Source organism: Myotis nattereri (assembly GCF_964212035.1).
Source record: "Myotis nattereri genome assembly, chromosome: 9".
NCBI lineage: Eukaryota > Metazoa > Chordata > Mammalia > Chiroptera > Vespertilionidae > Myotis > Myotis nattereri.
Window position 1 is genome coordinate 7,578,140 of NC_138084.1, and position 69,630 is coordinate 7,647,769.

At 57.9% G+C, this 69,630-nt stretch overlaps 3 protein-coding genes and 1 pseudogene across 4 annotated transcripts in view; all 4 read right to left on the bottom strand.

Annotated features, from left to right (window-relative positions):
* Positions 1–9,020: 9,020 nt before the first annotated feature.
* Positions 9,021–12,722, bottom strand: FGF19 (fibroblast growth factor 19; the record flags this gene model as incomplete). Its single annotated transcript, XM_081100388.1, has 3 exons — positions 9,021–9,335; positions 11,975–12,078; positions 12,482–12,722. 3 exons carry the CDS (start codon positions 12,720–12,722, stop codon positions 9,021–9,023), a joined length of 660 nt encoding a protein of 219 aa, XP_080956514.1.
* Positions 12,723–16,894: 4,172 nt separating this feature from the next.
* On the bottom strand, positions 16,895–27,462 carry LOC308524742 (ferritin light chain-like; annotated as a pseudogene). Its single transcript has 2 exons — positions 27,407–27,462; positions 16,895–17,428 (listed from the first exon to the last, which is right to left on the bottom strand). The product of its transcript is annotated as a ferritin light chain-like (transcript).
* Positions 27,463–45,427: 17,965 nt separating this feature from the next.
* On the bottom strand, positions 45,428–47,100 carry FGF4 (fibroblast growth factor 4; the record flags this gene model as incomplete). The annotated part of the gene is made up of 3 exons (XM_081098928.1): positions 45,428–45,604; positions 46,075–46,178; positions 46,761–47,100. 3 exons carry the CDS (start codon positions 47,098–47,100, stop codon positions 45,428–45,430), a joined length of 621 nt encoding a protein of 206 aa, XP_080955054.1.
* An 18,929-nt stretch (positions 47,101–66,029) lies between these two features.
* Positions 66,030–69,630, bottom strand: part of FGF3 (fibroblast growth factor 3) — a gene marked incomplete at its 5' end in the record, with an annotated part of 6,151 nt that continues 2,550 nt past the window's right edge. The window contains one exon of the mRNA XM_081099223.1: positions 66,030–66,558. Within this exon, the coding sequence (XP_080955349.1) occupies positions 66,196–66,558 (363 nt within the window). The 3' untranslated portion in view covers positions 66,030–66,195. The remainder of the gene's footprint in view (positions 66,559–69,630) is intronic.

The following is a 69,630-nucleotide window of genomic DNA, read 5'->3' on the forward strand; positions in this document are numbered from 1 at the left end:
CAAGGGCACGTACCCCAGTTGCAGGCTCCATCCCCTGGTCGGGGTGAGTGCGGGAGGCAACCCGTGTTTCTCACACCGATGTTTCTCTTTCTACCTCCCCCTCCCTTACACTCGCTCTAAAAACCAATTAAAATTTTTTAAAGAATGACAGGGACAGTCTTTGTGGAGAGTGTCCATGGTTACCCACGTCAACAGAGCTTGGGCGAACCCGGCGCTCACCCACCCCAGCCGGCCGCCCAGATGCAGCCTCGCCACCTCCTCTCAGCGCCTCGGACAGCCCCGGGGCCCCGCCACCGCTTCCATCCCAGCGCCACCGCCCCGTCCTACGGCCCCGTCCCAGCGCCACCACCCTCGCCACCACCACCGTCATCACCACCGCCACCACCCCTGTACCAGTGTCCCCGTTCCCAGTGCGCCCGTCCCACCGCCACCACCTTCCCAGCGCCACACAGCGGCCTCTCCCTAGCTGCCCACCATGATGACTACACAAGGAGGACGATGACTGCCCGGCAATGACGACCGCGATCATGGCAGCAATGACGGCGATGAGGACAGGCGACGGACTACCACCACCTCCACCTCGCCAGCGGGCTCCCGCTACCGGGGCTCGGAGGCCGCCATCCGCCGCCAGATCAGCCGCAGCTCCACGCTTCCCGCGTCTGCCAGTCCGCGAATCACTACTCTGAACAGACGATGTAACCACGCAACGAGGACGAGGATGCGCGGCAATGCCCACCACGGTGACGATGGCGCGGCAATGGCGGCAATGGACCGCGCTGACAGAGACCATCTCCGTGTCCACCTCTCAGGCACCAGGACTACTACCCCGACTCAGAGGCCGCCATCCGCCGCCCCACCAGCCGCAGCTCCACGCTTCCCGCGTCTGCCTGTCTGCCTGCCTGTCCGTGTCTGACTACATTGACCGCCATGACGGGGCTTTGAAGAACTTTTCCAAAAAGTGTCTTCGCAGCCTCCTGCGGAGCGGGAACGCGCTGAGCAACTGGTGACGCTGCAGCCCCACCGCGGGCCGAGCCTTCCTGCCGGGTCTCCAGAAGCCAGGCCCGCTGGCCGGGTGGGCGCAGTGGTCGGGGCGTCGGCCCGCAGACCGAGGGCTCGCGGGTTCAGTCCCACGGACCGTGAGGTTGCAGGTTCAATTCCACGGACGGAGAGGTTTCAGGTTTAATTCCATGGACCGAGGGCTTGCTGGTTCGATTCTGGTCAAGGACACTTACCCCGGTCTCAGGCTCCATCCCCTGGTCGGGGTGAGTGCGGGAGGCAACCTGTGTTTCTCACACCGATGTTTCTACTTCCCCCTCCCTTCCACTCGCTCTAAAAATCAATTAAAAAGTTTTTTAATAATGAAAGGGACAGTCTTCGCGGAGAGTGTCCATGGTTACCTACGTCAACAGAGCTTGGGCGAACCCGGCGCTCACCCACCCCAGCCGGCCGCCCAGACGCAGCCTCGCCACCTCCTCACAGCGCCTCAGACAGCCCCGAGGCCCCGCCACCGCTTCCATCCCAGCGCCACCGCCCCGTCCTACTGCCCCCGTCCCAGCGCCTCCGCCCCGTCCTACTGCCCCGTCCCAGCGCCACCGCCCTCGCCACCACCGCCACCACCGTCGCAGCACCACTGTCCCAGCCCCCTAGTCCCTGTGCCCCCGTCCCATCGCCACCGTCCCAGTGCCACGTAGCCGCCCACCATGATGACCACGCAACCAGGATGAAGAGGGCTTGGCAATGACGCCCATGATGACGATGATGACCGCAATGGCGGCGATACGCCCATGGTGACAGGGACTACCACTGCACCCAGCTCGCCAGCGGGCTCGAACTCCTACTCAGACTCGGAGGCCGCCAGCCGCCGCCAGCTCAGCCTGCAGCTCCACGTCTGCCTGTCTGTCTGCCTGTCCGCGTCTCACTACTTTGAACAGATGATGTGACCACGCAACGAGGACGAGGACGCGCGGCAATGCCCACCACGGTGACGACGGCGCGGCAATGGCGGCAGTGGCCCGCGGCGACAGCGACCATCTCCGCGTCCTCCTCCCAGGCACCAGGACTACTACCCGGACTCGGAGGCCGCCATCCGCCGCCCCACCAGCCGCAGCTCCACGCTTCCCGCGTCTGCCTGTCTGCCTGCCTGTCCGTGTCTGACTATTTGACCACCATGACGGGGCTTTGAAGAACTTTGACAAATATTGTCTCGCAGCCTCCCGAGGAGCGGGAACGCGCTGAGAACTGGTGACGCTGCAGCCCCGCCGCGGGCGAGTCTTCCTGCCGGGTCTCCAGAAGCCAGACCCGCTGGCCGGGTGGGCGCAGTGGTCAGGGCAGGGGCATCGGCCCGCGGACCAAGGGCTCGCGATGCGATTCCAGTCGAGGGCCCCTACCTCCCTTGCTGGCTCCATCCCTGGCCCTGGCCCAGGCGCAGGTGGGAGGCGGCCAATCCCTGTGTCTCTCTCACAGGGATGCTCCTCTCTCTGTTTCTCCCCCTCCCTTTCACTCTCTCTAAAAATCCAAGGAAAAAATGTCCTCTGGTGAGGATCCCCAGCAACAACAGAAAGACGGCAGCCCTGACGCCCGGAGGAGGGCTGTGCGCGGGGGAAAAAGTGGGACTGTCCTGGATGCGCACAAACTGCCCCTGACAAGAGCCACCTCCTTGTGTGACGTCACGGAGACACACTCCCTGGAGGAGCAGCGAAATGCATCCAAGAACCGGGTGGCGGTCCCGCTGCAACCCAGCCTGGCGGGCGCCTCTGGCAGTGCGCTCAGGAGACAGGGATGCGCGCAGCCTGGGGCGGGCTGCCCGCGGCCCCTGGGTGACTCCGTGGTCACCGGCCCAGACGTGCTTGTTGGCGTTCCCTTTCCCTTTCCCGTAACTCGCACCCAATCAGCCACATGTCATGTCTCTCATTGCCCCATCCCTTCAGATAAAGTAATTTGGTACCAAAATAAACCAAAAAACCCCCAAAGCTAGTATGTTAACATTGTTGATGTGCTAACATTGACTTTATCCAGATGCTTTCTTTTCTGTTTTTCTGATTAGCCCCTGTTTGTACAGTGAATGTGAGTTTCTCCTTGGAGCATAAAAAGTACAGTAAAAGATACTTTTTGGAAGATAAAGCCAAACAGGCCTTGCATTATTTTGTTCTGACAACACCTCTTCGTTTTCAGTTGATTTGTTTTCTTAATTTAATCCAACAACAATCACAAAACATTTGGAATGTGGACAAACTGGCAACACAGGCAAACGAATCGGTTCTCCCACCGCGCTGGCCACCAACGCATTTGTGCTAATTTTGTTGCATTGTTTCCTGTGAGTTTTCACATAAAAATAATGGGGTGGGGGGTGCACAAAAGTGCCTATACAGCTGTTCATATGGAAAATAGTGCAATAATTAATGAATAGTAATACAGGAATAAACTCTGGGGCAACCCTGCGCAGGACCCCTCTAGCGTGCCGAGAGCTTTGTTACTTTTGCCGTCATAAACTTCGCTTCCCTTTCGCTTAAAAAAAGAAGAAAGAATAAACTGTGTTTCCCATACTCACAACTGTGAGCCGACTTTTGCCCCAGCCGGTGTGTACAATTTTATGTCCTGCTGCCCACTTAACATGACGTTACGAACACGTTTGAAATAAGGGAACTCTTAGGATTATAAAATGCATCCTTTGGCCATAAACCGTATCAGCTGAGAGAAAATGAAGTACGCTACCTCCTTGGGCTCAGGAAAACAGATACACACGGTGGAGGGAAACAAGGCCAATGACGGTATAAAACTCCTGGGCGCGAAAACTTGTACTGTACAGCCTCGGCAGCACCGCCTCATCCAGGCGAGAGGGTGTCTATGAAAGCCCGAAGTCCGTTATATAATAAAGCAGGTTTTCCAATGGCATACGTTAAAAGGTCGGCAAATTAGTCCGTTCACCTCTTTTTACTTACGGAGACACGTTTGTGTGATTAAAATTAAATGCGTATGAGAAGTTCGATTTCACAGAAAAGTTTTCTACATGCATCACCGTCATTTTAAATGTACGTCGCATAGGTCTAGTGCAGTGGTCGGCAAACTGCGGCTCGCGAGCCACATGCGGCTCTTTGGCCTCTTGAGTGTGGCTCTTCCACAAAATACCGACTTCTGCGCACGGGCCACGAAGTTTCAATCGCACTGTACGTGTGCGCCCGCACGTGGTATTTTGTGGAAGAGCCACACTCAAGGGGCCAAAGAGCCGCATGTGGCTCGCGAGCCGCAGTTTGCCGACCACTGGTCTAGTGAATGCGTGCACTCGCCACTCACCTCCAATCAGCAAATGCTCGCGGCTCAGCAGCGGGGCGAGCTTAGCGCCCCTGGGAACTGCGGTGCGAAAGGCCCTGGGGAAACATGGGCTCCTGCTCGGTTACTAGAGCTACAGCCCCTCAGCCCCTCAGCCCCGCAGCCACAGGACCGGTTACTGCGCCATGCGGTGTGACCGTGTGCTGATCACTCGCCGGACACTGTTTGCAAGCTTAGCTGGCTCTTGGGTTTAAGTATGTAGACTGTCGTTGTAGATATGTAATATTTCTTTATGTCGGCGAAATGACTAGTGTCTTTTTTCCCCCAACATATGGCCTATTTACTAAAATTTGTTTAAAATAACAGTGAATTCACAACAAAAAATAACCGGTTTAATTAGAAGCAATCTTGGTTAAAAGCATTTTAAAATTAACAGGGTGTTAATGTTCGCGTATGACGTACGGACTGGAAATTTGGCCATTAAACCCGATTTCCGATAAATCGAGGTCCGCAAAACCGAGGGGTTCGCTGCACTGCCCTGTCGGAGTGGCTCTCGGTCGGTTGAGCGTGGTCCAGTGCGCCAAGGGTCGCCAGCGGATTCCCCGTCAGGGCACGTGCCTGGGCTGTGGGCTCGATCCCCAGTGTGGGGTGGGCAAGAGGCTGCTGATCAATGATTCTCTCATCATTGATCTCTCTCTCCCTCTCCCTTCCTCTCTGAAATCAATAAAAACATACCTAAAAAAAAAGAACCAGGTGGCAGGTGGTGGCACAGACACCCCGACCCCTGGGAGGAGGGCCTGAGGCCAGCATGGCGGTTTGCCCACAGCCCCCAGTCATCCCCACAGATGGGGTGACCAGGTAAAGGCGTTGCTTTCCAGAGCTCTAAGCCCTTTAACCGAAACGGGTCCAGAGCTGGGTGCGCGTCCCTCGGTGTATGGTTGAGGAAGGGAAGGGCAGCGCAGGCAATGACCATCCAGGCCTGGCTGCCCTTCCTCCCGTCCGCCTGGGAGAGGGGGTGGAGGCAGGACCCAGGTCTGCTCCCTCCCTGCACACCTTGCAGAGGCTCTGAGGGTTCCCACCTGGGAGACACCCCTCCTTTCTTCAGGGTCTGCCTTTCCAGAGCTGTGCCCTCCTCTGGCCTGGACCCCACTCTGGGCTACCCCTTCCCTCTTGCCCGCCCGCCCGCCCCCCCACCTCCCCCCACACACTCTGCCCCTTCCTGCAGGAGCTCCCTCCTGTCCCCTGCTGGGCGCCTTCTGGGACCCAGACCAGTGGAGTGTTGCCACTTCCTCCTCCTGCCCCGAATACCCGCTCCCCAGTTAGAGGGCAACATCCAGAAGACCTGTCTGGGGCTCTTGCTAGCTCCCCATAGAACCCACGTGGGGTCCCCGACTAGGAAGCACCCTCATCACTTGGTGGGAGGTGCTGGTCCAGCAGACCGGCTTCTTGGGCTCCTGAGAGGCGGGCTCACCATGTGGGCATGAGTGGGATTCCTCTGGGGCCTCAGTTCGCCCATCTGTGAAACGGGAGGATGAGTATCCTGGCATGTGGGAGGCGGAATAGAGACACGAATAAATATTATAAATGTAGTAAATTCCTGACACATTTTAATGTCAGGCTGCAGAGGGATGGAGCGAGCTTTCCTCCCCCTTCTCACCCCCACCCCCAGGGTCCTGTATCCAAGGTTCTATGGCCTCCTGAGTAGTTTGTCTGCCAAAGTGGGTGGGTGTTTGGCAGCTGATCAACCATGGGATGAGCCCGCGCACCAGGCCAGGTGGGACCATGCCCAGAGCCGCCTCCTGCCAGAGCCAGCACCCGTGTCACCCGGGAGCGCCATTGTGCTTTGGACTGGCTCCTGCCCCACTCACGCCGCCACCGACTCTGCCATCCGATCTCTGCTCCTGGCCATCCACTCCTTGCTGCCCTTCCACAGCTGCTAGAACATTCTTCTCTTGAACCTTCATTTCCCCACTCGCGCCGTAATGACGATGATAAGGACTCACTGTGAGTCAGACCCTTTTCTTAGGTTATCACTTGTGACTCTTAAAACAGGCCTCCGAGATGGATTTCACCAACATGACTCGCTGAGGCTCTGGGCCGGCTCCTGAGGGGGCAATTGTCAAAGCCAGTCCTGGGACTGACCGCCCCAGGCTGCTCACCAGCCACGGTCCAGCCGCCCAGCCTCTGCCTACCCAGCTCATTAGAGGTGAGTGCAGCTGAGCCCCTCGCTGCCCTGTCCTCCCTCATCACTTGGCCCCATGCTGTGGCTCTAAAGCTAGGGCTGCCAGAGCAAACACAGGACACCAGCTCAATTTGAATTCAGACGAACAATGGGTAATTTTTTTTTTTAGAAGGTCTCAAAAATCGCATGGGAAATATTTACACTAAAAAAAAAAAAAGCGCATTGCTTATTTGAAATTCAAATGTAAAGGGGCATGTTCTGTTCGCTAAACTTGACCACAGTACCTAGGGCAGGGGAGGGGGACGCAGCCAGGGGGCAAGGCCAACTTCCCAAGAGGAGTGGAGGCAGGGCAGCGCCTCCCCCACTAGCTGGTTAACCCGCCCCTCTCAGCTTTGAGTGGTGGTGCAAGCAATCCGAGGCTTATGGGAAGCAACCCAGCTTGCGTTATCTAATTGATGGATGAGCGGATAAAGAAGAGGTGGTACATATATACAACAGAATATTACTCAGCCATACAAACAGTGAAATCTTGCCTTCTGCAACAACATGGGTGGACCTAGATGGGGTGCTGGGTGAAATAAGTCAGACAAAGACAGATACCGTATGGTTTCACTTATATGTGGAATGTAAAGAACACAATAAATGAACAAGCAAGGCAGAAACAGATTCTTACTCATATCACAGATACAAAGAACAAACTGATGGCTGCCAGATGGGGCGGGGGGCGCGGGGGAGGGGAGGTTGCTGCCGGCCTGGGTGGAAAAGGGGATGGGATTTACAAGTACCAATTGCCAGTTCTAGATCAATCACAGGGCTGTCGAGTACAGCACAGCAAATGCCGTCAATCATATTGTAATAGCTATGTGCGGTGCCAGGTGGGCACTAGACTTGTCAGGGGAATCATTTCAGAAATTCAATGTCTAACTATGCTTACACCTGAAACCAATATAAAACATTTAAGTTTTCTCTTTAACAATATGTTTGTATTGCCTCTGGAGAGAGAGAGACGGGGAGAAAAACATGGATGTGAGAAACACCAGTCAGTTGCCTCCCGTACAAACTCCCGTCAGGGATTGAACCCGAAACGCGGGGTATCTGGGGGAATCGAACCAGTGATCCTTCGGTGCACAGGATCACGCTCCAACCAACTGAGCCACACTGGCCAGGGCCCGATATAAAATATCAAATAGCAACTGCAATTGAAAAAGAAAGCTTGCAGAAGGCAGTGCAGAGTACTGGACGCAGCAAAAACAGGGCACGGCCATCTCCTCCCCTTCGCCTCCCTCCTCCAACACTCAGGTCCGTAACAACGCACCGCTTGATACAAACTCCGGTTTACTGTAAAAAAAAAAACAACAAAAAACCAAACCCCAAATTCATGTGTACACATAAATACAATTTGGGGGTATAAATACAGTAGGAAAATAAAGAGATGTGCCTATCAAACAGAATAAATTAGTCATAAATATCACGTTGGCAACTAAGTGCTGGGAAAACTCAACGTCGTTGCTGCTTTCACAAGCTACTGGCCAGATCTGGGGCCTTCAAATGAACCGTGGGGTTCACCTAAGTTTGGAAGCTGCCCAGTCCCCACGCGGAGTGACTCGGTGCCGGGGCGGCCAGGAAACGGAAGCAGCTTTTGGTGCCCGCTTTTTTTTCCGGTCAATATCCACAGCGCTCAGGTAGGAGCCGGAGCCCCAACGTGATGGGAGAATGGGGAGGAGGGGAAACAGCTGAGGTGAGGGGAGGGTCCCTCTCAAAGGCCCTCATTGTGAAACCTACTCACCCCCTGGTCAAATCAGATGAAACTCGTCACTGTGGCAGGGAAGGGCGGAGGGGACCGTGCCGCAGAGCGGGTGGCAGAATGGCCGGTCTTAGGGGGGAACCTGAGCAAGTGCTCTGGCTGCCTGCGGGAGAGGGCCAGGGGAAGCAGGTGAACCGCCAAGGAGTCTGGCAGGTTCTCCATCCAGAACCAGCCAGTGTGGGGAGTTCTCAAGTTCTCCCCTGCTGGAGGGGAGCCCCGGGGTCCCCCTGCTCCGGAAGCTGCTGGGCCGCGCCTGCACCCAGTAGGTTCTGTCCTGAGGGGCTTGCAGTGGAGACCGGGACCAATTCTCTCGTGAGTCATTTCCACTGCCAGTCAGAGCTGACCACCTGCACCATTCTCCTGGCTGTCCCTGCCGGAGGTTCGGGTGGAATCTGCAGAGAACCTCAGCCTGGCTTCAGAACGTCCCCAAAGATAATGAGTTTCCCCGTCAGTGGCGGTATTCAAGTAGAACTGAACTGCATGGAAAGGAAAGCAATGACCAAATTCAGGGCAGGGAGCTGGGATAGCACCTGGGAGGGGGAGGGGGAGGGGGAGGCGGTGAAGGACTTACAAATTTACGACCATACAAGTCTATCCCCTAGAAACGGGCACAGCCAATGTCAAACTGTCTATGTACAAGTTCTACATGTTTCTTCCTAGAGCTAAATAGAACATGGGCCCAGGGCGTCCTTGTAGGCGCACGGCCAAGGCCACTCTGCAAGCACCGCAGGCCGCGGCTCCTGGCCTGGGAGGAGGCGGGAGCCTCGCTTATTTCTGAAAGCTGGGACTTTTCACCAGCCTCAGGTTGTTGGCAATCCCAAAAGGGTCCATGCTGTCTGTTTCCAGGGGCGAAGAGAACGCGTCCGGCTCCAAGGGGCGCTCTCGGTGCACGGGCTCCGCGGGGCTGCTGGGCAGCATGGGCAGGAAGTGGGACAGCGGCAGGAAGCCCCGGGCCTTGAACAGCTGCCTCTGCCGGGCACTGCTCAGCGAGACGGGCAGCTGGTGCTTCTGGGACCGGTACACGTTGTAGCCGTCGGGGCGGATCTCCTCCTCGAAAGCACAGTCCTCGGGCACGAACTGAGGCTGCGGAGAAAACAGACAACCGTGAGCTCCGGGGGGCACCTTCCCGCTCTCCATCGGTCCTGTGTGTGCGTGTGGTTAAAGGATATCAAGTAGGACATGAATTACAAAGGTACTTCAAGTGCCTATTTTTACATAGAGGTTTACGCTTATTGCATTTCAATATACATTTGTAGCATTTTTATCGTTTCATTTCATTTTATTTATTTTTTTAATTGCAGTTGGCATACAGTATATTCGTTCTCGGGTGTACAACAGTGATTTATCTTTTACATAACTTACAAAGTGACCTAGCATTCCCCTGGCACCATAATTACAATATTACTGACTATATTCCCTATGCTGTACCGTAACATTTATAACGTTATGTATAGGTTAAATACATTAAGTGTATATACTAAGTAGGTGTACTTTATATAGATTTACATCTATACTTTTTATACCTTGATAATTTACAACCTGCAAACACGCACACACTTCGGGTAGATTTCACGACTACTCAACATCTGTCTATACTTTGCATTGATCCCTTACATTGTCCACGCAATGTCACTTTATAAACTTAGTCTTGTTCTGAGCAATAACATCCATAACATCGGAGGCATGATACCTCTTTACAGTAAATATATCTAAGTATTGGCATTAAAAACTCCCTCGCAGTCCACTGGCACTTTGGGAAACACTGCTGAACTGTTACTCAGTCTTTTCATGAAGAATCACACATAATCTGACCTGGGACCCAGATTAAAGACTAGTCCCCATTTAGACCCAAATCACTGAGAGGTAGGTCCTCAGGCCTTTTAGCCTGGTGCCCCTGTGAGAACCATCAGCCCCCTCCAGTTCCATCCAGGCAGCCTGCCAGGATCATCAAGATAAAGAAACCCCCCTTCCCCCCTCCCCCCCAGGCCTAGGAAAGCGCCTGCACCCAGCAGGGGGGTGTGGGGGGGTGGCCGGAAATGAGCGGGGGAGGAAGAAAACCAGGGCAGGTCCCAGACCATTCATAGTTGATTGAGGAGGTGTCAGCGAGCAAGTTCCGTCTCCAACTCCAACCAGTGTCATTACCCCTTGGGGACCCAGAGGACTGCCCACGGCTGGGAGCCAGGAGGGCTGGGCAGTAAACAACCCCAGGAGGCACGCAGTCTCATTCCTGCCCAAGCCTACAAAGGTCGTTGAACTGCAGGTGGGTGATCGCTGTGTTGATAAGGCCCTGATAAGGCCCGCAGCTCACAGCTCGGGCACGGGGATAAAGCCACCAGACAGCAGGAGGGGTAAATACAAATAGATACATAAACAAGGGAAGTAAAACCAAGTGATGGACTATTTTACTTCGGGAGAAGTTAGCGTCTCATTCTCTTTTCCAGACAAATGAAAAGATTCCAAGTTTCCAGGAGAATGTGGAATATCTCCCCCCCCCCCCCCAATCCTCATTTTTTGCTAAACTATGCCCATGGGATCAAGAGGCAGGCTGGATTTTAGGTGGACCCCAACCCCCTACCCCCTTTTGGATTAGGAGAATGGTAAGTTAGACCCATCAGCTCCAGCAGGCCCTCCTGCCATTCTTTGTCCTGCACCCCCCCCCCCAATAAGTAATAGGCACAATAACTCGATAACTGCAGTTGCAACTAAGGGTTTGAGCGGCTTTGGGTGTCAGCTTTCAGCAGGCGCTCATCTCCTCTCTTGGCCTCCATTCCTGTCCTTTCACTCAGGACTCGGCCATAAAACCCGACACAGAGCCGCGGATAAATGGAATGAACAACCCTCAAAGCCACAGCACAATTTTGGGGAACTGAAAAGATTAGTGCTGCGAGGGTGGGGGGTGGGTTGGGGGTGGGAGGGCGGAGAGGCCCTCCCTGAGGCGCAGGATCCACCCCTGAGCCCCAGGATCCACCCCTGAGCCCCCAGTGGAGCCCCTGGCCCACACACTGACTCCTCCGGGCGGCGGGGGGAGGGGGGCTCCCTTTGAACTCTCCGTCTTTGTTCCGGGCACTTCCTGCCTGGAGAACTCGGTGGGTAGCTGGGCCATCCCACCCCTAAAGGCATCTGCTGCACAGGTGAGCTGGACACCAGGATGGGCACCAGGGAGAGAACGCATGGAGTATTATTCTGATGGGCCTGCAAAAGGTTTTTCTTGTAGATAAAAATTAATTTAAAAATACCTCCAATCCTGAATGCCACTTTCCCCTGAGTTGTTTGAGGAGTGACCTTTTGAAAAAGACCGGAATTGTGGATACACCCTCTTTCTTCTTCTTTCTTTTTTAAATACTGCGGGGAGGGGAGCCGATTGGAGGACCACCCAAGAGCAAGCCCAGCCTGAAAAGGCCCGAGGTGGGTTTTCCTGTTTCACATCCGACAGCTAAGTAACGGGTTCCCTCCATCCGACTGGGCCGGCCTCTGACTCAACTGTAAGCGTAAAGGCGGCTTTGACCCATTCTCCCGCCACTGGGGGCCACTGGCCGGGGCCCTAAACTTCCGCAGAAAGACGTCGGGCGTTAACTTAATCCGGCCCTGGCAGCCAGCCTTCCCCTCGGAGCTCCCAGCCCCGCGAGCGGGAGGAAGCCGGCGGACCCTGGATCGGATCCAGCGCCCCTCCCCCGCCCTGCAGGCCCCGGCCCCAGGGCCTCCCGCCTGTTGGCGACACCTACCAGCCCTAGCATCCTGCCGTCGCCTTCCATGCAGAGGTACAGGGCGCTGTGCACGCCCTTGATGGCCACTTTCCGCAAGGCGACTGCCCTGATCTCCACCAAACCTGATGCGAGAGAAGCAAAGAGCTGCAGCCGGGGCCGCGGGACCCACGATATGTGGACGTGGTTGGTGCCCGTACCCTGCCCCGATCTCCCCCATCTCCTAACGCTGTTGGGGGCCCAGGGAGGGAGTGGGACGCCGAGGTGCCAAGTCCTGGGATTCCCACGAGTGAAGGGTCTGTAGGAGCCAAAGGGGGGGGGGGTCAGGGGAGAGTAACCCATGGGTGTGGTAGGTCCACAGAGCCGTGCCCCCTCCCCCAGTCCTCACGCTGTCGGGGGACCCAGGGAGGGTACAGAACGAGGATGTGCTAAAACCTGGTGTTGCCGGGAGTGGGGAGCCCGCGGGCGTAGATGGAGGCGAAGCAAGGAGGGGACCCTGGGCAGGAGGGGGACCCGGCGGGCACTCACTGTGCGCGCTCTGGCCCCGCGCGCAGTCCACTGCGCCGTCCACGCGGATGCGCAGGAAGCAGCTGGATGGGCCGTGGGGGCCGGAGGTGTACAGGTGGCGCAGGCGGATGGACTCCCCCCAGCCGTAGTGCACGTGCGGCCCAGCGTCCGAAAGACCCAGGGGCCCCCCGGCTGAGGCCAGCCAGAGGCTGGCCAAGACCAGGGCTCGGGCCACAACGCGTCGGCTCCACGCGCTTTGCATGGCACTTCTCTCAGGTTCCGGGGCGCAGTTCCTGGCAGCTGGGGGGTGCGGGAGTCTGGGCCGCAGCTGGGACGCCCTGCGGGGCTGTGCGTGAGGAGGCAGGGTGTCCGCGGGGCACTTCTGCCAGCCGTGCACTCTGCGGGCGCTGTTCCGAGGGCGCAGCGGCTCCAGGCGAGCGGCCTTATATAGCGCGTCTTACCCTCTCGGCGGGTGGGTGCCCCTGACACCCGAGCATTTCTTATCAGGATTGCATCAGGCCCCCGCCCCCCAACACACCCACTCACACCACGCCTCCAGTTCCAGCCCCCTCCCCGGGCCCTACCCAGTGATCCCGCCCAGGTCGCCGGGTCTGGGAGCGGAGGAGGCCCCAATTCTGTGCTCAGAGGAGCTCCTCCCCGCGGCTCGGTGGCGGGGTGGGCAGCCAGGTCGCTCTTGACTGGGCGAGTTTGAGGGGGCCCCGCCTCCGGCTGCGGCTCCCCAGAGAATGCGCTCGTCGGGGGCGCTAGCTGGGGCGGGGGCAGGGACGCCGGGACTAGAGATTGGGGGAGGGGGGACACTGAGCTTTGCATCCCTCACCCCCTATCCGGAGAAACGTTGCCTCGGCTTTAGGGCCCTCCCCCCTTAAAAGCCCCATTCGCTCCCTCCCTCGACGGTGCCGACCCTCCCACCCCGATGGAAAGCCGCGCGATGGCATTTCTCCTGCAGCGCGGACCCTCTCACATTCTCCCAGCCTGTGTTCTCGAGATCCTGCCCCTCCTCCACCCCGGGCCCCTTGACTTGATGACCATAAATTGTACCCCGACGGGGGGGCGGGGCCGGGCTCGAACCCCGCCCCCGGAGCACAATAGGGCGTCGCGCGGGCGCCGCTAGATGGCGCATCAGCCCGGGTTTCGGCTCTGCCTGCCGCGCTCGCGGTCGTTGTGCAGGGGCCTCTGGGGCTCGGTGGGCTTGCAAGCTCAGATTTAGAAACTGACTTACCGCTCAGGCCCGGGCGCTGGGAGAAAGGGGGCCCCTCTGTTTCTGTCGTTGGTGCCGTCCTTGGGTCCCTGAGCGCAGCGCGGATGGAGAGGTCGGGGAGCCCCTTACCGGGTGCGGAGGGGCAGCGGAGCCACGCGCACGCTGCCGGGGTGGGGCCGGCACCAGGTGGGGAAATCGGGGCCACCCAGTGAAGCGGCTCATGCAAGCCAGAGGCCTTCTCTCAGGATGCTCTGAGAATGCAGACAACCTCCAGGGAATGGCATGCCCTGGCGCAAAGAGGGGTCCTCCCCGGGGGCTGTGGCTCAACACGGATTCTTTCTCATTTTTCCTCCAGCCCTTCTCCACCCCCAACTCCTGGGTGTGGGGCGCTGGAGGCTGGTTTGGGGGAAGAGCTACACTCGCTCGGCGCAAAGGCGAGGGGAGGGCAAACGGCGGGGACTCCGGAAAGGAACCCAGTGCCAGGCCTAATGAATTTCAATGAGCGAAGGCCACGTTCACACCCCAGCCGGCGACTGGCGTTAATGACGGAGCACGCCGGAAGTGTCACCAGCAAAGTCTTTACAAAAGAAGACATCATCTCCAAGGCGTTCTGGAGCGGGGACCCCCACGCCGGGTGTCTCGGTTCAGAAAGCCTCAGCTTCTGTTAAATCTAATTACTTCCCCCCTGTGGCTTTAAATCGAAGGCGGCTCCTATTAAAGTTAATTACCCTCCCCTGCAGCTTTCGTTTTTAAAGATCTTGGATAAACGCGGGGCCTGGGGAGGATGTCAAGGTCTGCACGGGGGACGTGCCCCTGTGGGGCTGGGGGAGGTGGGGGACGCCGGCCTCTGGCTCCACCCCCACCTGCGGCCCCTCCCCCGCGGTGGTGGGAAAAGAGTGCCCCCCCCCCCCCCGGCCTGATCTGGGAGCTCAGGAGGACGGCAGAGGAGGCAGCCTCCTGTTCTGTTACAAGCACTTTACGGGTGTTTACGGGCTTAACCCTCCACAAGTCCCCTCCATGACACCTTGTCCCCCCCCATTGAACAGATGGGAGCCTTAGAGAAGTGGGGGAGTGGCCCCAGGATGCACACCACCTTAAGTGGTGGACCTGTTATTTGAACTCAGGCGGATGCGCTTGTAAATCCAGGCCATGCGGCATCTGGGGGAGGCCTTGTGGGCTCCCGTGGGCTCTGGGGTCAGGCCCTGTGCCGCACAGACCCACCCCCTGGGCAGGTCATGGACCTGCTGGGCCCGTGGCCTCCTCGTGCCTGCGTTCAGCCTTGTGCTGTGGTCATATGGAGGAGTGGACATGAGGTGCCCGGAGTGTGGTTCACGGAGAGTGATGGCTGTCCCCGGAAGCTCTGTCTGGAGTGCCCGGCATCTCACAGTCACAGCAGTGCTCAGAGTTGCAGTGGTTCTCAACCTTCTGGCCCTTTAAATACAGTTCCTCATGTTGTGACCCAACCATAAAATTATTTTCGTTGCTACTTCATAACTGTGATGTTGCTACTGTTATGAATCGTCATGTAAATATCTGATATGCAGGATGGTCTTTGGCGACCCCTGTGAAAGGGTCGTTCGACCGCCAAAGGGGTCGCGACCCACAGGTTGAGAACCGCTGGTTTAGAGGCTCAGTCCATGCTACGTGTGAGGAAACGGAGGCCGAGGCACCAGCAAGGGTTTGCATCCCTGTGGACTGACTGCACCGGGGAGCCTGGACAGGCTTGTTGGTGCCCCTGATCCATGTGGTTGAAGTCAAGAAGGGCAGAGACAAGGCAGGGCTAGCCAGCAGGGGGCGCTGCGGCTCAGGCTGTCCAGGTGAGAGCTGCCAAGTTGAAGGTGAGGGCCAGTTTCCCAAGCCGCTCAAAGCACACAGCCCCCTGCGGCCCCCAGGGTGCTGGGTTGGGCTGGGTTTTCTCTTTCCAGGCTGCACTTGATTTGGTCCTGGTGGCTGAGCCAGCTGACTCACCTGGTGAGATTTCATTCACTGAGTGGAGTGGGCGAGGCCAGCCAGGTCCTGGTCATCCCAGCTGCCCCGTTCAGACCAGGCGCGGCCCCAGCTCTCAGGCACAGGTGGCCAGAAGGGCTGGGCTTGGTGGCTTTGTTCTGGATTTGATGTTCGCTGGGCTCTTTCTAATGGCCCTGAACCCTTTACTTGGGGCCGCCCTCCTTCAACCAACCTTGTCGGGGTTGCTCCTAGGGATGGTGGCAAATGAGGCTGTCATTGTTTCTAGCCCCCGTCCCTGCGGTGAAGAAAACCTTGTTCAGCTTCATTTCCAGTCTTGGCATTAGGGAAATAATTGCTTTTCTTTTCACTTTATGGTTAGACATTTGCATCACAGTGTCAAACGCGCCTTCTTAAGCACTTCCCCACACCCCTCCCCAGCCCCCTGCCCCACCCATGGTTGAGAAGTGCTTTGTAACTGCAGGAGCCCCTGGGTGCCGGTGAAAGTCTTCATCAGAAAAAGGAGAACTGCCATAGCGAACTGGGACAGCAAGGGCTGTGGAGTCTTGGGGGAGGGGACACGCTGCCCACTGGCCTGGACACCCATAGGGGCTGTGGCAGAGTGGGAAAGGGGGCGATTCCTCTGAGCCTCCATTTCCTTATTTGTAAAACAGCAAAAAAGGTAGCTAATTCTCAGGGTTAACGTGAGAATTAGAAAAGGTTATCAATGGAAAGGCCAAACTTTGTCTTAAACAGATCACATCTCCTTTCTCTTTTTTTTAAAAAAATTGTTTTTTAGAAAGGGAGAGGAAGGGAGAGGGAGAGAGAGAAACATTGATGTGAGAGGGAACATGGATCGGCTGCCTCCTGTACGCCCCCTACCAGGGATCGAGCCCAGGACCTGGGCATGCGCCCTGACCAACCAGCAACCTTTCAGTGCACAGGACGACACTCAGTGTGTCCTCGTGCAGACCTTGACATCCTCCTCAGGCCCGCATTTATCCAAGGTTGAGAGCCACACCGGCCAGGGTAAGAGATCAATTATACAGGGCCCACCTGGCATACTGAGATGTCTAGCAGAGGAGTAGCTATTGCTATTCATTTAAAGGCCGTCTTTGCCACACTTTTTATTTTTTTGCTGTATAAAGTTTTATTGTTTCATTTGGTCCAATGCATGGGAGAGGGCTCTAGGGTGGTTAAAAGAATGGCTAGTAGTTTCGGGAAGAGGCTCAGGTAAAAGCCAGAGACACCAGGGGATGCAGAGGGGCCCCTCAAAGGCCTCTGGGCTCCAAAGGCTCCTGGTTGTTGTGCTCGAGGGGGAGCCTTTCCAAGAGATACTCGCCCAGCCCAGCCCGCGGATGTGAGTCAGGTGTCGCCCATCTTCTTGATCAGTTTCACCTCCTCACCCAGGAAGTGGTTCTCCAGGAAGTCGCAGAGATGAGGGTCTGCACGGGTAGAACCGGGGCCTGCAGCTCCCAAAGGGCCTGGCTCAGGTTCTCCAAGGCCAGGGCGGCTTCCGTGGTGTCCTGAGTTTTGCCCACTCATCCTGGGAAGGTTTCTGCACGTCCTGGAAGAGCATGCCGCCGCCACGCTTGGTTTGCAACTTTAAGATTTGCTCAGCGCCCTCGCGCTTCTTCTCCGCCATCTTGTGGCAGGAGTGGCCCACGCCCTCCAGAGCCACATCCTTGCGGTCGAAATAGTAGCCCAGAGAGAGGTGGGTGTAGGAGGCGCGCAGATGCAGGTCGGCCAGGCGGTTGACGGCAGCCTCCACCTCGGTGGAATAACTGGGACGAATTTGGGAGCTCCTGGTTGTTCGGCAATAGGAGTTAAGGTAGAAACAAAACAAAACGGTGTGTTGGCTGGTCCCAGAGGTGGTTCTGAAGGTGGTGACTGGATGAGACTGGAGAGTGGTCTAAGGCTGGAAGGCGGGGTTTCCCTGGCTCTGTTCCGTCCAAACACTGTTGAAGCCAGAGACAGATCGGGACCTCTGAGTGCACTGCCTTATTTTTATTTTTTTTAAGATGAATGGCAGCTCTAGAGAAAGACACCTCTAATGTATGGTGACAGAAAGCTGATGGGTGGTGGCTGAGGCTGGGGATGGGGTTGGGAATCTTGAAAGGCCCAAAGGGCGCTCTCTGGGGACAGGGGGATGCTCCGTATTTTGTTTGGGGTGATGAGTAAACAGGCCCTGACATTTGTCCAAACTCATTGAGGGGTACCGTTAACATCAGGGTGAATTGTATTTCCAATCACACCTCAATAAAGTTGATTTTGGGCATTGTCATTGCAACAGTGGTACTGTTTCAAGGGTAGAAAATTGGAAAAACCCAGAGAAGCAGAACAAAAACAATGGTAAAACCTGGAATATCATGGCCACATTATGAGCCAGTTTCTGTTTAGGTAGATTTCTTTTCAGGTTTTAAAAAAGTATTTATATATCTTAAAAAAATAAAGACATTTAAATTATACTGCCCTCCCCACAGAGCTGTACACGTTTTCCATGGCACGAGATGCTCTCCGAAGGCACATTTGACACCAGCAGATTTGAGTGGGGATCTAGGGTAGGCAGTCTGCCCCCTAGTGCAGGGCACTTAGGAGTGTCCCCTCCCACATCACACCCGGAAGATTCCCAGGGAGACGCCTCTCACACCTGTCCACTCTCACACCTGTCCACTCTCACACCTGTCCAGTCTCAATCTGTCCACTCTCTCACCAGTCCACTCTCTTGCCTGTCCACTCTCTCGCCTGTCCACTCTCACGCCTGTCCACTCTCACCTGTCCACTCTCTCACCTGTCCGCTCTCACACCTGTCCGCTCTCTCACCTGTCCACTCTCACACCTGTCCACTCTCACACCTGTCCGCTCTCTCACCTGTCCACTCTCACACCTGTCCACTCTCACACCTGTCCGCTCTCACACCTGTCCACTCTCTCACCTGTCCACTCTCACGCCTGTCCACTCTCTCGCCTGTCCACTCTCACACCTGTCCACTCTCACACCTGTCCACTCTCTCGCCTGTCCACTCTCACGCCTGTCCACTCTCTCGCCTGTCCACTCTCTCGCCTGTCCACTCTCAGAGCAGGAATCTCTGGCCCCCATGGTCTCTTCCCCAGGTGGGTCCGGTCCACATGCTGGCCCGGGACAGGATGTGCACTTTTCTCCTGAATTCAGGAAAGCTACCCTGTTTCCGCGTATTCTACGGCCTGCTGGACTTCCTCAGACTTCTTTGGGCCAGTCGCGTGTGATCACAGGTGCCGCCAACCTGGCTGTAAAGTGAATTCTCTTTTCCGACTGATCTCCGTCATCAAAACAGCAGTGTGTTCTGATGGGAACTATTTTGACCGGCCCGTGTGGCCTCGTCAAGAAAAACAGAAAATAGCTCAATGAGAAAACATGAATGGCGCTAACAGTGACTTCGCTAAAAGCTGTAGAATTGAAATATTGAAATTGGAAGGTTCTGGAGCCCCTGGCCTGTGATCGCCCACCTCTGTCCCCACCAGAAACCTGCCCTGCCGTGGGACGTCACAGCCACAGCTGACTGTCCTTCCAACTTGATACCCAGAGCGACTTTCCTTCTCTCCAAACAACCGCCGTTGCACAGTGCACCTCCTCTTTCTGCCCTCGGGGGGCCGGAGACCGGAGGCAGGCTGGCCAGCACGGGGCTGAGCGCTTGATGTGTGCCCGGCGCTGTGCCAGGCGGGACCGCGGTGGTGATGATGATGGAAGGGGGAGGGCTGACACTTACAAGCCCTCTTCCGAGCCAAGCACTGCGTGTGTAAGCACTCTCTGCTACACATTTAATCTTCACAGCCCGTTTTAAAGATGGGGAAAGTGAGGCTCAGGAACTGCCTTGCCCAGAGTCGCAAAGCTAATCAACTGGACGGTTAGGGTTTCTCACCACCCCTGCCTCAGAGCAAGGGGGCTGGAGGTGCCTTCCAAGCACTTGATCCAGGTTTTCCGTCTAGGAAATGGGAGAGGTTGGCTGCAGAGGGTGGTGTGAGAACCGAGGGGCTCCAGCAATGGCTGGAGGCTCCCGGGGCCCCTGGGTGAGCCAGGCCAACAGGGTGTGGGCACCTCTGGAGTGTGGGTCCCATTAACCCCGACCAAGGCCTCTCACTGAGGTTAGCCTGTGACAAGGAGGGCCCTCTCTCTGAAGCCCAATCCAGAACTGCTCTAGACCATTTCCTCACCGTCTATAGGACCCAGACTGTGCTGGATCTATGAGTACACAGCTCCATTCTACAGATGGGGAGACTGAGGCACAGGGACATCAGCTGGCCCTCAGCAGAAGAGGTAGAGGGCGCTCCCAACCCCTGTTCCTCCTCTCACTCCTCCCTCTCTCCCCTTCTCTTCAACTGCCCAGGTCCCCTTTGTCCAGCGCACAGCACCTGCCCCTTCTGGCATATGTGCCCTCCCACCCCACCCTTGGGTAAGCCCCCGTTACCTAGACAGGCTGCCGTGCTGCATCACCCCGGATCTGTGGAGCCGTGCACAGCAGTCTTGTGCTGGGCCTCCGACTCACAGACCAGGAACTGATCCACAAAGCCTCTGAGGCCCAGTGTCTCCCAGGCCCTCTCCCAGGCCCCCTCCCCGAAGCACCAGCATCGAGGGTGAACCCCTCAGGGAGGGCACCGCCAGCCGGGCAGTGGCCCTGCTGGGTGGCTGGGTGCCAGGCCTAGAAACGAGCAGGGCGTGTGCACGCACCATCGCATCTACTGCCCCCAGCGGCCGTGTTTCCCAAACCAGGAAACTGAGGCTCATTGGCCAGGGAGCATCGCCAGCAGGTCAATGTCAGGCCAGGAGCACCCACGCACGCTTTCCCGCGGCCCCTGAACTGTGAAGGCGGCCCCTCCCTCCCCTTGGAAGAACCGCAGGTGGCAGCCCCCAATTTGTTCCCTGCCCATTAACAGCCCAACTCTGAGCCATATTGGGCGTCAAGGAATTAGAGCGGAGAAATGCCACCTTTTGGACGCTGACACCCTGATTCTTATTCAATGCCGCCCTCCTCCCCTGGCCCCTCCGAGTGTAAGCTGACAAACATCTGTCCTGTGAATCAAAGCGCTGCGGCTGGACCCGCCAGGGCTGACGGGTCTCTGAGAATTGCATGGAGCCCCTGGGAGAAGGCACCATGGGAGCTGCCCAAGCATTTGAAGAGTGAAAAAGCCCCCTTGGCCACGACAAAGTGGCCCAGGCAGCCTCAGGCGGGCGGGCGCCGGGCAGGAGGCGCCCCATCCCAGAGGGCAGGTCCTCTGACCCTAAGGAAGTGCGGGAAGGGTCCTGTCTAGGGAGCGGGGCTCAACCCCGGGGTGGGGAGGGGAGGGAACAGACGCCAGAAGAGCCTTTATCTGTGTGTTCACTTACTCTGTGTGCTTCCCCTGCACACGACTCACGGGGCAGGGACCTTGCCCCCCTGAACACCCCTGTTTCTCCAGCACATGGCACCGTGCTCAGTGGACACACCGTAGAGGCTCAGAAAATACTGGTGGCAGGAATGAAGTGTGTGTGGGGGCGCGGGGCGGGGAGGGGGGGGCGGGAATGATGAGGAAGGAGACAGGGAAGCTTGGCTGAGCTCCAGGCTAGCCCAGCGTCCCCAAGGACCTGGGGGTAAACGGCTTTGTGTGTCCCCAGCCCGGCTCTCCCTCCTGCCATGGAGAGAGTTGAAGAAGCAGTGAGTGAGGCCAAGACTCCCATTTCCACTGCGGAGCAGACGGCCCCTCGTCATGGGTCTGTTCTGAGCAGCTATGTCCGGTAGCCCCACACCGGAACGGGCAGTGTCCTTCGGCCAGGGCATGACTGAAGGAGCCGGAGCACATTCACACCGTGGAATATTAGACAGCAGAGAAAAGTGGGTGACCAGGAGGCTCACACATCGACCGAACAAATTCCACGACCGTAAGGAAGGGAGAAAGGGCGAGACGCAGAGAGAGGCTTAGCAGCATTCTTCAGGAGCCACAGGCAGGCAGAGCCAGTCAGAACGGTGGTTCCGCTGGGAGAGGCCGCGGGTCCCGGGCCGGAGGTCTGTCTGCCGCCGGGCTGTGGGGCCCGCGGGTCTTTGCTGTAAAATCATTGGTGAGACTGCGCTCTTTTCCACAGAGGGAGGAGGCCCGCACTCCCGGGGAGGCTCCACCCAGCGGCAGGCTTGTCTCTGGAAGGTGAGATCCTGTGTAATTTCCACTTTCATGTTAATCAAATCATAACCATTCACGGAGCACTCGACATCTGTCATCTAACTGAATGCTCACAACAGTTTTGAAAAGCAGTTTTTATCACCCCCTTCCCACCCCTGAGGAGCCTGAACAAAACTCCAGGCAGGAGGAAGGAGCCGGTGTGGCCTGTGGCCCCGCTGGCTGGGGCTCCAGGTGGCAGGACCTGGGCGTCCCTGCCTGCCCCCACCTGGGTGCCAAATGGTGGGCCACCAGGGCTTCAGCGGTCCCTGGGGGGCCTGCTCCCATCCTTGGTGCTATAAGCAGGTTGTAAAGCACTTTGGGGCCAATTGGTACCAGGGCAGGGAATTGCACCCTCGAGATGGTTCGTGACCCCATAAATTGCCCCAGGTGAGAGGCAGCTGGGAGGCCGGGAACAATGGTGGCCAGTTCACTGGGGGCTGCAACTCTGAGAGGTGTAGCATTCCACAGGGATGGCTGCTCCCGCTTGGCTCTGGGAGGGCCCTGAGGTGCTGCAGGACTGAGAGCTGTGGCCCGGAACCGCCAGGGTGGGCCCTTCCTGGGTGCTCGAGCCAGCTCCTGAGGCCGCAGCAAAGGGGGTTAGATTCACACATCAGAGCCCACATCAAGCACCTGCCCTCCCAGGTGCGGGGAGCCAGCAGGAGCATTTTGTTGTTGTTGTTGTGGAGGTAACGGAGCAGGCACCGCTGACACCTGCCCTGCCGGCCTGTTGAGTGGACAGAAACACGGGGCGCTGTTCGACACCTGGGTGCACCGCGTGCTGGCCGTCCTGCTGGCTCAGGCGTAGAGGGAACCTTGCCAGCTCGTGTTCTGAGGGGGAAACTGAGGCCCAGAGAGCCAGCCTGGCTCCCCCAAGGCTGTATCCACGCTGTGGCTGAGCGGGGCTTGGAACCCAAGGCCCCCTCCTCCACCACAGCCGGCAGCAATGGAAGCAAAGCACCCCTGGCCCTGCTCCGTGGTGGGGGGCTTTAGCAGCACCCCTTGTTCTGGGCGCCACCCGCCTGGCTCTACGAGGCAGACCTGCCCGGCCTAGTGCTCGAGTGTTCACTCGCGTGTGCGCGCTCCTCACTTTCATCAGATCCTCAGCGGGGCCTGTGACCTCACACAGCACTGTGAGAGCGATGGCGGCTGGCAGCTCCCTGAGCCACGCGGCCTCTCCAGCCGCCGTGTCGCCGGCCTAGGGGTGGGGAGAGAACTCTCCCACCTGGAGAGAGAGCACGGCAGAGCTGGGGGCACTGGGGCTGCCCTCGTGTTTCAGACAAGGAGGCTGAGGCGTGGAGGGGTTGGCAAACGTGTCCAGGTCTAAGTAGCTGGGGAGAGGCGGCTCCTGCCAGCCAAGCCTCACGCCCGTGGCAGAGGGCGCCGTGGCCATGGTGGGGCACGTGCATAGATGGGAAACGGTACCCAGCAGGCTGCTGGCCACGTGGGAAGTTCTGGAAGCTGCAGGCTCCTGCGGGCCCCCTGCACGTTGCATCGCACACCCTGACGACCCCGCTGTCAGTACGGGGGTCTCGGGTCTGACCGCCAGGGGCCTGTTTAAGAGCCGAAGGTCAGAGGTTGCCCAGGCACCCGTGCCAGGCCAGAGGGCTGACCTTAATGTGACCAACTCGAAGGACCCTGGGACCCAACGAGAGGCTTCAGACCCCTGGCTGCCATCCGAAATGCTGCTTGGGGGTTGATCCTAATCGCCCCTAATTTAGGGGCCAAATGGCCAATTAAGGGACCGTTTGAGAGTCAGAGAAGCAGAGGATGAGCCGGAGAGACAGATGAAGCAGAGCCGAAGTGCTGCGTCAGAGCTGGTCACGGGCTCAGCTGGGGCCACGCGGACCCTCCTGCACACATCGGGGTCCCGGGGGCAGGAGCCCCGTGTGCTGACCCATCTGCCCTCACCTGGCACCGGGCTGTGCACAGTGTGTGCACTGGTGCCTCCTGAGTGAGTGAGTGAGTGAGTGAGTGAATGAAAGCAGGGGAGAGGTAGGCTTGGTTGTAGAGGGAGGAGACCTGCCCCAGCTCTGCCACTCTAGCTGTGTGACTTTGTCTCAGGTGACCAACTATCGGGGGGCAGAGGGGTCCCCAGGACAGAGGACTTCCACCTCTAAGACCAGGGTGAGTTAGTCGCCCTATTTGTGACACAACCATTGAGGTTCATTGCTCTCCTGTCACCATCCAGGGATCAGAGCCCAGACCAGGGCTGGGCCTGAGTGTTCTGGAAACATCTACATCCACACAGAGAGGAACACCCTCAGCCCATCCCTATCCATAGAGAGGACCCCTCAGTCGACACTTGAACCACAGCACGGCCAGGAAAACACGGCTGGGACTTGGCCCAGGGTCCACCCCCCCAACCGCCCCCGCCCCCGCCCCCATCACTGCCTGTGATCAGCCTGTGTCCCAAGCACTTGGGGATAGGGTGGACCCTTCAGCCCTACTGACCCCCGAGGTCTTATCCTTTGCTCTGTGCTTGAATTTGTTTTGGCTGAAAGTCATTTGTTTTCTAGGCTAATTCAGTTATCCCCTGGGGGGCTTCCTCCCTGCCCCCCCCCAAGGCCACTCACCATTACCATCAATTACCATAAAGACCCTCTTCAAAGGGCAGGTCTCCCACCCCCACCCCCACCCCCCAGGCCGTGTCCGTTAGGGCAGGCCTGAGCCCCTGCAGGCAGCAGTAAACTTTCTAGGGTAAATGAAGGCTGGAGTGTCAGACACCTGTGACAGGAGGGGGGGGGGGGGGCGGGAGAGGGGGGGGCTGAGAGGGACTGGTGGCCTCTGTGGCTCTCCGGGTGAGATGCCTGCTAATTGGAGCCCGGGTGTGTCTTCTGAATCTTCTTAGCAGCAGTAATTTGTGCCCACTTCACAGATAAGGAAACAGAGGAGGTTCGGAGAAGTGAGAGGACCTGGCCAGGTCACCTGAGAGGGAATGGACGCTACCTGGTCTTGGAGCAGGGTCTGGGTACCCCTGACTCCACCACGAGACCATGAGAATGTGCCAGGTGTGTGCCCGGCGATGTTAGCCTCGGCGTCGTCCAGGGACTCGGGCTTATGGCTTGCTGGCCGGATCTGACAGCCCAAGCATCTCCCTATCTTCTCAGCTCCAAAGGGAATGGGGAGCAGAGTGTGAGAAGAGGCTGTGAAGTGTGAGTGTGTGTGTGTGTGTGTGTGTGTGTGGTGGGGGGGAATGGGAGGTTGACCAGAAGTGTCAGAAGCAGGGCCACCGCCCAGGCAGGTCATCTGAGTGCTGGGAGGAGCCCTGACTTCAGTGGAAGACAGGGGGTGTCTGGGCCCCGCCCATGGGTCCCCACCCTCTCCAAGCTCCGGGGCAGGGGACCAGTGGATCCTCTGAGACGTTCTCCGGAGAGTGACACCCTGGCCTTGGTGCCCACTGAACTCTGAACAAACATCAAAGCCCATAGGGAAAGGGAAGAGAAAGGAAAGCTGGGCCTCTCCCCGGGCCCGGAGTCCACCCTCCACTGCGGCCGGGACTGCTCGGGTGGGGCCGGGAAGAAGAATGAGCACTTTCATAGATTCCCTGGCGGCTGCAAGCACAGGGCCGGAATGCACAAGACGATGACCTTTTGCAGGAGAAATTCTCCCTTCTCGCCGCCCAGGGTTCTGCTGCTTTCCCGGGCCTTTTCCAGGGGTTTCCCTGGAGCCACTTCCTTTTCCTCCGTTAGAATGTCTGGGGAGGAGAGGCCTCTGTTTGGGGACTCCTGGCCTGGGGCACATGCTGGGGGCCCTCTCAGGTCTCCCTCCTTGGAGGTGAACCTCGCGCACCCAGGCGCAGCATCCAGGGGCAGGGCAGCGTCCAGGGGCAGCGCTCACGGGGATCAGGCTGGTGTAGTTGAACAGTGGGAGGGGGAGGGTGTCCAGGGCAGGACAAAATCACAGATTCTTTGATTTCTTGACCAAACTTTTGGGGTGTGCACGGGCTGGCTGACATTCCAGTGGTCTCTCATTACGTGACAAACAATTCCAAGTCCCGGGGTTCCCCCTGATTGGACAAGCTCGGGTCACGTGTCATCTCTAAACCAATCATGTGGCCAGGGGAATGGGACACCATGGTTGGCCAGGCCTGGGTCACATGGAACTCGAGTTCTGGTTGCCTATGCATCAATCCCACGTGCACACTGGCACCTGCGCACACGTTGACTGCATGCACGTGTGCATATCATGCACCCACACGGACACTCCAGTGGCGCTGCTGTCGGGCCTTCAGGCCTGCCCGGTGCCCCAGGATGTCTCAGATCTTGGGGCCCTGAGCCTGGTGCAGCTCCAATCTTTAGGCCGAGCTCCCATGAGAAGGGGTAAGCCCTCCCGGATGCCTGCTGACTAGGGCCCTGGGCCAGTAGTCCTGCAATAATGAGCTCCATGACCCTAGGCAAAGGGGAGGGAAATGCTGGCCTTGCATGGCCCTATGCGGAAGACGAGATATGGAGGAGAGTTAGACAAAATTACAGCCCAGCATCAGGAGGCTGGACTCAAAGGCAATTCTGCAGAGTGAAGCCTCTGTTAGTGTCCAGTGACCCCAAGAACATCTTGGTCTTCTTAGGCACCATGGTAGCCAGCCTCCGAGACGGTCCCCAATGACCCCATTTCCTGAGATCTGTGCCCTTGTGTTGTCTCCTTCCACATCGCAGCACATTAACCTGAGTGGCCAGCAGAATGTGGCAGGAGCGACAGTGTATGACTCTCAAGGCATGGCTGCTCCCGCCTTGTTCTCTCTCGGACCACGAGCTCTGGGAGAAGTGGGCGCCATGTTGTGAGGCCACCCAAATAGTCCCACAGAAAGGTCCACGAGCTGACAGCCAGGTGAGCAAACCACCTCGGAGGCACAGGCTCCAGCCACAGCCGAGTCTCCAGATGAGACCGCAGCCCCCGCCGATGGCTTGGCTCCCACTTCTCATGAGGCCTGGAGCCAGAAACAGCTCAGCTTCTCTCACATTCCGACGCAGAGCTCCTGTGCACTGTGAGCGGTAGACAGCCTTGGGGTAGTTTGCCCTGCAGCATAAGTAACTAATAGACACGCTTTCTATTGACTGAACACCTACTACGTGCAGAATGCTTTACATCCTGATATAGTGTCATCATCACAGACGCTCTGCAGGTGAATATAATGGTCCCCATTTCACAGATGAAGAGACTGCGGTTCAGAGAGGAGTAGTGACTTGCCAAAGGCCCACAGCCGGGCAGAGGCACGGAGCTACACTGCAAACCCAGACCTGTCAACTCGGAAATCTCTGTCCCTTAGGCTCCGCCCCTCCTTCCTCACTGCCCATCCACAGAGGCCATTGCCGATGCAGGCTTGGGTGTCTGGTGAGACATACAGTCGCACAGAGAATTTCTTAGTGTAAAAACAACCTCAATAACAATAACTTGCAGTTTTTATTCATTCCCCAGGGCTGCCCTGTCAAACTACTACAAACTTGGAGGCTTAAAAACCAGGGGTGTACTGGAGGGCAGAGCCTGAAATCAGTGTCGTGGGGCCATGCTCCCTCCAAGGGCTCTGGGGCGGGTCCTTCCTGCCTCTTCCATCTCCTGGGGCTCCAGGTGCTGCCAGGCTGTGGCCACATCCCTCCAGCCTCCATCTGCACATGGACTTACCTCTGTGTCTTCTCTCTGTCTCTTGTAAGGACACTGCCATTGGAGTTCAGGTTCATCCCAATCTAGGACATGCATTTGGGGGTTGGGGGGGAGGGGATGCTATTCAACCATCTACATATTTGTTTGCTGTATTGTTATCATAAATACCGGCACTTCCCAGCAAACCTGCAAGCTTGGTTCTAATATTAGTTGACCCTACAGTGGTGAGACGGCCTGGCTCAGGGACCTACCCCCGGTGTCCAGCCAGCAGGTGGAAGAGTCAGGCTTCTTGCCCCGGGAGCGGGACCCCACGCCCATGCACAAGATCCGGGGAACCTCTGCGCTGCCCGTCCACGCTGCGGCCAGGTGGGGGCCTGGCCTTCCCCGGAGAGGGTGCTGTAAGCTCGCACTCCAGGTGGCTGCCGGCGGCCTCTCCAGGTGGGCTCTGAGGCCATCAAAACCTGGTAATGATCGGGGAGCCTCCTTGCAGTGTTCCCTAATGGTCCATGAAAGGCACGTTGGGCCCTAATGATTACAGGGAAAGTTCAACTGGCTTCTCCTTTGAAATACACAAAGGCTGCGCAGGTAATGGGCTGAGGAGTGTTTGAAGTGGCAGTCCTCCTGGGAACATCTGGCAGGCTGCGCACCGCACTACAAACGCGCCGGGCACAGCTGGCCCTCAAAGGCGGCCCGGCCAAACTTCGGGGCCAGGCTCTGCTTTTTTCTTTGGTTTTGATTCACCCCAAACTTTGGGATGCTCACTGGTGCCTTGCTTTGGTGGGTGGGAGGGCGGGGGTGGGGGGGGGGGTGTCTTCCTTTTTGTTTTTCTCCGAGTGGAACTTCAGAGAATATTAACACCAAAGAACCAGTGTTGCCTCATTAATTCAGGATTAGTGCTGAGCCCAGCGATTACTGCGGGTTCTCACAACAGTTAAAAAAAACAACAACCCACAGTCAAGCCCAGAGAGCCACCTGATAAGGTCCCCACTGCAGGAGTTCAGGCAGTAATTGGGGGATCAGCAACCCCCATTTTTCTAATCACTCATGAATTCAACAAATGCTTATAAAGCATCTACTATGTGCCAGGTGATGGGAACAGCAAGTGCAAAGGCCCTGGGGTAGAAGAGGTTGGAGCATTGGAGAGCCAGCCTGAAAGGGCAGTGTGGCTGGAGGGTGGTGAGTGAGGGGGGGCAGGTGGGACAGGGAGCTGGTGAACACAACAGGGCTCTATTCCACCGGGGTGTGTGGAACTTGTTTTGTTGGGCACCGAAGGAGGTTTGGGGTTGGAGAATAATGTACATTTTATGCATATTACCTGTATCTGGTTTCTTTAAAAGAAAAAAATTTAATGTATTGATTGGTTTGAGAGAGAGAGAGAGAGAGAAACACTGATGTAAGAGAGACACATTGATTGGCTGCCTCCTGCACATGCCTTGACTAGGCCAGGGATTGAACCTGAAACCCACATTCATACCCTTGACCGGGAATTGAACCTGCTCTAACCATTTAGACACACCAGCCAGGGTTGTATCTGGTTTCTTAGAAGGCTTTCCCAAAAAACACCATCAGACCGGGAACTCCTAGCAGGGCCCGTGTATGACTTTTATGTGAAGCCGCAGCACCAAGACCTGGGCCTGGCACACAGTAGGGCTTCATCACTTGTCGATTTAACCAAATTAAAGTCAAGTCCACTGCAAGGGCACCAATGGGCTTGGGGTGTTCTCCAAGTTGTTTGGGGAGCAGAATGCGGCTGGTTTGGAGGAGACTCAGCCTCTCCCTGGGTGAACGCCCAGGGCTCCCTCTGAGGGGATGCAGCCACCATCCCCTCTCAGCCCAGGCAGGCAGACCTCAAGGCATGACCTCCAAGGAGGTCAGAACACTGCCCGGCATTTGGAGGGAATGGGGGCTGGTGCAAAGGACTGAAGCGGGCCTCCCACCCTCCCCTTCCCTTCCTGCATCCTCCCTCCCTCAACCAGCCTCCTGGGCTTCCCAGACCCTCACATGGGGCCTGAGCAGGCACTCAGCAATGTTAGGCCCAACAGAGGCATGAGTGAGTGAATGAATGGATGAATGAGTGAGTGAATGGATGGATGAATGAGTGAGTGAATGAATGGATGAATGAGTGAATGGATGGATGAGTGAACGAATGAATGGATGGGTGAGTGAATGAATGGATGCTATACCACTGGTCCACAGAGGAAAGTCGTTCGGCTTCCCTGGCCCTGGAATACCTTCCCCTCCCTGCTTCTTCCAAATCCCTCCTTGGCCTCTGGCTGTCCTGGGCAGGAAGGGACAGTGGCTGGGAGATGCACGGGCCAGTCGGACTGGGGAGGGGCTTCCCTGACCACCCCATCCTCACTTATTGCCCACAGGGCCTGGGAGGAGGGCCGGCTTGTGCTGACTCCCCACACCTCCCTCCCTATTCCGTGATGGGCTGGCGAGGCTTTAGAGAAATCTTGCTGCTTTCTTTCTTTTCCATCTCCAAAATGTTTTCTGGTGACAAAAGTTTGCTGTGGACATTTTATTTATTTACTAGTGGCCCAGTGCACAAAATTTGTGCACAGGTGGGGGGGTGTCCCTCAGCCCAGACTGCACCCTTTCCAATCGGGGACATCCATCTCTCAATCTGGGACCGCTGGCTCCTAACCGCTCACCTGCCTGCCTGCCTGATCGCCCCTAACTGCCTCTGCCTGCCTGCCTGATCACCCCTAACCTCTCTGCCTGCCTGCCTGATCACCCCTAACCCCTCTGCCTGCCTGCCTCATTGCCCCTAACTGCCTCTGCCTGCCTGCCTGATCGTCTCTAACTGCCTTCCCCTGCTGGCCTGATCTCGCCGCTAACTGCCTCTGCCTGCCTGATCGCCGGGGTCCGGGGTGCAGGTGAATGGGATTCCTGGCTGGCAGGCCACTGACAGCAAGCTATCCAATAGCTGATTCTGCGAGAAATGGGGCTCCCTCCTCCCTCCTGTCAGGGTCCGGTTTGAAGGCTAACCATGCCCCCAGAGTTCCACCATGCCCTGGCTGGCTGGGGCCCACAGCCCCCTCCCGCTGCAGTGTCATGGCGTCCCGGAGCCCACAGCCCCTCGGCAATCAGTGCTGGGTCACTGCGGTCCGTGGGAGCTGTGGAGGGAGGGATTGAGGTCAGCAGTTCAACCCGCTCACCAGTCCCCACCAATCCGAGCCTGCTGCGCGCACAGCCTGGCATTTGGTTGTCCATTCAGTCGTTTTGAATGTTGCGGACCCTGGCTCTTTATATATATAAATTTTTATTTTATTTTTTTCGCTTTTTTCAATGTTTTTATTGACTAAGGTATTACATATGTGTCCTTATCACCCCGTTGTCCCCTCCCCACCTCCCCGCTCATGCCCTCACCCCCCTAGTGTCTGTGTCCATTGGTTATGCTGATATGCATGCATACAAGCCCTTTGGTTGATCTCTCCCGCTGTGGACATTGTAGAAATAACCGAGAACGAATGTGTGCACCACAGCCACACACACACACACACACACACCCGCCCTCGTCCGTCACTGAGAGATACTCAGTTGGCACTGTGGGGTCTATCCTTCCACAACTTCTGTACATGTCACATACTAGTACACTTATAGTTTTCAAACACCTTTCTATTCAAACCTTTGACAACCTGCTTTTTTTTCGCTTACTATCTTTGGAGCATCTTTCTGCATCATTTTTTTAATGGCACCAAATGTGAACTCAGTGTTATTTAAGCGTCCCCCCTAGTGGGCACTGAATGTGGCTGAGTGTAATAATTTTTCTTATTGTGTGAAATACATGCAACATAAGGTTTAACCATTTCAAAATGCACAGTTCAGTGGTATTTAGAACATACACACTATTGTGCAACCATCACCACTATTTAATTCCAGAACATTTTCTGGAATCAAGTCACTCCTTGTCCCTCTCCCCAAGCTCCTGGCAGCTACCAGTCTGCTTTCTCTGCCTACGGATTTTCCTGTTCTGGACATTTCGTATACATGGAATCACACACTTCCTTTATACAGCAGAGTGTTTTCAGGGCTCATCCACACTGCAGCACGTGTCCAAGCTTCATTCATTTTTTATGGCAGCATGGCATTCCACTGCATGGACAGGCCACATATGTTTATTCATTCCCTGTTCGGGGATTTGGGTTGTTTTGGGTTGTTTTTATTCCTGTGACGAGTGCTGGACGAACGTTTGTGTCCAGGTTTTTGCTGTGGACTTACGTGTTTGGTTCTTTGGGGCATATACCCAGGAGCGGAATTGCTGTCCTATGGTAACTCTGTTTAACCTATTGAGGAGCTGCCAGGCTATTTCTACGGTGACTGCCCCGTTCCACGCTTCTTCCAGTGTGAGCGAGACACTGGGTGGCCCCAGTCCTTCCTCCAGGCTACAGGCCTGGAGGGTGAGTGGAGGGCCGGGCACACGCTGCTTCTCGAACCATCACCGTGCTCTCGGGGAAGGCTGTTCCAGTTCACACTCCGTCCCCACTGAGCCCCCGGGTGACGGGCACCTTGAGGAGACAAGGATGGCCCTGGTAACAGGGGCACATCCTCTCCTCTCGGGAACCTCGGTTCAGCCTTGGGGTCTGGGCTGGCACTGGCACATTTGGAGGCCACCTGGAGAGGCCGTGTTGCTTCAGGGCACAGGCTGGGGGCCTGGAGGGGGGAGGCCGGCCTGGTCAGGGCCCCTGGGATGGGGGCGGGGAGGGCCCTCTGTGCAGAGTCTTCCTGGGCAGCCCTGGTCATACCCAGAACTGCGGTCCTTTCTAGATGGCTGCTGTGGAGGGCTGGGAAGGGTCCCCTCCCCCTGGTGCTGGCTGAGGGACGGGATGGGGGGCCATTACCACCAGGGGGTGAGTCGTGTCAGCAGGCATTTCAGAATGCCAAGTGCAGTGTCTGGGGGCCTGGGCCGGAGTGAGGGGCAGAGAGGTGAGGAGGGAAGTTTGGGTGTTCCCCACAGAGGGAACGGGCTGCTTCTGGGTAGAAAGATGCTTCCAGAACATTGGAGTCAGCCTGTGGCAGGGGCACGGGCGGGTCAGTAGTCGGGGGATCCAGCCCCGTTTCTGCAATTGGTGGGCTCCAGGGACTTAAATTCTGAGAACCCCAGAGCGGGGGAGGGAATGCCGGCGCTGATGTGCCCAGGAAGGGGGTCCGGAGCACCCAGCACCAGGCCCTGGAGGATGAGCAGGAACGAGGACGGAGGAGAAAAGAGGGACATCTGGGCAGGAGAAGAGCCGGCATGGAGGGGGCCCTGATCCAGGACAGAAGGCCCAGGCCGGCCGGGGCCGTGTGCCAGAGCCCTGAGTGCCAGGCCAAGGCAGGAGCCCGCCAGCATCTGCTCAGTGACCGCTGCTTTGCCCTAGGACGGCCTGCGGGGAAAGCTGCAGGGACTCGGTGTTGCCCAGTGGGAGCAGCGAGGAGGACAGGAGGGGGCGGCCTCAGGGCCTGCAGCCGAGAGACCCCGCCCCGGCCAGGGGAGCGTGCCCGGTCAGGGTTTGGGCCAGATGACCTGGGCCCCTCCCTTCTCCTTGCCTGCTTCCCCTCCTGCCAGGGCCTGAGGTTGTCACTGGAGACGCACTTTGTACTTCAATGGGCGCTTTCATCTGTTCGGAGGCCTTTGCAAGCCGGTAATTAAGGCTCCCAGCCCAGCCTCCGAAGTGCGGTTTTGCAGCTGGATGGGGAACGAACAGAGGGATTAAGTGATTTGTCCAAGACTGCACAGCAGCGCTGGGCAGACCCTCTCCAGCCTCTGCCTGCATCTCCCTCCCGTTGGGTCTCCTTCTGCGGGCCCTTGAGCCCCAGCGCCCCGAGGGCTGGGCATCCGTGCTGCCCCCAGCTTGCCAGCGGCCGGCCCACAGGAGCGAGCAGGGGACCTTTCTGGGACGCCGCGGCGGGGGCGAGGGTGGCTCTTTGGACCTGGAATCTGCTCCCATGGGCCCGTGGGGCCCCGCAGGGCTGTCACTGGCTCGGGGCCTGTGGGCGCTGGCCTGGCAGGGGTGAGGGGGCCGGCAGAGATGCCTGGCTGGGGGGGTGGGGGGAGGGAGGGAGATTGCCCCCCCTCCCCGCTAGGAAATTCTTGACATTCTTCCTTTGGGTCTGTGAGCTCATGAGCAAGTGTGGTGGGTGCATTTTATAAACCGGAAAATAAATCATTCATTGAAAAGGAGAAAAACAAATGAAGGGCAGTGGTCACCAAAGGGAAGGACACGGAGACGACCTGGCTGTCCCCGTGAGCTGGGCCAGGCTGGTGCTTGCAAAGCACTAGCTCCCTGCTCAGCCGGTCGGCCCTCCTCCCCCCGCCGGCTCCCCTCGGTCCGGGCACCCACCTGCTGCCTGGGTGACGTCCCAGGATGGCCTGGTCTCAGCCCAGCAGCCAGAGTGGGCCCCTGACAGTGCAGGTCACAGCGGCTCCTGCAACGCCCCAAACTGCCCAATGGCTCCCACTTCACTCGCAGTAAAAGCCCACGTCCTGCCACGGCCCCCACGGCCCTGTGCCACCTCACCTGCTCCTCCCTCACCCGCTCCTGCAGCCACGGCCTCCCTACTCTTCCAGTCCGGCCTGCTGGCCTCTGCCCCGGCTGGGCCCCTGCCTGGCACACCCTCACGCGTCCACTCGCTGGCTTCCGCCCGCACATCAGTGCTCAAAGGCCACTTTCTTCCCGGCAAGGCCTTTCCCCACCACTCGAGGAAAACTGCAGCTCCCATCCTGCCCGCACCCGGCATGCCCACGGCCCTCCTGCCTCCTTCCCCACCTTCCTCCTCGCCTTCCCCGAGGCATGCGTTTCATTTGCTTTGTTTGTTGTCTGCCCCCAAACTGCCGCAGTGCCCAGCACATCCTGGGCAGCAGGAAATGTCTGCACAGCCGTGTTCTCCCCACGGCCCCTCATAGCTTTCTCATGAATGCAGCCCGTCTGGTCTCAAGGGTGAGTGCCCCGTCACTGGGAGTATTCAAGGATTCTGTGTTATGCACCAGATGGCGGCCCTAAAATTCTGCAACTTTCAGGGCCAGAAGCAACCAGACTCATTTTACAGACGAGGAAACTGAGTCCGGGGAGGTGGGCTGATTGGCCAGAGTCCTGACTCCCCGCTCTTTCGGCATGAACCCCCCCCCCCCTCCCCGCGGCAGCATCATCCCCACACCCAGCAGGGAGGGCTCCACGGGGGAGGGGCTGCGGCCCAGGACCCTCCGGACTCCCAGCCCGAGTGTCTGCCTGGCCTTGACTCCTGGCCCCTGAGCGGCCTCAGGCCCCTTGGCCCCTCACTTCCACCCACCCTTGCTCGTCAAAGCCCCAGCTGCTGAGGACCCAGAAGCCCAGCATTTGCACATGAATGGGTCGAGATTTCCTGAAACCATTTTGCCCACCAAAATGCACATTTCTCACCAAAAGGCTCCAAGTCCGGTGGCACAGGTTCCAGCAAGCAGCCAGGCTGATCCTGTCCCCAGGTGTGGAGGGGGCTGGGCCCTGCTAGGGCTCTACCTGGCTCCGTTAGACCCGGCTGGAGCAAGCCTGCAGGGGGCCAGGATACTGAGGTCCCCAAATGGCCCCTGTGTCTCAGGGCAGAGAGCAGGGGCTGGGAGTGCGGGGCCCTCTGGGATTGCTGCCTGCAAGCAGACCTTCGGGGCTGTGGGGGAACCCAGGCCGGCCGCTGCTCACTCCTTCACTCAATAAACACCGTCCTTCTCCCCTTGCATTTATCTGAAGAAAACAAAATCACTAATTTGCAAAGATACACGCGCCCCTATGTTCAGGGCGGCATTGCTTACAGTAGCCAAGCTATGGAAGCACCTATGTATCCATCCATAGACGAGTGGACGAAGAGGGGGCGCATCTATGCAACGGCCTGCGACTCAGCCAGAGAGAGGAGGGAGACTGCCGTTTGCGACAGCGTGGACGGACCTAGGGGATATCGTGCTCAGGGATGTAAGTCCGAGAAAGACAAATCCTGTATCGTTAGATGTGGAATCTGGAAAACTCAACCAATGAACAAGCAAAACAAAGCAAACAGACTCCTAGATACAAGCTGACAGTGGCCAGAGGGTTGGGCCGGGGGGGCGGGGGGGGGGGAGGGGGCGGGGCAAAAAGGCGAAGGGGATTAAGAGGTACATATTTGTAACCTAAAAAGTCAGCCTAAAATGTACAGCACGGGACGCAATGTACAACGCAGGGAACACGGTGGATGGTATCGTATGACGGCACGCTGGCAGGTGGGACTAGACTTCTCGCGGTGGCCACTTCTTCAGGACGTAAATGTCAGATCCCTGTGTCGTGCACCTGAAACTCACGGAACATTGTGTGTCAACTATCGTCACATTCCAGAATGAACATTCAAAAAGGAACAAGCATTGTTCCGTCCCTGCCGCATACGGACGCTCTTCCAGGCGCAAGGGCAGTGACGGCGAACCTTTTGAGCTTGGCGTGTCAGCATTTTGAAAAACCCTAACTTAACTCTGGTGCCGTGTCACATATAGAAATTTTTTTGATATTTGCAACCGTAGTAAAACAAAGACTTATATTTTTGATATTTATTTTATATATTTACATGCCATTTAACAAAGAAAAATCAACCAAAAAAATGAATTCACGTGTCACCTCTGACATGCGTGTCATAGGTTCGCCATCACGGCACTAGGGTGACGGAGACAAACTAGACAAACAAAGACCTGCTCTCAGGGGCTCAGAGTGTGGGGGACACACAATAGACGTGACCTTCATGTTTTTAGTTGCTAATAGGGGCTGGGAAGGTACCAAGGCAGGGCTATGGGAGGGAGATTTCTCTGGGGTCGGGGATATAAAGGAGCTCGCCTGTGAAAATACGGGGCAACACTCCAGGCTGAGGGAGAGCGAGTGCAAAGGCCCTGGGGCCGGTTGGTTTGGCACGTTCAGGCAAACAGGGTGGGAGGTGAGGCTGGGGAGGTGGCAGGGACCTTGTGGGCTGTGTGACCATAGCTGGCAAGACCGTCCTTCCTCCAAATTCCATCTCTGCTCTAGGGGCTCACCCTGCCCCTCCTGGGCTTGCTCCCCTGTCGGCTGGTGTCTGGGCTGTGGCACTGGATGGGGGTCAGAGTCCAGGAGGGTGGCTCTCAGCCCAGCCAGACTGGCCAAGCTGGGGATGGGCTTGCTCCTCCCCACCTGTAATGGATTCCACGGTGCCCCCCAAAGATCTGTCCAAGTCCTGACCCCTGGTCCCTGTGAGTGAAACCTTATGTGGAAAGAAAGTCTTTGCAGATGTGACGAAAGTAAGGCTATCGAGATGAGCTCATCTTGGATTTAGAATGGACCTTACATCTAACGACGGTGTCCTGGTAAGAGAAGACAGGGAGAAACAGGAGCAGGCAGCACGGAGAAGGCCAGGTGACGACGGGGCAGAGGTTGGAGGGATGGGGCCACCACCCAGGACCACCTGGAGCCCCCAGAAGCTGGAAGAGGCAGAAGGGCCCTTCTCTGGAGCCATGGGGGGAGCGCGGCCTGCCTGCACCCTGATCTCAGACTCTGGCCTCCATACCTGGGAGAGGATAAACGTCTATTGTCTTAAGCCACTGAGTGTGTCCTCGTCCGTCACAGCAGCCCAGGACCTCACACACCACCTTTGGCCTCTCTTTGACGTGACCACTGACGATGAGGCCCAAACACATGTGAGCCTTCTTATCTGCCCCGGACAGCCTCTCCCTGGGAGAAGGTGCCTAGGAGAGTCTAAGCTTACAGGGACTTGGGGCTCAGTGTGCTCCCTGCACCTGCTGGGTGAGCTCACACAGGTAGCTTGCCTTCAACCCGACTTTTCTCACCTGTGACATGAGGTGACCACTGCGCCCCCCTCATGGGGCAGCAGGGTCCCTCCAGATGACCCCAAAGCAAGGATCTCAGCAAAGTTCTGTGCTCTGGGGATGGCGGCCGGGCTGGGCTCCGGGCTCTGGTCACCCTGGGCAGCACCAGGAAGGGTGATGGGGGCTGTGTGAGCCATTAGCATATTGTGGCGACAAACGTGCCCCTAATCACATTAGCTCTGAAGTACAAATCAGGCCGGCTGGGAGCCGGTTTCAAAGAGCCAGGGGCTTGTGGGCTCTGGGGTTTTCGAGGGCACTGTTTGCCCCTCTCTGGGAACCTACAACCTCCGGGGCTGGTGTCAAGTGGCTGGGAAGAGGCCAGGAGCCTCCCTGGGAAGTGTCACTGTGTTCGGGGACACCACCAACAGGGAGAAAGACCGGCTTCCGTGGCCCGGCCTGGAGCCTGCAGTGCCCGCACCTTGTCCCGGGCACCGGCCACTGTGTAGACGCCTGCGCACTTCCCTCTCACCGCGGACGATGACCGAGGGTGGCCTCACTGCCACACGTGGGTGTCTGGCAGTGGGCAAGCTGTCAGGACGGGGCCGGCATAGCTGGAGCATGTGTCTCATTCTCAGGCAGGCCTGCCTGGGCTTCCTGGTGACAGCCACTGGTTCCCGGGAGCAGTAGGAGACAGCAAGCTCCGGCCACTGCCCAGGCCTGTACTTGCATCGCGTGGGCTCCTGTCCCGTGGACCACGGCAGGTCACGTGGCCAAGCCCAGCGTCACGCAGGGAGGAGTGGAGTCCCCTGGGGAGAACTGCAGTCATATCCACAGGGAGAAGCCGAGGAAGGAGGCGGACCTGTGACTGCGTCAGCAATCTCAGAGCGTTTACAAAGCGTCCAAGTGGTAGAAGTGTAAACATTCATCTTAGTGATGTTGACTTATTGTCCTGTTACATTATAAGTGGGGGCTTGATTAAGCTTCCTTTGCAGCCAGATACACAGTCCAGCCCGCCTCCAGAATATTCCAGGGGAGGGAGGACCACACGGGTAAGGGGTTTTTCTCGTTGATGGACTGCTCGAGTCCGCATCCTTTACGTCTTTGCTGACCTGGGGGTTTTATTTCAGTGTTTCCCCAAGGGTGGGCCACGCCCGCCTGCTGGATTAGGAGGTGCTGCAGATGAGTCACAGACGTGCGACAGTCACACGGACTCACGTAATGTCACGGGAAGGTCTCAGGGCACCTCACCAGGGCTCGCCAGTCCGGGCATTTTAACGCAGAGAGTTAAAAGGCAACCCATCGAATGGGAGAAAATATTTTTAAATCATATATCTGATAAGGGATTAGATCCAGAATATACCAGTATAGAGAACTCCTAAAACTCAACAACAAACAAACAATCTGATTAAAACATGGGCAGAGGGCTTGAACAGACATTTCTCCAAACAGAAGACATACAAATGGCCAATACGCACATAAAAAAAAAAAATGTCCAACATCACTCATCATTAGGGAAATGAAAACCAAACTACGATGAGGTGCCACCCCATACCCATTAGGATGGCTCCTGTCAACCCCCGTCCCTACACGGAAATAACCAATGCTGGTGAGGACGCGGAGAGATAGGACCCTTGTGCGCTGTTGGTGGGGATGTGAAGGGGTGCAGCCGCGTGGGGGAGAGTGTGACAGTTCCGAAAACACAACCAAACATAGAACCACCATAGGATCACCTTTGGGTGCAGACCCGGGAGAACTGAAAGCCGGGTGGTGAAGAGAGGTCTGCACACCCATGGTCACGGCGGCATCACTCACAAGAGCCGAAAGGTGGAGCAGCCTGCGTGTCCCTCAGCACAGGAAGGGATGACCGGAGCGCGACTCGTCCATGCAGCAGAAGGTCACGCCGCCTCCCGAAGGAAGGACGTTCTGACACACGCTACAGCCTGCATGGACCTGGCGGACGTTGTGCCGGGTGAAATAAGCCAGACCCAGGGGGACAGATCCTGTGTGACCCACTTAGAGGAGGTCCCTAGAGGAGTCGAGTTTATAGACAGGAAGTAGAATAGAGGTTGCCAGGGGCTGGGGGGAGGGGGGGGCGGGGGTAGGGCCTGGGGAGTGAGTGGGACAGTTTCAGTTTGACAAGAGGAACAGTTCTGGAGATGATGGTGGTGACAGCTGCACAGCAGAGCGAATGTGCTTCATGCCAGTGAGCTGTGTCTTTAGAATTGGTTAAGATGGTAAATTCATGTTACGGGTATTTTACCAAAGTTAGAAAAGGTTGGGGTGGGGGGCAGGGGGCGGGGGGCGGGCATGGGGCAAGTAGCTGAGTGGGGCTGCTAGTTCCAGGCCCTAAAGCCAATGACTGGTGTGCCTAGAAGAAGAGGCGAATTTGGACGGAGACACGGAGGAGAAATCATGTGACGATGGAGACAGAGGCTGGAGGGAGGCAGCCACCAGCTCAGCAGCACCTGGAGCCCCGGAAGCTGGACGAGGCAGGAAGGACCCTCCGCTGGAGCCTCTGAGGGACATAGTGATTTCAGGCCACCCTCCAGATGGTGAGACCACAGAGGTGTTGCCTTAAGCCGCCTGCTCTGTGGTCATTGTCAGGGCAGCCCCGGGACGCTGATACACCCGAGTGAAGAGCCTGGGCTGAGGGGAGATGGCTCCAGGCTGGGAGGGCAGTGTGTGCAAAGGCCCTGTGGTTGAGTGGACAGTGCCATTGGGCCTCAAGGGGTCAGAATGACAGGAGCAGCGGGGTCAAGCATTGGGCATGGTGTGGGGAGCTAGTGGGATGGGCGCAGGTGAGGGCACACAGGTTAGAGCTGCCTGCGAATTCTGTGCTACCCTCTGCCCTGGAATCTGGTCTGGTCTGGCAGTTTGCAGTCATGACGGCAGACGCCATGTTCTGGAACTTCCAGGCCAGGCCCTACGAAGCCTTGGGGCTCTCAGAGCACTGTCCCTGGGAGCCCCGCGTTGCCATGTAAGAATTAGGCCTCCCAGATGAGTCCACCAGCAGCTGAATCCTTCAACTGCACAAAAGGCAGAAGAATCACCCGGCCGGGCCCTGTCCAAATTCCTGAGCCACCGCATGGTGAGGTTTAATTGAACGGCTGTTCCAGTCTCTGGCTCGGGGTACGTTGTTACGTGGCAGTAAGTCGTGAGAACAGCCCCTTGGCCGTGCAGCCGACTGTGATCTTGACCCTAATGGCGACGGGAGGCTGTGGGAGGACTCAGCAAGGGCGGCAGGGAATGAGGCCACAGTGTCCAGCAAGGGTGTCCGGGGCTGGTCTGTCGGGGCTGGACAGTTCCCTGCAGTGCCCGCTGTCCCACCCTGGCACACGTCCCGCCCCCTCCCAGACATGGCCCATGCCACCCCTAACCAACACAGCTCTAACCCCCACAATCTTCCTCCGCCATCCAGTGTCAGCCTGATGGATACCCCTCCTGCTCCCCACTTTTAAAAAAAAGAATTTACGATTCAGATTATGAATCAAGAACAATGACAAGTTATTAGCATTGAAGGAAGACAGCTCAGGAGCCCCCAGCCCATCCTGCCCAGAGCAGAGCAGGCCAAGGGGACGGGCGGGTGTCCCCCTGACCCGGCAGGGCAGCCAGTGCAGGGCCCTGGGACCCAGCCCTCAGCGGTGCCCGCCACAGCCGGTGAGGGCCTGTGCTCTGCATGACAGTGGCTCCAGCGTTGGGACAGACAATCCTCCGGTCGGCACAATATAAAAAGGATCTGGACTTTAAGACTGTAATTAAGTCACTTAGGAAAATAACAAAAACAATAGGCTCTAGTTCTGCTATGGAGGACACTTCACAGGCCCAGGAGGCGGGGAACCTGAGAAGCCGAAGGCACAGAGAAGTCACCGGTCTGTCCAAGGTCACACAGCAAGGAGGCAGTGGCTGGGCCTGAGCGCACCCTCGCTAAGGAGGGCGGATGTGAGAAAACCAGAGCAGAGCAGTAGGTGCCTTAGGTGCTGCTGCCACTGTGCCACCCCTAACCAGCACAGCCCGAACCCGCACAATCTCCCTCCACCGTCTAGTGTCAGCCCCTTGGGCGATGCCCCCGGCCGATGCCCCCGGCCTTTGAGATGGGCCCTGTGACCAAGCCTCTCTGACCTCACCTGGTTCCCTCCCAAGACTCCAGCCACCCTGGCCTCCTAGAGGCTCCTCCAACCTGCTGGCCTCCTCCCAGCTCAGCACCTCTGCATTGGCTGTTCCCTATGCTCTTCCCTGCATGGCCTCCTCCTTCAGCACCTTCAAGTCTTTGCTCAAAAGTCCCCTTCGCCGTGAGGCCAGGGTGGGCGCCTGGTGCCTCCCCATCCGGGTTCCGTTTTCTCAGCCAGCCAGCACTGGCCACTGCGTGTCACCCCCTCCTTTTAACAAAGACCCGGTGTGGATGGGGACTTCATTTTCCTCAGTGGGGGATCCCAGCTCTTAGGACTGTGCCTGGCAACAGATACGTGTTAAGTCCCACTTTGGGCCTGTCTGTGCTGGAGACTGGTTTTCACCCCGAAGCTGGATGAGGCCTTCTGTGCCTGCTGGCCAAGATGAAGCTGGACAGGGACCTTTGGGGGCCACAGGGGGGCAGGCCAAGGCTGGAGGTCATCAGGGTTTCACTCCCCACCCCCCAGTGAATATGACTGGCTACCCACACTACTTTCTCTGGGGCACCAGTAACAAAGCACCCCAGACTGGGGGCTTCAAACCGGAATTTAGATCAAGGTGTTGGCAGGCTGGGTCCTTCTGAGGCAGGAGACTGACCCAGGCCCCTCCCGGCTGCTGGTGGCCCGTGGAGACCGTGGGTGTTCCTTGGCTTGTAGATGCACCAAGCCATCCTCCTTCCCAGGGCCTCTCTGTCTCCAGGACCTTCCTTTATGAGCACAGCAGCACAGAGCCCACTGGTGACCCCCTTTCCACTTGGTTACCTCATAAAGTCCCTGTATTTGAGGTACTGGGGCTTGGAACGCCAACATCTTTTGGGGGGCCCAAGATTGAACCCATAGCACTGCCCATGTATTTGTCATCCCTAGATGACGGTGGTATCACAGAGAAGGGAAGGGCAAGGTGATGCCTCGGAGAGAAAAATAGGTGCAACTAAGGGCCCTGAATGCCTTTTTGGGGTCTTCTCATCAAGTGATTGGCTAGATCTTGTGGAGGGGCGGCCCAGATTCTAGGCTCATTAGGTCATTGCTTTCATTATAATCCACACTCACACTCACATTCCACATCACATCTATAGAGATGGTCCCATAGAGCATGGGAAATGTCCACCAGACCCGCGGTCGCCGACCTTTCGGACCTCACGGACCACCAGTGGTCCACAGACCACCTGTTGGCGACCGCTGCACTAGACCCGTCGGCAAACCATGGCTCGCGAGCCACATGCGGCTCTTCGGCCCCTTGAGTGTGGCTCTTCCACAAAATACCACGTGCGGGCACGCACGTACAGTGCGATCAAAACTTCGTGGCCCGTGCGCAGAAGTCGGTATTTTGTGGAAGAGCCACACTCAAGGGTCCAAAGAGCCGCATGTGGCTCGCGAGCCGCGGTTTGCCGAGCTGCAGTTTGCCGACCACTGCTAGACTATCTCTTCCTGACTGGCTTCTCTTTTGCAGGATTTTACTCTATTTCCCTTTGATGGGAGGCTGGTTGGTGTTCAGGGTATCGACTTCTAGATTCATCGGTGGGGAATACCCAAAAGTTTCAAGTCAGTCTTCTGATGACCAGCCACGGGGACTTCACCCCGACCCCTGGGCAAGTGCCAAGGCCAGGGGGCCAGGGTTGGTGAGCTCCAGTGGGAATGGTGTGTGGGAAAGGCGTGAATTAGCCCATCATGAGAATAAACTGCAACATTCAGAGTCATCGGGAAACCCGGTGACACGAACACCCCCCTGCACCCCCCTCCAGGCTCCTGTCTTCCAGGCCACATTTGTGTGGACACAGCTGGCTAAATTTCGTCTCCCCCGACCCCACGCCCAGCCCCAGCCACGTGGGGCTCAAGGCCTCAAATAGACATTGGGAGACAGGGGGAGGAGCCAGGTCTTGGCATTTCAAGGAAGGTTTTAATGGTTTTCAATACCTCCCCCAATTATTTACATCCAGCCCGGTGGGGCTCTCTTGCATGACAAATGCTCTCCGTTTATTCGGCATCTCGGTGTGCACAGCACATACATGACAAGACGGTCGGCACCTGTATAAAACTACAGTCTGAAAACAGCGGCACCTACAGGACCCTCAGCCCCCATCACAGCAATAGAAACACTTGACAGTGTGTCCACCAGATCCCTATACGCTCCACACGCGACTCGATGAACTTACACCAGACGTGGAGGGTGACCGGTTCTGCACTCCAGCCATCTTCACTCCTAACACTGGATTGGGCTCCGAGACAAGACGTCGTGCAATAATTTAAGGCACCTAAGACCGACGTGGCTTGTCACTAGGCGACTACATTAAATACAGAACGACCACAAATTCCACACCGCCCCTTCCTGCAATCCACAGGCGCCCCTTCCTGCAATCCACAGGCGATCTTGGAGCATCACCTCTCCTCAAACACTCCTGGAGTCCAGGGCGTGGTTTAAAATTAAAAACAAAACAAAACATTTTTATTCCAGTGCATGAATAGCAGTTTAGGATGTGTGGTCCTGGCTTACCAATGGCTTCTTTCTTCTGGGCCTCGGTATTTTAAAGAGATGATTTGCATTCGAACAAAGAGTTTTAAGGAGGAATGTGAAAGACAAAAACGCCAATCAGAATGCCCAGCCCAGCCGCCTGTGGACTCCCATAAAGTTAAATCGGGAGACAGTTCAGAAACATCCAGGCGAGAGTATTCGAGTCTGGGAGACAGCCGGGCATCTCCGGTAGCAAGCTGAGGGCATTTTGCATAAACCCTAAAAAGTCATTCATTAAAATTAAATGTTTGCCATCACCTCGGGGACTTTTTTTAACCATCCCCAACCCTGCCTCTTCTGTCTTTGCTTCAACGACAGGGGTGACATTTGTAAAATATATAAAGGAAAATATAAGGTTACTTGGTGACCATATAGTGCACTGTAACAGCTGTCTGCAAATATTTTCACCATGATTATCCTTACTAAAAGTAAATCACGGGGTAAAGATAGCTCAAACGTGACAAGGTTCGAATGGGTCGCACCGACGCTATCCGCAGTCCTTTTTGGCTACATATGGAAGGAAAAAAAAGCCACTTGGGATGGCCAACTCGCACGCATGCGGCGTGAGCTTCCTGCAGGTTTCCGCCAGGTGAGTGGTGTAAAGGCTTTCGAGGTAGATGTTAAATCCACTTAACCAGGGAATGCAGCCGAGAGAAGTAGCTCCTCCTCCATGCAGACTCTGCATTAAGGGTTTCGTACAATTACAGGAGATTCCACCGAAACCTAATAACTAGTACGAGTGTGCTGTTACATACGTACCCAGGCGACTACCCACCAGAAGTATCTGCTATCAGAAGTTGCATTTCATCACTCGGGTCTTGTCCATTTCCGCCTTGCAGTCGGATAGCGATGCCTTTCCGTGGGATTTACAAAATAGCTGATTTTTCGCCTTTTCCCCCCCAGTGGCCACAGAACCGTGGCTGTGGCTGATCCAAAAAAGGAAAACTGGAGTTTATAAAGTTGTCTAAAGGTCTCTCCCATCTGGTAGATGGAGGAAGATTGACTACAGCAAAGTTCAAAGGTCAGTCTCAGCAGATCTAAAAACAGAGCGGCAGTGGGCTCCACAGCGCACTCTCTGTCCCCGAAGTAAACCGATCCGCCCCAATTAATAGCAACAGGGCACAAAGGGAGCGGGGCGCCGAGGGTGCTGGGGGAGGAAGCCCGCTGGGAGCCTCCAGAGCTGGTCTCCGGAGCCCCGAGCCCGGGAGGGCCTTGCCGGACACGGGGCCACCGGGGGGTGCAAAGCAAGCGGATATCTGAGTCCGATATCACTGGCTTTGACAACACAGAATAGCAGCACACTTGTGACAAGTTTCTGACGTTAAATAAATCCAGTGGAGGGGTCTCCACGGTTTTACCAGAAAAGTCAGGGTATTTTTTTTTTTTTGTCCTTTGTCCTTTTTTTTTTTTCCAGAAAAATACAAAACACACCCACAGAACCATAAATAATTTGGTGGCCATATATACACATATTTAAATAATTAATTTAAATATCGTACACCTACTCTTGCATTCCACGTGTCCATCGGAAGAAAGTGCACCGAGGTGGCCCTGGGCGCTCCCCTCCCCGGGGGCTCTCCGAGGCTGAGGCAGGGCTCTGATGGTCACAGCCTGGGGAGGAAGTGGGTGACCTTCATGGTGGGGGACACTCGGTTCCCCTTCTTGGTTTTCCCGTTCTTGCTCAGGGCGATGAACATGCCGGGGTACCTGTAGCACTCGTAGGCGTTGTAGTTGTTGGGGAGGAGTATCTCCTTGAACTTGCACTCCTCCGTGAAGAAAGGCTAGAGGAAGGAGGAACAGTGTGAGGTGGACCTCCCCATGGCGGAGGGACCCTGGGGCCAGGGGTCAGGGGTCAGGGGCTCCTCTCTGCCGCAGTCCCACTAGGGTGACAGGTCTCTCCTGGGAAGTCAGGTGCCAAGACCCTCCCCGGGTGAGAAGAGGGACACCACGGCCAGTCACAGCAGCTGGTGCCCCAGCCACCTGCCCAGCACCTGGCAGCCAGAGAAGGGCTCCCAATGGCACCCTCGGATGGACTGGGAGGCGCCCACTCCGGGATGGCACGAACCTCAATATTACTGCCTTGAGGCTGCACTCCTTGGCTGGCCCTGGTCCTGGGCGGGCGCTGTCCCAGGGCATTGGGGGTGAGGGGCCACTGGTCCTGGGACCCCGCCCCGCATTTCCGGCGGCCTGGAGGGTCAGGATCCTGCCCGGGCTCCTCAGCCGGGGCTCGGCAGGCCCCTGCGGTACTCACCGAGCCGTACAGCTTGCCCTTGTTACTCATGGCCACGAAGAACCGGCTGGCCACGCCGAAGATGCTCACCACGCCCCGCTCCACCGGCGAGAGCTCGAGCAGGCCTGGGGGAAGGGCGCGGGTCACTGCGGGTACGGGGACCCTTCGCCGGCACCGCTCCCTCCTCTGCCTGCGCCTCTCTGGGACCCCCATTTCTGGGATGGGTGTACAGGGCTCGGGTTCCCCGGCGCAGGCCGTCCCCATAGAGCCCCAGAACCCAGCGCGCGCGGGTTGGCCTCGCTCTCCTCCGCCCCGGGCCCCGCGGCGGCCGCGCCCAGTCCCGGCGGCCCCCGAGCCAGGCCCCGACCAGGGCGCGAATCCCCGGTGGCGGCGCCGCGCGCCCCGTGCCCACGGGCGAAGGCGCTGGAATTCCGCTCAGGGAGCCCAGGCGGCTGAAGGCGGGGAGGCGGGGCTCGGCCGCCGGGTGCGCAAAGCCGGTCCCTGCGGCGACACAGGAGCCAAGATTGTTTGCGCCCCCACGACCCCGCGCTAGAGGGACCGGAACCTCAGTGCCTCCCCCCCAACACACACACAATCCCCAGAGCCCGAAGCAGGTGTCAGCCAGGGGCCTCCGTGCGGCTGGACGAGTTGGAAGGGGTGGCCGCTGTGCCGGGCTCCCACCCTTCCTGCCCGGCTGCCCAACTCACTGTCGCTCGTGTCCGCGTGCACGCCGCCGATGCGGCCGTCGCGGAGCACCTGGAGGTGGAAGCCGATGCCCACGTTGCAGTAGAGCCGCCGAAGCCGCTTGATGCCCAGCAGGTAGTCTCCGGCGCCGCTCTGGACGGCGGCCTCCTTGGGCTGCGAGGCCACGGGCAGGCGCGCCAGCGAACGCGCCACCAGGCTCTCCCAGCGGCGCTCCAGCTCGGCCTCCAGGGTGCCGTTGGGTGCGCTGGGCGCGGCGGCGCTCCCTCGGCTGGCCCAGGGCGCCAGCACGGCCAGCAGGACCGCCGGGAGCAGCGCCGCCGTGGCCGCCCCGGGCCCCGGCATCCCCGCCCTCGGGCCGTGCGTCCGTCCGGCGGTCCGTGCGCCCGGGCAGCGGGGGACCGAACTGCGCGGGTGGTGGCCGGCGGGAGCGCAAGACCTGGGCCTGGGAAGGGAGTGCGCGGCCGAAGGAGGAGCGGGAGGCGAGCGATGAGGCCCCCGGGCGCGGGAGCTATCCTGGCTGCATGGAGGGCAGGGCAGGGGAGGGCAGCGCTGAGGGACGCACGGCGGGGCCGGGACCTTGCGGAGCGGTGCGCGCCTAGCTGCGCGCTGGGCCGGCCCCGGGCTGAGCCGCTATATATAGCCCGGCGCCCCCTCCTGCTCCCGCGGGGGGCCGTCCGTGTCCGCCTGGGCGCCCGGGGCGCTGTGGCGCTCCAGGCTGGTCGCAGGCCGCCTGCCAATCAGGACTGGGGGAGGGGAGGGGAGGCGGCCAGCGACGAGCGGCGCGAGTGCCACCTGGAGGGTCCCCCACCCCTGGAGGGTCCCCCACCCCTGGCTGCGCCGGCCACGGGCCTGTTTGTCCCGCCCCTCAGTCTCCTCCACTCCCGCCGCCAGTCAGTTTTGCCTCTTTCCCTGTCCCTGCCTATCCCGTCTCTGTGTGTCCCGTCTCTGTCTGTCCCTTCTCCGACACGGTTTGAGCAGCCCGGGTGCCGCCCTATCCCGGCACCCCCAACTCCCAGCGCACCCTCAGCTCCCAGCAGCCACTCCTTGCGCCCTGCCTCTCAGGGGCTCCCAGGAGCCTGGTTCCTTTAGGACCCTGCAGACCACCTGGGGATGGAGGGTGGGACAGGCAGTCGGTGACAGGAGGGCAGGCGTGGGAGGGAAGAGCTGGGGGCTGGGACTGGAGGGAGGCAAGGCCCTGGCTTTGCCCTCTGTGCTGGGCCCCTGTGCTCAAGGTGATTCGGGAATGGATTTTTGTCCACCAGGTAGAGGCATCGCCTTAACTGGGGCCCTTGTGCGGGTATTGCTGGGGGTTTACCCACCCACAGCCCTGCACCCCTACACACACACACCTCCCTGCAGGCACTGGTGTCAGGCACAGGGCCTTAGGGGACATTCACTACCCCCCCCCCCCAGCCTTCAATTCCACAGCAGGAAGAATCAAGTGCTTTAGTGGGAGCCCCCAACCCATAGAGACCCAGGCCTGGACCCGGATGGCGCCCCTCCCCCACCTGCTGTCCCCACCCCCACTGTGTCCATAATGGCCTGATGGGGGCAGGACTGGCCAGAGGCCCAGCTAGCTGCTGGCTCACCTAGGTGTGAAAATCCCTGTTCGCTGGTCTGGTCCCCGAGGAGCCTTGCTGCCCCTCCCAGCCACAGCTCCAGGGGGCTTGGCGCACACCCCGCGTCCTGCTGCCATCAACACCTGTGACTAGAGATGTCCCAAGCCATTTCAGCCTCCCCACCTCCCACCCATTCCTGCCTGAGGAGCCCTTGAACTCTACCTCCAAATCCTGGAGGGGACCAGAGAGAGGGGAGCGTGGGGGTCAGTGGCCTTGGCAGGCCCATGTGGTCTCTGGACTCTTCCATGGGGCTCTGCTCACCCTGGGCCTGCAGCCACCTGAGCAAGGCCCGCCCAGGCCAGGTCCTTCCTGGGCTATGGGCTGTCAGTTCACAGCTGCTGCTGGGACTCTGGGCGCCCCAGATGGGTCTGTGCATCTGGGGCCAAGAAGACAATTCTGGCCAAGGTCAGACACAGGAGGCTTAGACCCTGCCCCAGCCCTGCTGCCTCTGTGCGGCTCTGGCAAGTCCTCTCCATCTCTGGACCCCTGACTCCCCATTTGCTAAACAGCATGAAAGGGGGTTCCCTCACCTCTGTCCGGGCCCAGGCCGGCCCCTCCGATGTCTTCTCCAGCTCCTGGCAGGGTGTGGCTCCTCTGCAGAACCCCACAGGCACCTCCCTCCCTGTCTCTCCTATTCGCTGGTAAGTTCATTGAAGGACCCTGGCGCTGGCTCATCTCCCAGAACTCCCACCCACCGCACACAGTAGGTGCTCTTAGTGTCTGTCCTTGAAATGGCTGGCAGCCAGCAAGGATGTTAGGAGCTGGGAATTTTGGGGTACACCGACCTGAGCCTGTCCTGACCTCTGTAGGCCTCGTCTCCTAACGGTCCGGTGGAGCCCACGAAAACACAGTGAGGGTCAAGGCAGCCATGGAAGGTAAAGGATGCCAGGGGAAGCACCTAGAGCAGTGGTTCTCAACCTTCCTCATGCCGCGACCCTTTAATGCAGTTCCTCATGTGGTGGTGACCCCCAATTTCATTGTTACAAATTGAACATAATTAAAACATAATGATTAATCACAAAACAATATGTAATTATATATGTGTCTTCCAATGGTCTTAGGCGACCCCTGTGAAAGGGTCGTTCGACCCCCAAAGGGGTCGCGACCCACAGGTTGAGAACCGCTGACCTAGAGCTTCTGAACGCGCCCCTCCCCCCAACCTCGGCCTTCGCGTACCAGCCACACACCTTCTTTCCTCCCTCCGACCTCCTCACTGGAAAATGCTCACTTAGAGTTCTCCCATAACAGACCTCCCGCCCCCCGCCCCGCCCCCCCACACACACCAAGGCAGGTCCCCCCCCACCCTCCACCCCCGTCCCTCTGGCCATAGCTTCCTCACAGACCTCAAGGACCCATCGTCATGCATTTGCTGACCCAGTAGCCCATTAGACTGTCACCTCCACGGAGCCCATTCAGTTCTGTCTCGTTCCCAGCTGTGTCCCGTGGGCCTTCAACAGTGCCTGGCACACAGGAGGCGCTCAGTGGGTGTTCGAGACTAAATGCTGCCTGGCTCGGGGCAGCTCGGAGCTCCTCGCCTGCAGACCCTCCAATTCAAGGTGCAGTGCCAAGCCCTCACTGTGCCTGGGAGGGAGGGGAGAGCCGAGGGCGGGGGTCAGTCAGGGGCGGGGGAGGGCAGGCGCCTGCCGAGACCTCAGGATCCAGCGGCCAGCTCCCCCCCCAGAAGCGCCACATTGGTGTTTTGTTTTATTCCTTTCATTTGAAAGGTTAGTTGGGCCAAGGTGACTCATTTTTCCAGATCCAGCTCCCCTGAGGACTTCTAACAGGTCCTGCTGCACCCCGGGGAGCTTGGTTTACCAAGAACTGGGGTGGAAGAAGCTGGTGGGGTCTAGTCTCTAAGCCACGGGCTCACATCCAGGCTCTGTCCCTGAGAGCTGCAGGACTGATCACACTCAGTTTCTCCATCTGTAAAATGGGCAGAACAGCAACTACTTCCAGGGATTGATGGCGACCTTAGTACCACTGCTGGTTGTCGGAAAGGCTGACGGGGTCAACCCTTTAGATGGCTAGCCTCTTGGGGAGTAACAGCAGATGCTGGGCATTTGTGAAATGAGCAGATCCAGGTTTCTATCAGGAAGCTTCTGAGACAGAACAAAGGCTCAGACTGAAGCTGGCCAGTGGGGGCCTACACGCCCCCCCTCCCCCGCCCCCCCTCCCCCTCCCCCTGCCCCAACCCTGACCTTTTTTAACCTACAAAGAAAATCGCAATGTCCCTTCTACCTACCCATGGTTTCTCGCCTTGTGACGGAGTGACAGGGCTTCTCAGAACCAGCAGCCCAACTGTTAAGAACTTACTGGGCTTAACAGTAATAACACTAATTGCTGCATAAAAATTCAATTGTCACCCTCAGGGCAGAGTGACAAGCGGAGCCTGGGGCAGGTTCCCGTGTGGGGACTTTGCAAAGGCCTGAACTGTCTTCTTGGCTTAACTTCCTTTTCTTGGCGGAGGCCAGCCGATCCTCACAATAGCGTCTTCCTGCAAAGTCAAGGGCGGCGAGGCCCTTGGTGCAGAGCCGGGGCGGGAACCTTTGTCTGCCATTTGGATATTTATAACATCATTCAAGGGCCATACAAAATCATCAACTTAAAAACTGGCCTGCTATATTTGGTCATTTAATTACCTCACCCCTAATGCCTTGGCAGGGCCAGGCCTAATGATCTCTCGGGCCTTATACGGCCTCAGGGCCGGGTGTTCCCCACCCCTGGTCTAGACCATCTCCACCACGCCAGAGCACCCCAGGAAATCATTTTTTTTTTCTTTATATACTTTTTCCTTTCGAACACCCAAAGCAAGAGGAGATTCCGCCACTTTTCTGCAGCTTTTTTTTTTTATTGCGGTAAATGACACATCACATAATTGTGTCATGTGACCACCTCCAAGCGCACAGCTCAGCGGCATGAAGCACATTCACATTGCTGTGCAGCTGTCCCCACCATCATCTCTAGAACTTTCCATCTTCCCAAACTGAAGCTCTGTCCCCATTAAACACGAATCCCCACCCCTCCCCCAGCCCCTGGCACCTTCCGTCCTACTTCCTGGCTCTAGGAATCTGACTCCTCCCGGGGCCTCCTGAGTGGGATCCCACAGGATCTGTCCTGCTGTTACTCCCAAGCACAGTGTCTGCAAGGTCCATCCGTGTAGCAGGTGTCAGGATCCCCCCTCTTTAAGGCTGAGTGAGATTCCACAGAGTGCACAGGGTGGGCTAACAGGAGGTTTACCGTTGTGAGCACTCGAAGCACAGAGTTTATTCTTGTAGGATTACTTTTTAATTATTGTATTATTTTCCATACGGACAACTGTAAGCCTCCTGTTGTCCCCCCCCCCCCCCCCCATCACACATGTTGCTCATCCCTTCATCCATGGATGGACGCTGATTGCTCCCACCTCTTAGCTACTGTGAGGAACACTGCCACGAAGGGGGGTGTAGATGTGTCTCTTTACATCCCTGCTTTCAGTTCGTTGGGGTCTATACCCAGGAGTGGGGTTTCTGGGTCATGTGGTAAGTCTATGTTTAATTTTTTGAGGAACCGCCAAAATGTCTTCTGCAGGTTTTTTTTAAAGTCACCTTGACCGTGGGGCATCAAGGAGATGGGGCAGCAGGTCCTTCTTGGCTCAGAGAGGTGTCCTGGGTAGGCAGAAGCCCGCCCGGAGGTGGCTCTGTGCCCGCTGGGCGGTCCCCTCGCTTGTTATTTTTCTGGCTTCTCTCTCACCCAGAAGCTGACCCAGCCAGGTCTGAGTGCCAGGCGCAGGGACCATTTTCACAACCGCACATCCATACAGCCGCTCCCCACGCAGCTCTCTCCAGCCAGCGAGCCTGGGGGCGCTGCTGAGGAGCCGCAGCTCCGGTTCTTCATCTGTAAGCGGAGGACTCAGCTCTCACCTGCGAGGGCATCTGGGAGAATGAATGAGCTGATCGGGTTCAGCTCGTGGCCGGACTCGGTTAGGACACGGCACCGCCACCGGTGCTGTTCTCTCAGAGGCGGTGCTGCCCCTCCAAGCCCTGCCTCGCTCCGCCTGGGGCAGCCCCGCATCTCTCTCCGTGCAGAGAATTAGGAGAATTAGAGGTGTAAAGTGTGGGTGTGTGAGCCAGGACGGGGAACCCCCGGGGACTGCAGCACCTCTCCTGACAAAAGCCAGGCCGGGGCGATTGCTGAGCGCTGCGGGAGCCAGGCGTGATGCGGGGCTGGGCTCCTTCCCGGCGCTCGAGGGCGGGGCCCAGCTTACCATCACTATTTTACAGAAGAATGAACCAGAGCTCAGCCTCCAGCCGCTTACTCAAGGTCACCGAGCCAGCAAGTAGCAGAGCCAGAACTCGAGCCCCGCCCAGCTCTGGATGCCACGCCCAGGCTCCCAGCCGCTCGGCCTCCTGCCTCAGTTTCCTGTTCTGATACACAGAGTTCGTGGCCCTGCCCCGGTTTGCCACCCCGGGACCTTAGGAATCTGAACGGAAATAGACAGGTGAAGCTCCTGTCTGAACAAAACTGCAGGGGCCTGCGTTCTCGGCCCCAGCTCCTCGGGCTGAACCCGAGGCCCTGGCCGCAGCTCTTCCTCGCACAGGCCCGTGGCTGTGGGGCTGGGGTTTCTGGCCTCCCCCTGCTGGGGTTCAGTCCCCCTCCTGGGGAGAGGTGCTGCCTGGGACCCAGACGTGGGAGGCAACCCCAGGGAAGGGTCTGCCCAGGCACCTGGACAGGTGCCCTTCACTGAGGCTGGGCATTTCCCCCCGGGGTGTGGGGGGAGGCTCAGGTGGTCTTCGGGCAAAATCCAGGTTCCAGCTCTGGGCTGCCCCCTCCCCCACCTGGTTCGCACGGGAGCCAGGTGTCCTCTGCTCCTGCACAGTCAGGCCTTCGTGTGGCCACCAGCCTGGGACGCTGGTTAGGAAGCACAGGAGGGTACCCCTGACGGAATGGATGAGCACACCCCCAAATTTGGACTTAGACTGACCTCGGTCTGAAGAATCTCTTTTTCCTGGGGAGGCACATGTTTCTTTGTTCCAGAGAACAGGCGGTCAGGTGAGAGGACGTGGGGCAGGCGGGGAGCAGGGTGTCTCGGGCCTCGTCACCCAGGCCGGGTGGCCTCGCTCAGCCCAGGCTCCCTTCCTGCCCACCGGGACCCCAGCTCCTTTTCTGTGCTGGCCCCCCATCCTCAGGGTCAGCTGCATTCTCCTGGGCATGGATGAGCTGGCTCTCTTGTCCTTTTTCAAGCTGAAATCCAAAGGGTGTCACAAATACTTGCAAAGAATGTGATCTCTAGTGTATTCTAAGTATTGACATTTTAAAGTGAAATTTTTGTTACTCTTTTAAACGTATCTAATGATGTCGAAAACCATAACAATTCGGTATCTGCCAACTTTTATTTTTATTTTTTTTTTATTTTTTTTTTTTAAATATATTTTATTGATTTTTTTACAGAGGGGAAGGGAGAGGGATAGAGAGTTAGAAACATCGATGAGAGAGGAACATCGATCAGCTGCCTCCTGCACACTCCCCACTGGGGATGTGCCCGCAACCAAGGTACATGCCCTTGGCCGGAATCGAACCTGGGACCCTTGAGTCCGCAGGCTGACGCTCTATCCCCTGAGCCAAACCGGTCAGGGCCCAACTTTTATTTTTAAAAGAGAATGAGTGACCAAGCTTTATTCCAACCACCAAAACTCCTTAAGCCTGGCCAGTGTGGCTCAGTGGATTGAGCATCGTCCCATGCACCAAGAGGTCACCAGTTCAATTCCTGGTCAGGCACATCCAGCACAGGCCAGGCTGCCCTCTCTCTGCAGCGCCCCCACCCCCACCCCCACCCTCCAGCAGAAGGCTGCCTCCTGGTCTGGAAGTGCTGGAAGGAATGTCACCGTGTCCCCTTCGTTTGCTGCCTGGAGGCTTGTGTGACTAAGGAGAGTTCTGGGTGAGGTCTGGGCAGGGTGCAGAGCTCAGTCTTTCTTTCGTAAAGTGGGAGCAAGGCCACTGTGAAGGAAGGTGGGCCAGGGGAGGGGTCCCTGGGGCCTGAAGCTCTCGGGGAGGGGTCTGTCCTGGGTCAGCACTCATTTGGCCTCGGGTCATCTGTCCCTTCTGTTCACAGGCCAGGGGATGCGCGGGTGTGACGTGGGGATGGAGCAGAGATGGTTTGGAGGCGTCCCTTTCCTAGCTGGCTACTCACCTTGCAGACCTCAGCCCAGCCTTGACCTTTGTGGAAGCCTTGCCTGACTCTCCAGGCCAGCGGCCATCACAGGGTGACCACAGGACCCAGCACAGGCCTTTTGATCCAGAAAGGGGACACTCTGGATGATGATGCACATCTGGGGGGGGGGCCGCACTGGGCCCCATGGTGCACACCTGGGCAGCTCTGGGCAGATAGGGGCTGTGAGGACCGGCTGGCTCTCTACCCCGTACCCTGGCTGTGAGGCCTTGGACAGATTCTTACCCTCAGTCTTCCCATCTCTGAAATGGGTGGCAATGAGAGGATGCCAGGAGATACTGCCTAAAGGAGCTGGCACCCATCTGCCTTTGCTCTTCTGAGCCAGTCCCGCTTCTGACATCACCCTGGGGGACCCTCCTGCCGCTTTAAGACCAGGGATGCTGGCCTTCTGAGGAGGAACACGGCCATTCCTGGGCCTCTGGCCTCGGGAGAGAGGCTTACCTCTGCCCCGGCTGCCTGCTCATTGACGCCCCACACGCCTGCCTCTAAGCCCGAGATGCGGCTGTAAGCCGGGGCAGACCCCGCCTGCTATTCTGGGGTCTTCTTTCAACTATTTTGGCAAAGACCAAATGGCAGGGTCCTTTAAAATAGATGCTCCCAGCCCAGAGGTCATTCCTTGAGGACCAGGTCCGACTGGCCAGTCAAACCCAGACCCGGCACGAGGGCCCCACTGAAGTACCCACGGCAAACGTGGGGCCGAAACCAAAATAAATCCTGCCCACCCACCAGGTGCCTCTCAGTTCCACAGACCTTCTTACTTTCATTGTGAAATCACAGGGGCCAACTGGGGGAGGTGGCCAGGAGGCCCTAGAGAATTAGAAGCAGCGATGGCCAGGCCAGCTCCCAGGCAGGCCCGTCCCTGCACGTGCCTCTGGGGAGGAAAGTCTCCGCTCAGCACTGTGCCAGAGAATGGCCCTGAGTCCGGGCGCCCTCCCTTCGGCCCAGCTCCTGAACACCAGCTCCGACCACTGAGCCCACGTCACCTGGATTTCCATGGCCCGAGGAGCGAGTCCTTGCTCACCTGAATTGTTTGTGTCCTTTATACCACATGCATTAGGAATCCCAGTGCTACTTGACCTTTGACTAAAGATGCGAGACCATCTTCCAAAGACATTGAATCGCACCCTAGCAGTTTTGCTCAGTGGTTAGAGCGTCAACCCCCAGTCCAGTCCAGGGCACGTACCTCGGTTTCAGGCTCCATCCCCTGCCCTGGTCGAGGTGCATGAGCAGGAAGCAAACCATCGGTGTGTCTCTCTCACATAGATGTGTTTCTTTCTGTCTTTCCCCCTCCCTTCCACTCTCTCTAAAAATCAATGGAAAAAAATATCCTCAGGTGAGGATTAACAAAAAAAACAAAGACATCGAATTGCAACACGGCTCAGGTGTGTTGCTTGCCCCTGGTACCTGAAACGCTGGTCATCCACTAAACTCAATGGGCCCCATCCCTTCTGAAGGGCTTTCCCTGAAGATTTTACCCATCTCGGCCGCCCCCTCTTCATATGCTGCCCTGGGTCATCACAATGGCCCTGTTGCAGGCACCGGGCTCCAGCAGAGATGGACCTGCCTTCCAAAGGGAGTCGCAGACACCCAGCAAGGAGTGCCCACAGTGTGAGGATTTAGAAGGGGAATCAGAGGTCTGAGGGGGGCGAGGCATCTGGTCACCCTGAAACTAAGGCTGGAGTGGGTGGGAGAGTGACCTGGGCAGAGATTGTGCAAAGCCCGGAGGGGAAGGCAGGCAACCCAGGGGCACCACGGGGCTTTGAAAGGCTGCTGGGTGGGTTTGGGTGGGGCACGTGGTTTGTGTGAAAGCTAGGGCTCTCTAGCTGCTAAGAGCGCCTCCACATGGGGCAAAGGCTCGCGCCCGGCTCCCAGCACCGGGCCAGGCCTGGGGGCAGCAGGAAAGGTCTAACCCTTTCATCTGACCTTAAACCAAACCTGCAGAGGGTTCCGGTCCCCTGATGGTCGTCGACCTGTCTCCTCCCGCTGGTGCTGACGTGGCCCTACGTCTGAACGTCCCACAAGTCAGGCTGGGCCTTGGGTTGGTCCTTGACCTGTGCAACCCAGTGGCCAGCCTGGGCCTGCTGCTCCGGGACATGTTGGAGGAACTGGAAGGTGGCGGTGTGGCCACCCAGTGGGAAAGGGAGGCCACGGGGACCTCGTGAGCCTGGGAGAGGCCTCTTTATCTTGAGAGCAAAGAGAGGTGATTGGAGATTGGAGAAGGCCCACCCACCTAGACCTTGCTGCCACGGAGCAGGGCAGGGCCCACTGCTCTGGAAGGAGCCGGGTAAGATATTTGTAGCCTGTGGGGCCGCACAGCCTTCGTCCCTAGAAATGACAGGTGTGGCTGGCTGTGCACCTGGAAAACTCCACGTGCAGGGAGCAGGCAGGAGCCCACAGGTGTGCAGGGCCGTGGTGGACAGAGCGGTCACGTGGCCTCATTTCACCGCCTGCCCACGCCAGCCTCCCCGAATCTGCGTGGGCAGCCGTTCTGCCTCTGTAGCCCCAGGAGCAGCAGGCACCGGTCCCCATAGCGGTTGCCACTGACACACCCCACGGGCATTTGCTTGTCTCACGTAGACCTCACAGGTCCTGGGGGCAGAGGAGGAAGCTGAGGGAACGTGGTCAGTCCTGTGCACACTGGGATGGTCCCATGTCATTCAAGGAGCCCATGTGGCCTTGCAAATCCTCCTTGAAATTGGGCACCGTGCCATCAATATGAGAGACCTCCTCCAGACTGTGTAAGTAACCAGGCGTCAGCGAGGGAACCAGGAACGAGGCGCACACTCTAGTTAGCCGGGGTGGTGGAGGGCAACCCTCTGTGAGATGTCACCAAGAAATGGGAGCTCCGAATCCTACGTTCCGTTCCCTCGGGGGCTCCTGGGGCCCGCCCATCCCTAATTTGACGGCAGGACTTTCCAGCGAGTCCTCTTGGCCTAGTCTTTCCTTTTCACGGGCGCATCCACTTTATTTTGCATCCTGTTCTGTCGGTGCGTTTTACGGCTTGCTCAATTTCCCGGTTGCCCTGGTAAGGATAATGGTCCCAGGCTGGCTTGGGGACAAACTCAGCCAACTGTGGCTGCGAGGGGGTGTGAGCAAACTCATGGGAGACCTTCCGGGGAGCTCCGCCCTGCTGATCCCTCGCTGTGTGGCCATGGGCAAGTCAAGCGCCCTCTCTGAGCCTCCGTCCCCTCCAGCCCTCGTGGTGGGGATTCCACAGAATCGGTGGAAGGGTGGTTGGTGGTCTGATCCCCTCACCAGGCACTTTGGGGCACGGCGAGGCGTTTGCTGGTGGAAGGGCCCGGGTCCTCTTCAGCACGATGCTCCGTGGCGGGGGGTGGGGGGTGGGGGGACAGCTTCTTGTTGTCCTCGGTCACGCCCCCGGCCCCCTCACTGTGTGACGCTGCTTCCCAGAACCCAGGCCTGGGCTGAGGACGGCTGTCCAGGCAGTCCCGGGATGTTTGGTTTCTCACGAGCCCTTTGGTCCCAGGGGGCAGGGGATGTGGACACACCAGAAGCAGTGACCGTGGCACTCGGGAGGGGCCCGGCCTCTGTCCATCTCGCTCACCCAGGCCCGGAATCCGGCAGCAGTAAGGCCCCTTGAGATGGAGGCCCCGATAGGTCCTGCGGGGAGGGGCCGCTTCCTCTGGCCCGGGGCGCGGTCACGGTGAGTGGGCCCGCCACAATGCGGGAGGGAGGGCCGGGGGCCTGGGCCCAGGCGGGGTGGCTCCTGGGAGACGCTGGGAAGCAATCTGATCCGGCCGTGGCCTCTGTAACCCTCCCCACGCCCCACGGAAGAGATCCGCTGGCCTCGGCTGTGCCTCCAGCGAGGTTTCCCTGCACTGTCCCCACCGAAGGGACGGCCGCCTGGCTTGGAGGACTTCATCTCCTCCCCCCCCCCGTTGCATTAGAATCCTCTACCGGCCCCAGGGTCCCGTGTGGGCACCTCCTTCTGCACCCTTCCCCTGGGTGCAACAGCAGCTCCCAAGCGCAGGGGCAAGCCCTCAATGAATATTTATTTGCTGAACGAACAGATGAACAAATGGATCATTTGCAAAAATACAGTTTTTGTTTCCATTGAATAAGTACACCCCGCCATTTTCCCACACCGTCACGTGGTCTTTGGAGCCGGCGTGCCTTCCGAGGTTTACTTAACCCCTCCGCTCTCTCTCCGATGTCCGTGGCCTCCGGGCTTTTCCTTTTCTATTATAAACAACGCTGCGAGGAACATCCTTGTGCGTAAACACTGGCTTCTGTATTTGGGATGTGGTCTTCACGAGCAGAACCTCGCGTTCAGGCCAAGAATTTGGGCTGTAAATTGGCCAGTGTGTGCCGACAGCAATACGTTGGGGCTGTCCATTTAACCACATCCTCGCCAGCTCTGGGGGAGCTGGGGTTCTTGTTTTGTTTCTTTCCTGCCGTACCGAGAGGCAAGCAATGATACCAGACTTTGATTTCATTCATTAATAAACTCTTTTAAAAATATATATTTTTATTGATTTCAGAGAGGAAGAGAGAGGGAGACAGAGATAGAAACATCAATGATGAGAGAGAATCATGGATCAGCTGCACGCCCCCCAGTGGGGATTAAGCCCACAATCCGGGCATGTGCCCTTGACCGGGATCGAACCCAGGACCCTTCAGTCCGCAAGTTGATGCTCTATCCACTGAGCCAAACCGGCTAGGGCCATTAATAAACTCTTAATGTTATAACAGTTTTAGGTTTATAGAAAAGTCACGGAATAGTGCAGAGAGGCGTGTGTACCCCACACTCCATCTCCCCTGTCGGTAACACCTGGCGTTAGTGTGGGACCCTTGTTCCAACTAGTGAACCTATATTCTTGTTAACCAATGACTGTGCTTTAAGCAGATTTCCTTAATCTAGACCGACTGTCCCTGTTCCTGTTCCAGGACCCCATCCGGAACCACATTTAGCTGTCCTGCCCCCTGAGGCTCCTCTTGTGGTGACAGTCCCTCGGACTTGCCCTGTTTTGATGAGTTTTGATTGTGGGTTTTGATTCCCGTGCCTCTGATGACCTCCAGGGCCGACCATGTCTCCATGAGTGGCCAAGTGGCTTCTCCCCAAGGCCCCGGCATCTCACAGGGTCTCGCCGGCTTTCCTAGAAGTCCCGGTGATGGTGGCTGTCAGCATGCGCCTGCTTCATACCCAGCTTTCTCCTTCTCATTCGGGTATCGCGTCACAGTACTTGCTGATGTGCGTGTGAGTAGATGGGTGCCGGGGCTTAGTAGCTTAGGAGGGGGTGCCCATTAGTGTCCCACCTCCTCATAGAGAACCCTGTGAGACACTAGGTGAGAAGGGCCAGGTCAGCTTCTGGGAGGCTGGGGTCCTGTAGGAGGCGCTGCTGAGAGGATGAGGCTGGGATTGCGGTCCTGGTTTAAGAGGAGGTAACCCCTGTTAGGGGGGAAGCACCACTGTCTGTGCCAGGACCCTCCCTGTGCCCCCTGCTCATGCCTTAGCACAAGGGACCTGAGCCTCAGTCTCCCCATCTGCAAAATGGGGATCATAATGGCCAGCCTTGCAGAGGGACTGGGAGAATCGAGTGATGATGGGTGAAAAGCAAAGCGCTTTCTGTACTAACTTAGTGTGAGTCACTTAGGGGGATGTCCCTTTAAAGCAGGGCTCATAAACTTTCGTGCATGGGCTCACCTGGGGGGCTTGTTAGCGCACAGATGGCTGGGCCCTTCCCCTGGGTTCTGGTTTGGCAGGTGTGCAGTGGGGCCCGGGAACACACTTTTAGCCCAACCCCAGGTCAGGTTAGCACGTTGTGAGAACCACTGGTCTAAATCAAGGGCCCTGAGACCAAAACCTGATGTGATCTCCTCCTCAGAACAACCTGAGCCCAAGGCCAGCAGGGCCCCAGAGCCAGGTGGCTGGGTCTGAATGTGGGCTGCACCCCTCGGAAGCTGTGTGACCCTGGGCAAGACGCCTCCCTTCTCTGAGCCCTGGATCCTCATCTATCACACGGGGAGAACTGGAACCCAACCCAGGTTGCTGAGGGGGGAGCAGTCACAGCGACCGGGTGCGAGCGGGGCAAGGGACCAACATACTTCTCTTCTTCCCCTCTCCTCCCATCCTCACTATTACATAAACACATCTCAGCAGGGGAAGCGGCTCTCCATTTCCCGGCCCGTTAGCAAGAGTGGGCGCCTACTGCATACCCAGGCCCCAGGCCCCAGGCCCATGGCCCGCTCCTTGCCCCGCTCCGGCCCCTGTGCCTGGGAGGGAGCCCTCTGCCCAGGCAGGAATGTTGGGACGGTCGTCATGGTCCTGTACCCTCAGGTTTAGTCAGTCCTGAACTGATGGCCCGCTCCTCTCCACCTGCCTGGCCCAAGGTGACCCAGCAGGCGCTGTGAGCATGCCACACCCACTTGGACTGGGCAGACCAGGTCCTCCATCAGCGAGGTCCACCTGGGGCTTGTCCCTGAGGTCAGTGCCATCTGCTGGTAGGACTGGGTATTGCAGACAGGGGTGCCCTTCCAGACCCTTTGGGACGATCCAGCCCCCACCTCCTGTCTCCCACTTGTCCCCAAAGCCTGGGGTGGGGGAGGGGGAGAGGGAGTGCAACCAGTTCCACACTCAGAGAAAGACTTTCAGACATGGCTGTGACAATGACATGTATTGAGATATAATCTTCCGACCATACAATTCACCCACTGAGGGTGCACACCTCATTGGGTTTATATTCAGAGCCTCATACACAGCATCAGATCAGTGTTAGAACATTCTCGTCACCCCAAAGAGGAGCCCCATCACCACTGTCAGCCTCCCTGCAGCCCCTGGCAAACGTCAATCCCCTTTTTGTCTCCATGGATTTCCCGATTCTGGACATTTTATAAAAACGGGACCATTAAGCATGTGTGTGGCCTTTGGTGTCAGGCGTCCTCAATGATGTTTTCGGGGTTCATCATGTGGCAGGATGCACTGGTGCATCTGTGCGTTTGTGGCCAAGGAGTGTTGTGTTGCTTGGAGGGAGCCCCCTGTTGCTCTGCTCACCAGTTGATGGACCGTTGTCTTCGCTCTCTGGCCGCTGTGCATGGTGCTGCCGTGAGCATTTGTGCACAGGTGTTTGTGTGGACATGGTTTCCATTCTCAGGGGCACATGCCCAGGAGTGGCCTTGCTGGGTAACATGATAAAGAACTGCCAGACCGTTTCCCGAAACGGCTGCCCGTTGTGCAGTCCCCCACCCCCGTCCCCGTGTCCCGCCCGTCCTGGGTACCATGTCGGGTGCTGGAGCCCGAGTGACCTTGGGACCAACCCTGACATACCTCTCCTTGGCTGTGAGACCTTAAGAAAACTGTTTAATCTCTCTGAGCCTGTAAAAGGTAATGGCAGAATGTAGCAGGTGCCCTCCGTGTGCCTGCCCACATCCTGGGGCCCTCACGGTCCAGTGCACGTGGGCCCCAGAGCTTCTCACCCCAGTGCCCATTGTTGCCCCAGGGGAGTGGGCCCGGAATTCGAGGAGGGACTGTCTCTATGAGCAATCCTCAACCAAAGGCAGATGTGGTTTGGAGGGTAAATAGGCCAGGTGCCTCCCCCGCCTCCCGCCAAGGTGGGTGATTGGTGGGGGCCTGCAGGGACTGTGCAATTAGCCAGATAATTATAGATCGTGTAGGGATCTGTGAACAAAATAACAAGGCATTGTGAGGAAAATAGAGGGGACCCGATTGGTGGGGGAAATGGAGGTGGAGGAGCAGCCAGCCGGGTGGAGTAGAGGGAAGAATGGTCCAGTAGGGGCATGTGCAGAGGTCCTGGGGCAGAGCAGGACTTGGGACGGGGAGGCAGGGATGCCTGGTGGAGAGGCCACTCCTGGGAAAATCACTGAGGCTGGCCGAGTGCCTGGAGGGCCTGCCTGCTCTCCTGAGACAAGAATCTGAGCGTTCACATGCGCTTGTGGTGAGATGCGTGGGCGGAGGAGGTCAGAGAGGAAGGACCGAACAGCCAGGGCAGGTTTCCCTGGCAGCCCCTCCTCTTCACACAGTCAGCCAGCGGCCCCAGGGGCTCAGGGAGGGCCCTGTCCTCCTGGGAGAGCCAGGAGGTCCACCTAGCCGGGTGCGTGCGACCTGGCCTGGCGAGGAGCTCTGCTCTCGGAGGGCATGGTGGGCAAGAGGCCATTGAACCTGTACCAGCCTTGACGGAGACCCTGACTCCAAGGCCTGTGATCCTAAACACCTCTCACCACGAAGCCAGTTGTTTCTCTGCCCCATCTCCCCTCGCCCTGTGCCCAGCCCTCAGTCTGGACCTTCCCACGCCCCAGCTCGGCTCTGCATGCAGATGAGGTTGTGGTCAGATTGCCATCTGGATGGGGACTGGCTGGCCACAGGCACTGGTTCTCAAGAACAGGGTCTTGAGCCCAGCCAGTGTGGCTCAGTGGTTGAGCGCCGACCTATCAACCAGGGAACCAGGAAGTCATGGTCCGGTTCTCAGTCAGGGCACATGCCCAGGTTTGGGCTTCGATCACCAGTAGGGGTCGTGTAGGAGGCAGCTGATCAATGATTCTCTCTCATCATTGATGTTTCTAGCTCCCTCTCCCTCTCCCTTCCTCTCTGATATCAAGACAAATGTATTTTTTAAAATATTTTATTGACTTTCCACAGAGAAGAAGGGAGAGGGATAGAGAGCCAGAAACATCGATGAGAGAGATCAATCAGCTGCCTCCTACACGCCCCCCACTGGGGATATGCCCGCAACCAAGGTACATGCCCTTGACCGGAATCGAACCTGGGACCCTTCAGTCCACAGGCCGACGCTCCATCCACTGAGCCAAACCGGTTCGGCAAGACAAATGTATTTTAAAAATAAAATAAAATAAACAACAGGGTCTTGACTGCTGATGTCCCCTTTGTCCTCATTAACTGGGAGCTGTCCTAGTTTTTCCTGACTTTCTCCAGGTCACTGCTCCCAACCTGCGCTTTTAGAGCTGTGCCTGGCCCCCAGGAGGCTGCACACTCCTCATAGGCAAGGCTAAGCTGCGTTACCTGTGCAGCCACCTGCCCAGCAGAAGGTCTGGTGGAGGGTAGAGGATGCATGGCTGGGTGGATGGATGGTGGATGGATGGATGGACAGATGGATGGCTGGCTGGCTGGCTGGGTGGATGGATGGACAGATGGATGGATGGATGGATGGATGGATGGATGGATGGACAGATGGATGGATGGATGGATGGGTGGATGGATGGACAGATGGATGGATGGGTGGGTGGATGGATGGAGAATCACAGTGCCATTCTTCTGAATTGTACAAAAAGCAGATAAATGTATTTATTTTATCAATGACAATACATGAATTTTTGAAATCTCTAACTTGAAACTAACCTTCCCAAGGTATGTGATTTCCCAGAAACTCCCAGCGTGCCCTTGGTACGGCCTGTGTGCTCCCATGACTTTCCCTTCACTCCACCTTTGAGCTCCTCGGGTGAGAGCACCGCAGGACAGGCACCTGCCTGCCCTCCCCCCCCCCCACCCCCCTCCTGGCTGTAAATCTATTATTTGTGGACCATTCCATGACTGAGTCTCTCAGCGGATCCTGGCGACCACTGTGGGAACCCATTGACAGATGGGGAAACTGAGGCTGGGGAGAGACAGAGTCTGGTCCTGGGCTCTCGTGATCAATTGTGACAGAACAGAAGTAGCCGAGGCTGTGTCTGAGTCCAGCACTGGGCTGCCTCTGTTCCCACCAGGCAGCCCCTCTCCCCAGATCCGGTTCCGGGGTGTGGACCGCAGCCCGGTGGGCCACTCGGGCTCCGTGTGGGCCGCCCTGGTCGTCCAGCTGTTGCAGCCTGAGGGGGGGACGGGGTCAGCCCCAGGCGCTATATCTGGCTCGGCCCTGGAATGCGACCCTGGCAAGGTCACCCTCCGATGGGTGGGCGCTAATTATAGACCTGCTTGCTCATCTTTCCGGGTCCTTCAACCCCCAGGGAGGCAGGAGGCCTCTGAACCCGCTGAGGGGTTCAAAGGCCCGCTCAGAGCAGCTGAAGCCCCATCACCCAGGGCCGGTCCGCCTTCCCCATCAGAGGGCCTCCCGGGCTGGGGCTCAGGGGCTGGGCCCTGGGTCCTGCTTCACACAGGTGGGCTGCCTTTTCCTGGGGACAGGTGGGGAGTGGACCAGGTCAGGGCGAGCAGAGGGGCCCACCTGGCTGCCTGTCCTCATCAGTTGTGTGAAAACAGGGGTGGTGGCTGGCCAATCCCGAGAGGCTCTGTTTTCTGTGTTTTATTTTATTTTATTCAGCACTGTTTATTGAGCACCTTTGACGCTTCGATCTCTACTTTTATGCGGAAGGCACTCAACTCCCAAAATCGAGATGTTACAGTGTTTTTTTTTTGTTGTGCAACCATCAGTTACCACCACCCATCTCCGGACTTCTTCATCTTCCCAAACGGACACTCAGTCCAAATTAAATACACACTCCCCCCCTCCCCCCAGCCTGTCTATGAACTTGACTCCTCTAGGGACCTCCTATGAGTGGACTCATACAGGATTTGTCCTTCGTGACTGGCTTATTTCACTTAAAATGTCCTCAAGGTTCACCCACCTTGTAGCAGGTCAGAGTTCGCTTCCTTTCTAAAGCTGGGGAATATTCCATTGTGTGGATGGACCACATTCTGCTTATCCATTCGCCCACGGATGGGCTTGGTCTGATGGGAATAGTACTGCTATGCACGTGGGCGCGCACACACCTGCTGGACTCCAGCGGAAGCTGCCTCTCTAGGCAGAGGCAGAAATGATCAATGCCCAGGGGGGCTTCGAGCAGAGTCCCGGAGCGCACTGCCTGCGCAGGCGCTCACAGCGGTCCTTGCCATGGAGGGTTTTATTGGGATTTTAAACACAGCACACCTCTCTTTCTCTTTCTCACATGCGTGCACGATACATTCACAGACAACCAGGATCACACAGACACATGTACACGTGTGCGTGCACACACAGATGTCCGCAGACAGTCCCCGAATTCACGGACACCTGCCCACACACAGGCTCCCAGGTGCGTTAGGCTTTCTTTCCATCCACCTTTTACCTTTCAGATCGAACAGCGTTCAGAGCCAGGGGACTGGGTGCCTCTCGAGCCCAGCTTCCCAGCCAATCTTACATCCCAAAGCAGCGACTCGGCACGGACCCTGCTGTCCTCACAAGCAAACATGTTCATGTCAAACCTGCCTTAAAATCTATTAAAGAACAAGGTAGAATAAAATACTTTAATGTTCCAATTACACATCCCCCCGCCTTGTCCCACAGCTGCACCTCGGGGAGCCTCCTCGGTAGCCAGGACCCCGCATTCAGCTGGTCTTCCCAGCTGGTGGGGGTCCCTGGTGGGTGGGGGCCCCTGGTCAGCACAGACCCACGAGTGTCTTCTTCACAGCAGTTCCTCTCTGAGTCCCGGCTCGGCCCCATCGTCCCGGCTGAATTGGTGCTTGTTTGAGAGAGTCAGCAGGAGCGGGGACAGTCACTTACGGAAACCTGCCCGGCTGGGATGGCCAGCTATGATGGACGGCAGACGCTCAGCCATTGGCTGGTCCACGCCTACCAGGCTGGGCTGGCCGTGAGCTTGGCGCCCAGCCATGGGGCCACAATGCGTGAGGCTTCCACTCCGCCCGCTGGGCAGCTAAGCGAGGCCTCCCCGGCTCCTCTGCCGCTGTCGCCGCCGCTGGGGCTGGGTGGCCTTGCCGGGTGGCCTGGCCAGGCCACCATGGAGCCCGGCCCCGCTCTGGAGCAGCCGCACCATCTCGTGGTCCTTGTGGTCAAGCACGCGGGGCAGGAACAGTGAGGACTTCTGTGTGCGGCGCGTCTTGAAGCCCCTGCGGGGCCGGCCCTTGCCGTTGACTGACACATACCACAGTCTCTCGGCGCTGGGCTGGCGCCGGGCCCCCGGCCCGCTGGGCACCGTCCGGTAGAGCCGGGAGGCATACGTGTTATAGCCCAGCTCGTGGATCCGCTCCACAAACTCGCACTCCGCGTTGTAGTTCTCCTGCGGGTTTGGGCAAGATGCCTTGGTCAGTGGCCCAGGGGCCACACGGACATGTGGCCAGGGTCCCAGGGACAGCTTCTTCTTCACAATCCCCCCTCCCCTTCGGCTCCTGCCAAATCTGTCTGCTTAGCCTGCCCAGACCCGTGCACGGGGGCCCTCCACACCTTTGCTGAGGCTGTGCCCTCTGCCCGGCGTGCCCTTCTTCCCACCTGCGTCTGGTGAACTTGGCCTTGGGGATCAGCTCAGGGCCTCTTCCTCGGCCAGGAAACCTGAGCACCTTGGGAAGAGTGGCTCTCCCTGTCTCCCCTCCTGGGCCCCAGCCTCCCACAGCCTCCACGGGACTAACCCTGGAGGGTGTCCCCAGCGCAGGGCCAGCAGGGCCAGGGCCTGCCCGACCCAGCGCCCTAATTGTCTGCTGGCGGCATGGATGTGAGCAGGACTGGACACTGGGACCAGGGGAGGGGATGGCGCCCCAGAAGGAACAGCATAAAGGAGAAGGAAGGAAAAGCACACTGAGACGGGAAGGGGAGGGAGCACAGCCGGGTTTTCCCTTCAAGGCTGAGCTGGACCCCAGCCCTGGGCCTGGGCCTCAGAAAGCCGCTGCCTTGGCCTCTGTCCCTGCCCCACAGGTGGAAGGAGGGACGAACGTGCATGGAGCGGAAGCCAGGAGCCCAGCGGGGTCAGCGCTTCCCCTCGAAGGTGCAGGTGCTGCTCTCAGGGCCCCAGCACCAGGGGTGGGAAGGAGGTTGATTTTGGCAGCGGGATGAATGGACCCATGTCAGCTCGGCACAGGGTGGGGGTGGGGGTGGGAGTCCCTGCCCTCTGGGAGGCAGGCATCTGGAGGGTCAGAGGGGAGAACTCGGAATTAAAGGAGCTGTCACCAGTGTCCCCCAGGGCACCTTGTGGGGTCTCCCAGGTGGGGGAAGGGGTGTGTGTGCCTCATGCTGACTCAGTCGAGGCTTCAGTCCCACCCCCAGGCGGGTGGTCGTACCAAGGGCCACCCCCCCCCCCCCACCAGGGCTTCTCTCCCTGACTGTGCCAAGAGGCAGGGCTGGGGGGAGGCAAAGGTGGGCAGAAGGACCTGGCCTCTCTCCTGAGACTGGCCACTTAACAGGAGCAAGAGACCCTTGGGGTCTGTCTCTGAGAGCAGGTGACCCACAAACCCATTCTGAGGGGCCACAGGTGGGGGCCAGAAGGACTCTTGTTTAAGCATCAATGCCTCCTTCCTGATGGCTTGGAGATCGGAGGCGGGGCGGGGGGTGGTTAGAGGGGTGTTGCTGAATCGGGGAGGGGGGGCACCTCTCCCCATAAGCCCAGCCCCTCTCTGTTCCTCCCCTACAAGTGGGGGCTCAGGGCTCAGAAGCTCAATGTCAACCTCCACACTGTACAGTTGCGTGAGTGCAGCTGCGTGAGTGCAGAAAGACCCCAGCAGGACCTGACACAGGGTGTGATCTACAGCAAGTACCTGTGAATGAAGGGATGGATGCTGGATGGAGGGAGGGGGGAGGGAGGACAGGCAGACGAATGGATGAATGGATAGATAAGTGGGTGGATGTTGATAGATGAATAGATGGGTGGATGGACAGAGGACTGGAAGAGGGTGCGAGGCTGGAGGCCAGTAGCCCCGCCCCAAGGTTGTGATGGTCCAGGTGGGAGGTGATGAGGGCCTGAGACATGAGGGCAGTGGCTTAGGCAGGGAGGTGAGGGGAATGGATGGAAGAGAGAGATCGGGAGGTCTAGTCTAGGACTTGGAGAGGGCCTGGATGTGGGGCTGAGAGAGAAAGAGGCATCCACCATGACTCCCAGCTGACCCTGGGCTTGAGAGAGTGGCTGGTAGGGGAGTTAGGGGAGCTGCGGTGTCCAGCTGCGGTGTGCTGCCCTCTGCCGGGGCCTCTGAGCCACCAGGGCTTCCAGGGGTGACCTCTAACTCAGAGGGGGTCAGGGCTGGGATTGGGAGCAGTCGGGGTGCAGTGGCCGCTAAGCCAGGGAAGTGGATGAGCTGGCCTGGGGAGGTGACCGGCAGGCTGACGGCAAAGACGAGGGGACCCGGACAGCCAAGAGGCAGGGCAGTGGGAAGAGCACCGCAGGCCAGCTGGCGGCACCTAGGATGGGGACATGCGGTGGCATCACAGGGCGGCACCTGGCTGCCTCCCCCAGGTCTCTGCAGGGCAGGGAGACCGCTCCTGCTGGCACTCTGCAAAGCCCCACCACTTCCACTGGAACTCCTGGCTATGCCCATGAGGTGAACCTCTCTTCCTCCTTTCCCAAAGCCAGCGCCATGACACTTGGGGACAGAAGCCACAGGTGGGCTCTGACCCACTGGGATCACTCGGGACATGCTTTTTCTGCCCCCAAAGCCCGGGGCCTGGGTTGCCCACGAAAGAGACGGCAGTAGCCTTAGGCTTCCCCTCTCAGTTCAGCCTTCCCTGCCCCGCCCTCATGGATGTCACCAGTGTGGACGGGAGGCCCTCAGAGGTCAGACCTGCACCGTCACTGCAGGCCAGCGACACCTCCTCCCTGGGGTCGCCTCTCTCTAAGGGACAGGTCTGAGGTCCTTTCAAGAACAGAAAGTCAGTTCCACTCGCCAGGGGCGCAGTGCCCACGGGCCTGGGAAGCCACACTCCCTCCGGGAAAACTCAGCCGGGCTAGGGGCCTGCCCTGTAAACCACAACTGCTGTGTGAGGGGCTGGGCACCAGAGGGCCCCTCCTCCCAGACACGCCTCTGTCCCGTGCCCGCTGGGCCAGAGCATTCCAGTCAGCCTTTCCCTCAGCAGAACATGTGCGATGAAATAATCGGCCTAAAGGAGGGTCTTCCTGCAATTCTTCTGGCCGGCGCTTTGCCTGGCTGCAGAAGGGGCAGGAAGTGGTGGTGTGTTTCCCTTGCAAGCGCCGATGGAGGGGGATAACGGTGTGGAGATGGTCCTGGGGCTGTGTCGCCTAGGTTACGTGTGGATGGAAAACCTCTCATTGCCCAGGAAGCTATCGGCCGAGTTGCATGTAATGACTAGTTGGAGGGAGCAAATTTCCTAGTTCCATGTACTTTACTCCATGTATCCCCCGCCCCCGCCCTGG